The 60948-nt window shown below is 37.5% G+C and overlaps 1 pseudogene; it reads right to left on the bottom strand.

Moving 5' to 3' along the window:
- Positions 1-2273: 2273 nt before the first annotated feature.
- Positions 2274-42071, bottom strand: LOC101553073 (cell cycle control protein 50A-like; annotated as a pseudogene).
- Positions 42072-60948: the final 18877 nt, after the last annotated feature.

Below are 60948 nucleotides of genomic sequence, written 5' to 3'. Positions count from 1 at the left end.
ATATTAAAACAAATATAAACAAATGTACATATATACATATAATAGGTTGAGGGAAAATTACTAGGAACTCTGAAAAATACTGAAATAAAATTTATTTGTGATATTATTAAATCACACACTAGTGTGCAGAAATTTATTAATAGTGGTATGCACAGTTATAGTAAAGAAAAGGTGTTATTTTTTCTAGCAATAAAACCTAAAATCATTTTCTAGATAAAGGTTTTTCCATTAATTTATGCTGATACATAGTAGACTGGAGCGCTAGCACATCGGGTAGGGTGTTTGCCTTGCATGCAGCCGACCCTGGTTCTATTCCTTCATCCCTCTCAGAGACCGGCAAGCTAGCGACAGTATATCACTCGCCTGGCAGATCCAGGCAAGCTACCTGTGGTGTATTTGATATGCCCAAGACAGTAACAACAAATCTCACAATGGAGATGTTACTGGTGCCCACTCCAGCAAATTGATGAGCAACTGAATGACAGTGATACAGTGATACCCAGGCAAAAAAATTTTAGAGTGCTCCTTGTTAGCAGTGTGTGTGTGTGTGTGTGTGTGTGTGTGTGTGTGTTTTGATGAATAAAATAGATTTACTGATTTTGCTGTTGGTGGTATGCAGATGTTTCACAGGGCATAAATGCACACTAAATCTATATCTTGTTTCTTTCTTTATTGCCATTACCATTTTTAATACAAAAAAGAATGATCTTTCATGATTATAAAATATTATCCAAAGATGACTACATCTAATGAGATTGAGATTTATGACCATCTACCAAATTAGCTTCCATGATATTCTACTCTAATGGAAACCTATTGACCAATTTAAAAACCAAATGCTAACATGTTTAATTTTCAGAGTAGGATTAGACCTGATACCTCTAACATGCTGAATGTTTTTCTTCAAGGACTGTGGAAATACAGAATGATGTATGCCATAGAAAGTGAATATTATTTTACAAAGAGCAGACAGAGATAAAGTGTGAAATTACATATATAAACATGTATCTTTAGTTGTCTGTTCTTACTGAGGCAAATGTTCCCCATATTGATACTCACCAAATCAGTATGACGTGTTATATTTTTTACCACTGCTATATTTTACAGTGTGCATGTAACACATTTTATTCAGTTGTTCTCATATGAAATAATTTATTATTTAAAAAATTTTTTCCACCACAGAAAGTTAATGCTTTTTTTTTCTTAGGTTGAATTCCAAAAGTGAGTGGCAAAAATTATACTCACAATTTAAATTTGAATAGATATGTCAGATTAGCTTTCAAAAATATTTAAAAAATTTAATATCTCCATGTGTCTAAAAGTTCCTATTTTCTATATTCTGTACTATATTTTATTAGTAAGTTTATTTGCCAATCATATGTGCATAAGTTCATTAAAAATAATATTTTCTCATTTATGATATTGAATTTTTAATTCTCTAAATTTTAGAATTATATTTTTCTTCAGTTTTTAACTTGTGTAGTTTATAATTTGTTATACATTCTAGTGTTTCATTTATCCTAGGTGTGAACTAATTAGTTTTCACAAACTGATGAGATGTATTGAAAATAATACATTTCTGACAGTTTTTTTACCATTGATTTTATTTCTTCTACCCAGGTTTGAAAATATACGCATGTAGTTGCATCTTAATGTAATATTAAGTGTATTTTGAATTTCCCATGCTGCCATATCAATTTAATTTTTTAATTTAAGAACTTAATATTATTAATTTAAGAAAATTTAAAAAAATTAAAGCAATATTTAAAAAATATGACAAATCATTTATTTTGAAAATGTATGTTTTATGTTTATTATATATTTTAAATTTTATACCACTGTGTCACTATCATCCCGTTGTTCATTGATTTACTTGAGCGGGCACCAGTAATATCTCTATTCCTCCCAGTCCTGAGATTTTAGCAGCCTCTTCTTACTTGTCTTTCCCAATGATTGGAGGTTCTTTCAGGGTCAGGGGAATGTGACCTATCATTACTATTTTTGACATATTGAATACACCACAGGTAGCTTGTCAGGCTCTGCCCATGCGGGCTGGATACTCCTGGTAGCCTGCCGGGCTCTTCGAGAGGTGTATACATATATGTATGTATGCATACCTATATCACTGTCATCCCGTTGTTTGTCAATTTACTTGAACAGGCACCAGTAATGTCTCTATTCCTCCCAGCCTTGAGATTTTCGCATCCTCTCCTAAACTTCAAGGGAAATTCGTACATGTAAAAATGTATCAAGTGAGTCAGGGTTCCCAGCTGTACCATATTAACCAAACAGAAAAAAGGAATTTTAAATTCTCCTACCTGAGAACTACTTGACATAGCATTATTTCCTATGCTAGACAATGATGCATCCTTTGAAATCAAAGCTATGCTTGACAACTATACTGCATTAAATTCAATACATAAACCACCTCAACAAAGGTGTTAACTTTAAGCCCTTACACACAACACATGCAAATGATGAAGTGTTTTATTTAGATTTGGTCTTCTTCATCTTTTCATAACTCTAAATCCTGAAAGATTAGCAAATCATTATACTCATACATTTTGTAATCCCTTTCTTCACACAACAGGCACACATATACATCATATGCCAATATAAGAATATCAACATAGCATAAACATTTAAGCAGTAAATGCATTTCACATGAAAGAGGCTCTATGCATCATAGAATCTGTCTACCAAAAAAAACCACGCACATTAGAATGCCATTTTAGCAGTTACAATGTTGATATGCTCAATATATCTAATTTGCTTTATACCTGTCATGTATTTTTATAAGTCATCCACAAAGAAGAACAGGACACAGACTGTTTAAAAAAAAAAGTTATGTACCAACTTCAAAAATGACATACTAACCAGACATCAGCATTTGAAAGCTAGGTTGAGTATGGCTGGCCTTGATGCACATGCAGTACATTTGTTTTCAGAATAAAAAATTAAATGGTAATGTCAGCAGTATTACCACTGTTTCTATACTTATGATTAATTACTAATAGTACAACTCCCAGAAGGAAGGAGATGGATCCAATAACAATGTAAGCAATCCCTAAAAATGGATTTTTTCCTCCCATCCATGAAATTGTGCTCAAGATCATCCGTTTTCATCCATCAAAAGAATGTACAAGGTAACTGTATATGATATTCAAATAGTATCGTCCTAGCTGGTAATGTTGGGCGTAAGTCATTTTTTCGTAAGTCATTATAAGACGATACAACTTACGAAATGTAGGTAATGCTGCAGTGCGCATCCAAACAATAAAATTCTCATTAATGAATCCATTGTTATCTCCATCCTTATACAGAATATCTACTGGTTTAACCCAGTTTACTGCCTTTGTTGTGCTTTTGATTCGTTCTTCCAGGGTTCCTTCTCCAGGAGGATTCCTAAATTTTACGTTTTTATCTGTCCACCAAGCAATACCTTTCCTTTTTAAAGCAATTCCTGTAGGTTCAGAATCATTGCCGATCAGAAATAATGTTAGTGTATCATTAAACATGCTATGCTCCACAAGGAGCAATTGGTTTGTCTCCATGTCTTCAAAAAGGCTCACATTCCACACCGGAATTGAGCAAAGTATTTGGATCTCCATTTAGTTGACTATCATATCTAGATTTCACATAACGATGATGGTTTATTAAAATTAATAGAAAATTAACAGAAATACACAAATTTACACAACCAACTCATCAATAAATATAAACTGTGAATGGGCCCATACTATGAAGGAGATAGATTAGTGATTTAAAAAATATTTCCCATATGACATATCCTGAACCCAAAACCTTCACCACAAATTCTATTAAACTATTCAAGAGCAGTTAACATACATATTCCACGAACTTCTATAATAATACCAGGGAATTTTCAGGAAAAAAAACCTATGAGATTGATAATGTCTTGATAGCGAACCAAGAACATCAACAAAACTGAAAATTACTGACCTTATGAATAAATATGCATAATCCTAAATTAAATACTAGCATAGCAAATGTTGCATTACCTATAAAGAAGAATACTCTATGAAAAGGTAGGATTTATCTCACTAATGCAAAGTTGTTAAATATCTGAAAGTTAATTATAACATTATATTTCTAGAAAAAAAGTAAATTTCATAAAAACAAAAAGCTTGTCTGATACTATTTTAAGATTAAAATATTCAATGCATTTGGAGTAAAAAGAATGTTCTCCCCTTTGGATCCGGCTGCGGAGCGAACATGATGGAAGAGCCCAAGGGAGCGCCCTTGGACTCCAGGCAGCCCACTGAACTAATTCCGGCATGGGACCAGAGACCCCACGGTGCGCTGAAACAGTGGGACCCGGGCATCCCCCAATTCTTTTAACCTGTCTCTCTCTCTCAACTCCTCCCTCCTGAGCACAGCGCAGGATCCGCGGCTTTCCTGAGCGCAAAATGGAGCTGGCGATCCAGCTGAAACAGGACGCTTTCGCGCGCTTGCGGGAGACCCCAGGGGGCGGGGGCGGCGACCCCCGCCCACAGCAGATAGATATTTAAACCCACCTCCCCCACGTGTGCTTCCCTTTGGATCTGGCTGCGGAGCGAACATGATGGAAGAGCCCAAGGGAGCGCCCTTGGACTCCAGGCAGCCCACTGAACTAATTCCGGCATGGGACCAGAGACCCCACGGTGTGCTGAAACAGTGGGACCCGGGCATCCCCCAATTCTTTTAACCTGTCTCTCTCTCTCAACTCCTCCCTCCTGAGCACAACGCAGGACTTCTCCATCTTATGAGCACCATAAAAGGGTAAAAGTTTGTAGTGATGTTATTTCTGGTTGTACTTTCCCTGGACTTTATACAGAAACCCAAAACCATCTTAGCATCAGCAATATGTAATGGTTCGCTTTTAATGGGTCGGACTTTTGTGGGAGATCCTAACAAGAATAGTAAGTCTGTTGCTGAAATATTGAAGGCAATCAAAACGGTAGCCATCTCTCTAGACTAAACTAAGCTATATCCCCACGCCAGCTGAGAAGAAATTTTCTTCTTTCTCGGGAAGAAACGCGGCGTGTCGTCAACTACAGTGTGATGTCCATTAAGCAAACAGACCTGGTGGCGTGGGAATGGGATATAAGGGGAAAAATTATGTACATGGAACAGTGGGACGCTGGTGGAATCTCGAGCCGGAGCCGATACCAGCGCAAGACCTTCGGTTCCAGAAACTGCTTCCAGACACTCTACTAGTCTATCAACTAAGCCAGAGCCCCACGTCTGCTGATGACGGGAAATAACCATCCTTTTCGTTTTTTTCGTTTTTTTTTTTTTTCCCTTGTCAGGCAGCGTGGCGATTACTAAACAGGCGTGAACTCGGTGGCGCGGGGCAAGGGGGAAAAAGAAAAGTTATGTAACAAACAGCGGGACTTAATATCTCTATATTCTTAGCAGTGGAGAACTATCAAATGCCTCCTTGGCAATAGGACTGCTTTTCTTTTTTGGGGGAAACCCCAACAACGGTAGTGAGTTGTGTGCTGAAACATGGAATGTAATCGAGATAAGGCATAAATGAAGTGAAACTTATCAAGTACAAGGGTGGGGACCGGGGAGGTGGGAGGGGGCGGCAGGTATACTGGGGGGGTTGGTGATGGAGGATGGGCACTGGTGAAGGGAAGGGTGTTTGAGAATTGTATAACCGACATAATCCTGAGAACTATGTAACCCTCCACATGGTGATTCAATAAAATTAAAAAAAAAAAAAAAGAATGTTCTCAAACAAATAAAGACCATATATAGGAAATAAAAAGAAAAAATAAAACCCAAACCATGCACACTGCTAGTATTATACACAGGCTCAGATGAAAGTCTGTTTAGGTTTCCCCAAGACGAGGAACAAAGCAAAGCTGTGATGCCTTCTTTTGCTTGCTCTGTTTTGTTTTTCAGCCACACACAGCTGTGATGAGGGCTTAATCCTGCCACTACACTTGAGATCAACTCCTGATGGTGCTCAGGTGACCATATAAGATGCAGGGAAATGAACCTGGTTAGCTGTGTGCAGAGAAAGGCCTTATCTGCTTGGACTATCTCTCTTGTCCCAGTAATTTTTTACCAGTTCTATTTAACAGGTTGTTCTACTGAAGGTAGTCAGGCAGGAAATAAAATACTAATCTATTTCTTTGGCTGAGGACTAATGATGAACATAGAAAATTCTTAAGAATGGGCCCTAAGGGGTCTGGGGCATTTGCCTTGCACGCGACGGACCCTGGTTCGATTCCCAGCATCCCATATGGTCCCCCGAGCACTGCCAGGAGTAACTCCTAAGTGCATGAGCCAGGAGTAACCCCTGTGCATTTCCAGGTGTGACCTAAAAAGAAAAAAAAAAGAATGGGGCCCAAGTGAGAATACCGTGGGTAGAATATTGGTCAGGTTCCCTGTACCCTATATGTTCCCTTGAGGCAGCCAGCAATGATCCCTGAGCAAAGAGCCAGGATTAAGCTCCAAACATTGCTGGGCGTGACCCCAAAACAAAAAACAAAAGCAAAATTAAAAAAGGGAAAAAAGAACTTTTTTAAGAATATTGGGTTTGTGGCTCTAGTGGTAGGACACAGGCCTAGTTTGCACACAGCCCTAAGTTTGATCCTTGGCACAGAATATTTCCACCATTGCTGTTGTGACTCCAGAAGCCCTTGGCCTAAACACTGAACTCTCAGGCCAGAGCCAGCAGAAGGAATATCTCTGGGATGGTCCCATGGTCCCACCACTCCAGAACTACTTGTTATAGTTCAATAAAAAATACGGTTTTTTGAATAAGAAAAATCAAATTAATTGTATAAACCAAAAAGTCAAATCATTTCTAAATGAAATAAAATGACTTATTAACTTAGAGATATTCCATGTTCCTGGCTAGAAGGATTGATTATATTAGGATCTTAATAGTTTCCTCAATGATCTACAGATCAGAAAATAAAAATAAAACAGCCCCTTATGAAAGTACTTTGAAGACTCATCAAAATATTAGGCTTAGTAATGATATCACCTAAGAATCCCTCTCCTTTGTATCTGTCCAGAACTGAAAACATATCCATACATAAATTCTACAGATATTTTCAAGCAGTATTACACAGTAGCATGTAACAAATGAATGTAACAGTGAAAATAAATGAAATGTTAAAATGTGATATAACATAGATAAACCTTAGACAGATTATGAAGTGAGAGAAAGATATTACAAATGCAGCTTATTTTATGAATTGATTTAAGTGAAAGGACTGGACTTAACCACAACTGTAGAGTAAATAAATCAGGGGTTCTCTTGGTCAAAGTCAGTGGAAGGACTGGGAGTCCTGCTATGAAGGCATACACAGTTTCTTTGGAATGATAAATGCTTTAAAATTTGGCCTGGTTGTTGTTGCATAAGTCAAGCTTCATTATCAAAAACATTGAAGCATATATCCAAAACAAGAAATTTTAAAGAACAACCTTGTTAAATGACATATAAACTATTCATCCAAATTGAGAGTTTAAAAATCAATTCCAGAGCTAGAGATAGGAGGGATATTTTTAGTGAATTTAGTTTTCTTAATTACAATATGGTAGCTGTATGATGACTATTCTGTGGGGTTGTTAACATCTTTCTGAATTTTGAAGAATACTTGACTGTTGAACATAAAAGTTGAACATAACCTAAAGAACACAGGGGCCAGAGCAATAGTATATCAGGTAGGGCATTTGTCTTGCATGTGGGTGACCTGGATGGATCCCCAGCATCCCATATGGTCCCATGAGCACCACCAGGGGTAATTCCTGTGTGCAGAGCCAGGAGTAACCCCTGAGCATAGCCAGGTATGACTCCAAAAGACAAAAAAAGCAAACAAATAAAAAAGCAACACTGAGTGACTGGCTACCTACTCTGATGACAGAAATGAGAGTTTGTTGCTTTGCCTGAGAAGCCAAATTGTCAGAATTTGGTCAGGGCAAAGGAAGTGTAAATCTCAGGGATGAGAAATTAATAATGAGGCTTGAAAAAAGTGAAAGTTGTAATAATCACTGTTCTATTGAACAATGTTTTTTGGAGGGGCAAGCATATCTGATTTTAGAATGAGAATAGAAAGAATATAGATTGGTGTTTGCTTGACCAATTGGTCTTTGTGTGCAAGATGGTGAAGTAACTGCGCAGACAAGTCAATAAAATTTATTTCAATTAATTCCAGATTCTACAACAAACAGACCATAAACTGGGTGACTTGCAAATAACCAGCACTTATGTCTCACTGTTATAGAGGCTAGGAGGATTTCAAAGGACAGAGTATTGCTATATTTGTTGTTTGGTCAGAACCCATTTCCTGGACCTTAGCCAGTATCTACTCTTACTCTCTGTAACCTCACATAGTTGAAGTAGCAAGGAAACATTCTTTATTTTCTTTTATAAGGACATGTATTACATATATGTGCTGCCTTGTTTATGACTCAATCGCCTTTCAATACCCCACTCTCTGTCACCTTGCTGGATGTTTGAGTTCAACATAAACAATTGGGGGTGAAGATACAGACAGATATTCGAGTTGATGGTAAAGTAAAATATGTGAGGAAGAAAGAAAGAGTTAGCTAAAACTCTTGAAATATAGACTAATTTTCTAAGAGTTTTGGGTCTGAACTGCAGGAAGGGAGCAACTTTAAATTTGCTTCAGAACTTTGATAATTATAATTCTCAAGATTAAAATGGTTCTGTGTTTTGCAACATAAAATCACTGCGTAATTTTATTTTTTCCAGGAATCACATAGCACTGTGTAATTGTTGTCCCATTGTCCATCATTTGCTTTGAACAGGCACCAGTAATATCTGCATTGTGAGAGTCGTTGTTTCTTTTTTTGGCATATCGAATATGCCATGGGTAGCTTGCCAGGCTCTGCTGTGCGGGCGGGATACTCTCAGTAGCTTGATGGTCTCTCTGAGAGGGACGGAGGAATCAAACCCAGGTCAGTCGCATGCAAGGCAAACTCCCAATCCACTGTGCTATCAGTAAGTTTCCAGGAAAGTCATGGAATATGTTTACATATAAGAACAGGAAAAAATATTGACAAAAAAAGTTTATTTAGGACCCTCTGCGCCTAAAGACTTTGATTCCAGAGACCTAACACATTCGGGCATCCAGCACAGCTTCTAATAGCAATGCACTGGGTCTGCGAACTGGGCTGCAACTCTGTGCTGCCCGGGGGTGGATTTTTCCTCCCCACCCTGTCTTCCCGCACGGAAAACAGCGGCGGTGGTGGCGGCACCCACATGGCAGGCGCCATCTTCTAAGAGTCCTAACCCAGAGGTATTCGATTTTTACACTTGGGGCTCCCAGGGACTCATGGGAAGGAGATGTAACTGGCACGCCCTCGGCCCAGATGAATTCGGAGCTGCTGAGAGTGAAGCGGACCCTCTGCGCCTAAAGACTCTGGTTCCAGAGACTTCTTACAGCAATGCACTGGGACTGTGAGCTGGGCTATGCAATTTCTGGCAGAATTTTCCCTGGACTTTATACAGAAATCCAAAACTTAACATCTATAATTGTCAGCAATGTGAAATGGTTCCTTTTGAACAGGTCTGACTTGGGGGGTAAACTCCAAATAATAACAGTAAGTTTTTGTTGAAATATTGAAGGTTGTTAATGTAGCAGCCACCTCTCTGGACTGTGAACTAAGCAAAAGCCCCACGCTGGCCGAGAAGAGGAAATATCCCTCTTTCCAGGTTGTTTCCCACTCTCAGGGAGAAACGCAGCATGGTGTACACCATACTATGAGGCGCGGGAAAGGGGATGAGGGGGAAAAAAAAAGGAAAAGGAAAAAGGAAAAAAAAATAGTTATGTACTTGGAGCAGTGGGGCTATATATCTCTTCATTCCCAGCAATGGAAAACTAACTATCAAATGCTTCCTTGGTAGTAGGGCTGTCTTTCTTGGGTGGAAACTCCAACAACAATAGTGAGTTTTGTGTTGAAATATGGAACGTAATCAAGGTAAAGAGAAAATGAAGTGAAATTCATTAGTTATACAGTAGGGGGTGGGGGTTGGGGTGGGGGTATACTGGGGTTTCTGGTGGTGGAATATGGGCACTGGTGAAGGGATGGGTGTTTGAATATTGTATAACTGAGGCATAAACCTGAGAACTTTGTAACTTTCCACATGGTGATTTAATAAAAAGTTAAAAAAAAAAGCTCATTTAAAAAGACTGAGAGGGGATATCAGGGAAATCTGTCTGTAGTTTTCTTTTTTTGTAGTAACTCTGTTTGCTTTTGGTATTAGGGTATAATTAGGTATATTGTGCTTCTTAGAAATGGTTTGGGAGAGTTTCTGTTTCTTCGATTTCCTGGAAGAGCTTGAAAAGAACTGGCAAAAGGTCCTCTTTAAGTGTTTGGAAGAATTTGCTAGTGAATCATCTGTACCTGGGCTTTTGTTTTAGAGAAGACTTGATTACAGTTTCAATTTCCTTGGTAGTAATAGCTCTATTCAGGTATTCCAAATCTTCTTGGCTTAGCCTTGGAAGGCCATAGGAATCCAGGAATTTATCAATTTCTTCTAGGTTCTCTTGTTTCATGGCATACAGACTTTCAAAGTAATCTCTGATGATCTTTTGAATTCCTTTGGTTTCTTTTGTTATGTCCCCTTTTTCATTCAGTCATGAAATTTGCTTATAAATGGATAGACATGGAGTGTAGCATGCTAAGTTAAATGAGTCAGAAAGAGAGAGACAGACATAGAAGGGCTGCACTTATTTGTGGAGTATAGAATAACATCACATGAGGCTGACACCAAAGGACAGTAGATACGAGGGCCAGGAGGCTTGTCCCATAGATGGAAGCCTGCTTCATGAGCAGAGGGGAGATGGCAGATGGAATAGAGAAGGGATCACTAAGAAAATGATGGCTGGAGGAATCAGTCGGAATGGGAGATGTGTGCCAAACGTAAAAAATGAACCAAACATGATGACCTCTCAGTGTCTGTGTTGTAAGCCATAACTCCCAAAAGTAGAGAGAGATTATGGAGAAAATTGTCTGCCATGAAGGCAGGGGGAGGGTGGGAAAGGGGGTGTATACTGGGGACATTGATGGTGGGGAATGTGCACTAGTGGAGGGATTGGTGTTTGATCATTGTGTGACTGTAACCCAAACATAAAAGCTTATAACTATCTCACAGTGATTCAATATTTTTTTAAAATGTCAAAAACAAAACAAAACAAAACAAAAAACATTCCAAATTAAATTATGGTCTTCTTTGTCTAAGTGGTGATGCAAGAGAAAAAGAAATCAGAATAAAACAAAACAAGTAGAATTTTAATTTGCAGACTAGGTTGTGGTCAACCTTAGTAACAAGCATGTTCACAATGAAATTTGTCAATGTTAAAATATATTCAGACTTACATTTCTGAGACCTAGTCAGGCTCATTAGCATTGATAATAAATTGCTTGTGGCATTTAAACTAGCAAATTTCTATTAATGTAGATTATTGACTGTAGATATCTTGCTAAAAGAATCTGAACCAGATTTCTTTTCTTTAAATTTCACGTGGAGTGATGTACATGTATCTGATTAAAATATGCCAGGATAAATCTTTGAAATTTCAGTGCAATTTCTCTGGAATATTAGGGAAATTACAACCTGGTAAATGGAAGGCCCTTACCTGACCTTGATAAACTTTGATACTGATCCTTTTCTAGTCAAGAAGAAAGCTCACACACAATCTTATCAAATGTTTGGTAATTCTGACAAGTGATCAATATAAAACCAAGCTGTTCACACTGATATTCACTACTGCTGTCACTTGAAGATTTATATGTTATCGTGGCAGTGTCTGTAAAGTGAATCTGAGAGCTTGGACTTGTTTTTTGTTCTTTTATGCACAATAGTGTTAATTCTTTTGTCAATTTTCCAAACAGCAGTTTTCCTCCCAACCCCCATATACAATCATTTTCTTGTACAGAGTTGGCAGTGAATACTTTCCTTGGGAATAGAGATCTATAGATAATTTTCAATAGTATAGATATTTTCTCAGCTAGAGACTGCCTACATATCTACCTAAACTGGGCTGGATATGTCATATGCTGATCAATGACCTACCGCAAATAAAATGGCAATCCCTATAAATGACTTAAGTGCAGGGTAGCTGATAGAATTTCGGTTTATGGAAGTGAGCTATGCCATTTATATTTGTGACCTGTCCCCAAAGACAAACATCACCTAGATACCTAATTGATAAGTGACACACGCTTATATTTGGCAGCAGATAAATTTTCTCAAAACAGGGCAAGATTGGAAGTGCTTAAGAAGGTAAATGACAGTTATAAACATTCACCATATCTAGCAGTTGTAAAGTGCTTATTATATAGGTAGCACTTTATGTGAATTGTTTCTTATAAGTATCATTATGAGATAAGTGATATTTTAATCTCAACATACAAGGGAGAAAGCCGAAGCACGCAAAAGAGTAACAACGTGCTCAAGAGCATGCAATTAATTATTGACAGAGGTCCTGAGCCATTTGTTAAGAAGAATGCAATGTGATCTCTTTGATATGGACTAAAATTCTCCCTATCAATCAAAGTGAAGGTGGAAACATCATCAAGCCTGGACTTGTAGTGACCTATTGATACCCAAAGTCAGTGAGTAGCTTGCTACTGTATAACTTGTATCGAACCTAAATTCTCTTCACTTCTTTTTTTTTTTAAATAAGCAAATATAAAGGAGTTTGTGAGGTCCTTATTGAAACCTAAGAAAGGAAGCAGAAATAGTCACGGGCTCTTGAATCAAATACTCGGACTTCTGTGCCAGTGGATAAGTGAACTCCAGGAATGGCACAATGAACTGATTCTTTTTTTTTTATGTATTGATTTATTTTATAGAATCACCATGTGGAAAGTTACAAAGCTTTCAGGCTTAAGTCTCAGTTATACAATGCTTGAACACCCATCCCTTCACCAGTGCACATATTCCACCACCAAGAACCACAGTAATCCTCCCCCCCACCCCCCACCTCCCCCTCACTCCCCACCTCCCTCCCACCCCCTACCTCCCCAGCCCCCACCCCGCCTGTGTAGCTGATAAATTTCACTTTACTTCCTCTTTACTTTGATTACATTCAATATTTTAACAAAAAAATCACTATTATTGTTTGGAGTTTCCCCCCTCCCCCAAAGTCGGACCTGCTGGAAAAGAAGCATTTGATAATTTGTTCGACCTTGACTCATAGGTCCGAGCAAGACAAAGCTTCTTTGGGAAGCAAGAAGGCATTAACTTTGGATCTCAAGAACTAGTTTTGATTCCCAGCTCTGGTTCTTAAAAGAGGAACTTCCTCCAGAGAAATCCTTAGACATTGTTGAGTTGCAGCTTTTGTCCATCAAACAAAGGTGTGAAAACCAGCTGATCACTAAAGTTGTTTTAAAGGGTAACTTTCTATGTGTGTAAAATCTTAAAATGCTTCCTCATTTATCTCCAGAAGTCATCTTTTCACTAAATCAGTGTCGTTCTTCAATATACTCCTGTTTCAAGAAGAGCTAGTTCATTTCTTTTTACGAGTGTGTTTGGGTGTCAGTCAGAGTTCTTTGTTGTAAGCAGTAGAATTTCTGCTGGCTGGATCAAGCAGACAAGTATATTAGGTTCAAGCAGACAAGTCTATCAGTTTAGAATTTCCTCGAGGGCTAGACTGAGATGAGGAAGTTATTCTGCCACGATTGATGTCAAACTACAGAAGAAGAGAGGATTGGTGCAAGTGAGACAGGTAGGGACGCTGGATTTATTTGAAAAAAATATCTGTTACTGCCTGTGCTATGCACTATATGATATGGAGAATGGCAACTTGGAGTACTATGCTTCTTTTCTTATCCCTGACTCTACCAGTAGGTGGAATCTACTGGAAATGGGACAGATTTTTCATGTGGCTAACTTCAATCATCACATCTCCTTGAATATTTCTTTGTCATGTGTTGAGTCATTTGTGCAGAGAACATGCAAATGTGAGTTTTTTTATTTGGTTTTTGAAAGGCAGGGGTTTGTAAATGGATAAAATAGAAAAAGTGAACCCTAATAAGATCTAAGATGTAGCTCAGACACAGTTGATCTTCTGTAGCATAAAGAAAATGTTTCCCTCAAGTTCCCTATTTTTTTTTTTTTTTTTTGCTTTTTGAGTCACACCTGGCGATGCACAGTGGTTACTCCTGGATCATGCACTCAGGAATTACTCCTGGCGGTGCTCAGGGGACCATATGGGATGCTGGGAATCGAACGTGGGTTGGCCACGTGAAAGGCAAATGCCGTACCTGCTGCCTGCTGTGCTATTGCTCCAGCCCCTCAAGTTCCCTTTTGTATTAAACTTAGTGTCTACATTAAGTAAAAAAAAATGAAATGACAATATTTTGTAGACATACAGATAATCCTTGATTTTTAAAAAGAGATTCCTAAACAAAGTATAATTTTCTCTTGGTGATCAAATATTTATGATAAAATTTCCATTATTTTGAACATTATTACACTGTTCAAGGTATGGATTCCTCATTAAATGAGTTGTATTAAAGTATACAATAATTGACAAACAAAGAAAAGAACTAATCACAAATCCAACCTCATTTGGTGGACGTTTCTTTATTCCTAACTTTCATGGAGGTTTGAATTAACCTGGGAATAGACTTATCGAGGTTCAAATCCCATAGGTGGAAACTTGAGTGTTTCAACATTTCTGATGGTTATAAGGGGTGATGAATGTGATACACAGCTCACAGAGCCAGGTGCTTTATAAGTGTACTCGCTGAATAATGGAGCTGCCTGATTTTTTACCTGCCATGAAATTCTGCTTAATGTTACTTTTACTGCCATACCTGTCTCTCACTCTGTTGGGTTACAAGCCAGGTGAGCTCAGAAGCTGGCACCTGTACACAGAGGGCAAGGAGAGATCAAAGAAAAAAGGCAGAACACTCCACATAAGTTGACAGCAGTTTTAATAACCAGGAGGACTTATAGAGATACTTTGCCTTTGGCAGGCAAAAGACAAGTGGTTTTGTGCACCCCACCCCTCCCCAAGGCTTCAATTATATGCAAAGTTTGTAACTACATTTAGTCACTTGCACCATTAGGGTAGACAGATCAGCACAATTTAACTTAGGGATACGCCCTTAGCAGTTACAGGAATCTCAGGTGTAGAACAAGGGTTTGGGATAGTTTAAGAAAACTCTAATTTCCAGTCCAGTTTGCTGATAAATTATTTCAATTATCTTTCCCCCAACATGCTGGGAGCACTTCCATTTGGCTCTTCTGCTAGGCGATGCATAAGATTTCTTTAAGAACTTTAAGTTCCTGATCTTTAGGTCTTTCATTGAGCAACTTGCTCAGTTCCAGAGTCTGTGTTGTCCTGTGTACTTATAGGATTTTTTTTTTCTTTTTGGGTCACCCCCAGTGATGCACAGGGGTTACTCCTGGATTATGCACTCAGGAATTACTCCTGGCGGTGCTCGGGGAACCATATGGGATGCTGGGAATTGAACCCAGGTAGGCCGCGTGCAAGGCAAATGCTGTGCTATCACTCCAGCCCTAATTATAGGAATTTTTATGAAGAAATTCTACCTATGCCACCTGCATTGTTTCTTCACTTCATGTTTAATTCTTAGTACTTTTTTGCTTCTAAGTGGTATTTGCAGAAGTCTTCTGGTCTACCTTGCAACACTTTGAAGGTGGGTGCCAGTGTATAAGCATACATCTTATCAGGGCAAAGAACTGCACAGTTATTTTTCTTTCCTCCATAATATGTAAGAAAAGGATTTAGATTCTGATATATCTTTTTTGTTTTGTTTTGTTTTTGGGTCACACCTGGCAATGCACAGGGGTTACTCCTGGCTCTGCACTCAGGAATTACTCCTGGCGGTGCTCAGGGGACCATATGGGATGCTGGGATTTGAACCCGGGTCGGCCGAGTGCAAGGCAAACGCCCTGCCCGCTATGCTATCACTCCAGCCCCAAGATTCTGATATATCTTTGATTCTGAGCCATTTCATTTTCATTCCTGGTCTTTAGACAAGATGGTTAATTTCTGGGAAGGATTTAACTTACCCATGAAACAGGAATTTAGTTGCTGACTTGCAAGGCTGCTGTGTGCATTTGAGACTTGCTACTTTTCTAGGGCATGTAGCTGGCATTCTGCAAATGAGGGCTGTTTTGCTCAACTCAGGTGGGAGCAAGTCCACAAGTAACAATAGACTCTGAAGAAGTGGATGATGAGTAGAACAAGGTGGGAAAGATGCCCCAGGGAAAATATTGTCCACATCTGCTCAAGGTTAGCTTTGTCAGCCTGTCGGGAGGCAAAGACCTTTGCTTTCATGGTGTCATTTTTGTCTCCCTAAAAGTACAGCATGACATCTATTTGCGTTTTAAATTGAACTGAACTAAAATTAATCTCATTATGGAATTCTGATCGTCCTTACGGTATGTGGGGACTCCTCAGTGTCACAAAATGGTATGAAAAATACCCTGGCATAATGCCAGTGGGAAAAGCAGAGGCAGCTAAGCAGACTCCTGTGGGGAGGGGGTGAAGGGGCATGGGATGTTTGCTTAGAATTTGACTCCTTTTGACATTTTGTCAAGTTACTGTGGCTCAAACAGAGATTTGAAGCCAGGTTATATTCTGAGAACTTCTTAAAGACTGGGCTTGTAGTTTCTGGCTTGACAGCTTATATTTTTGAAAGCCATCAGTGTTATTTAAATGTTATTTAACTATTCAGGTAAAGGTTATTATTAAGCATCTATTTGCACATATATTTTGGGTGCCCCAGGATTTTGAAATTATTCCTGAATATGTTCCTGTGCCCTATCACGGGATAGGAGATATGAAAAAAATATACCATGGCATTGCTGGGATCTCCTCATTGAAAGTCTGTGCTTTTCAATGCATGAGAAGTCCAGGAGTGAAGCCTGGGGATCACATGGTGTTCAGTCCTGGGTATGCTTACTTTTTAAGGGGGTCTTTCAGTCCCACCAAAGTGATGATTTCCTACTCCTGGGATCCCTGGCTCTTTGATTCTTAGGTGATGGTCTAATCTGTTGATTTGCTTTGACATTCTGAATCTCTGTATCTTCAATCTACAAATACAGGTAAAACTCTTCCAAACTCTTTTAGAAGTACCAAGAAAAAAATTTCTTAAGGTTACCACTTATTGCAATTTTTCTTTAAAAATGATTGTTTTTTGCTTTAAACTTAAGTCTCCTTTAAAATATAGGTAGAAGAGATAGTACAATGAGGATGGCATTTGGCTTTTTCGCTGCTGATGTGGGCTTAATTCACTGTGCTGCATATGGTCCCTTGAGCACACCCAAGAGTGAACCCTGACCACAGAACCAGGAATACACTTTTAGCACAGCTAGGTATAGCCCCCCAAAAGAAATTCAAATGAGTCATTTCGATTTTCCAGATTTTAGTGACCATTAAACTACCTTGATTATACACCTAACTCTGTTTGCAAAAACAAAGGCAAAGACAGTCTTCTCTATATTTAACCTGAATGTTCCCACAATAATCTGGTTTCTCTGCTCCATGATATTCATCTAAAGGTTTTCCAGTTGCCATTTTATCATTAAAATACATAGATTTACTGTGCATGCTCTCTGAAGATAAAATGGCATAGCATGGAGAGTATAGCTTTTGTAGTACTTTGCTTAAGTTGACTCACTTTTTCCTAGTGGTGTGATCTTGGATGAGTCACTCTGAATATTAATTTCCTCTTCTATACGGTAATGATTCAATAATACAAACCCAGATGTTACTGAAGAAGAGATTCAGGGAAGCTGCAGAGGTACAGGAGAACCCATGCAGCGTGCCTGCTGTCCAGGAGCAGAGGGAAGATAGGGGCAGCCGCTGGGAGTTCCCGCTCGGCACTCACTGCCACAGTGCCTGGAAGTGGCTCAGAGGTCATGCCTGCATCCATTTGAAAGTTTTAGATTGGAAATGAACCTCTGTCTTTCTGAATCTCAGGGGAACCTCAAAACCTAGAAAAACTGTCATGAAATTGAGCTCTTTTAGAAAGGAAAGATATCATTCTAACTTGCCCTGGACAGGGAGCATAGTTTCAAGTCAAAGTTGAGACCAAGTTTTTCATCAGAATGGTAGTCTTGGGAAAAGCAAAGGGGAGTGGGTTGGTAATAGGGTCAGGGGAATCTATGGAAAAAATAAAATAAAAGGAAAAAATGTGTTGTTGAAAGCTAGTTCTATCCCTACCTCTGCCTCTCCACCACAACAACACTCCTACCAAATACTCCAAACGCACTATGGTCTATTGGAGAAAGAATTTGTGCATCATACTATAAAAGCCAAACAAGTTATTAAGGAGATAATAATTCCCTAGCTAGAGGTACAGGTATTCTCAAGGGAAAATCCAGCATCGGCCTTTGGGGCTAGGGCTTAAAGAAGTGTGTTTGATAAAAGTTTGGATACAGGTTCCATGATTTGGATGGAGTTGAAGTGGTGTTAAATTTATACCATACATTACTATGCTGATGGCCAGTAATAGTTAATAAGTATTCTGATTTAAATGAGGAGATAAGGAACAGGGTCCTCTGAGCAGATTTCAGGAACTGGCTAGAACTAGTTTCTTAAATTTCTCTTTATCTGGAATTTGGTAACTATAACACTGTCTAGGTTGGGATTTCAAGGACTCCTTCACTTTTCTTTAGACACAGAAAATACCCCTTTTGTTATAGTAGTTTGCCACACTGTAGGTAAATGGCAACAACCCATAAAAGACTCTACAGTCAAGGAAAGAACTTGATATGACTCAAGTAGTTGTAGAATGAGGTAGAAGAATAAGGAAGTACTGATCTGCAATGATCCTTTCCTGGTTGAGGATTTGTCATTCCTTGGAGGATTCTTTGGGATAAATTATCATCATCTAGGTTTATCTGACATCGCTTGTCACTTGTCACTTGTCATTCCATTGATCTTCTATTAGCTTTAGCGGGCGCCAATAACATCTCCATTCATCCCTGTAGCGTGCTAGTGTAGCCCAATAGTATCTGCTTGCTCCAGGAACACGAAGAGCCTCAAACAATTCATTCAGGGTTTTGACAAAGAAGTCTGACCATCTCGTAGGTGGGCATTCATGCAGTCTTTTGACTTCCTGTGGAATCCAGTCAGTAACAGCTCCAGTCCAGCAGTCGTCTCTAAATCTCATTACGTGTCTAGCCCATCTGACTTTTGATGCCTTGGCAAATGAGACAGAGTCCCTGATTCTTGATCAACGATGGAGGATGAAACTCCAGATTCCTTCTTTCACTTGAGTGAAACATGATACTCCAAACAAAGCTCTTTTAATTCCTCTTTGGGATACCCAAATAGCATTCTCATCCTGTTTTTGTAGGTCCCAGTTCTCTGAGGCATATGTTAGTGCAGAAAGAACTGTGGAGTCGAAAAGATGTGCCTGGAGCAGGAGATTCTTTGTCCTCCTAACCACTTTTTTGATGTTCTTGAAGGCATTCCACACTGCTCACACTGCTCTATTCCTTCTGCACAGTTCTGGTGACAAGTTGCTCCTCATGTTGAGTTCTTGACCCAGGCACACATAGCTGCTACATTCGGAGATGTTCATTCTGGTGAGAACAAATGGAACATCAGGGACTAGTTCGTTTTTCATGAACATTTTTTTAGTGAGATTAAGCTTCAGTCCGACCTTTTCACATTTGAGGTCAAAGTCGGCCAGCATTTGTGCCACTTTGCTATGTTTGGTGTTATGAGAACAATGCCATCAGCTAAACGGCGGAGGTGTAGTTGCAGACCATCTATCTTCACTCCTATTCCTTCCCATTCCAGTCATCGCATGACATTCTTGAGAGTGGCACTGAAGAGTTTTGGTGAAATGATATCACACTGTTGAACCCCTCTTTACATCAATGATCACTTCCTTGTAGAATAGTGAGATCCTGGTGGTGAATCCATAATACAGATCACAGAAGATCTTGATGTACTGAGTTTGAATGCCTTGTTTGGCTAGGGCTTCGATGACTGCTTCAGTCTCAACAGAATCGAAGGCCTTCTTTAAGTTGATGAACGTTAGACAGAGCGGCATCTTGAACTCTCATGAAACTTCAATGAGCTCGGTCACTGTGTGGATATGGTCGATCATGCTGAATCCTTTTAGGAACCCAGCTTGCTCGCATGGTTGTCCTTCATCCGGTGTTCTTCCTATTCTATTAAGGATGACTTAAGTGAACAACTTGTAGATTGGGCGATAGTTGATGATGTCGTGGATGTCTCCCTTATTGTACAGCAGAATGGTCCTGCTGGTTTTCCATTGTGACAGAAACTTCCATACGTACAGGTAACATGTGAAGAGCCAAGCCAATGTATTGACAAGTACTGGCATTTAGATTCGACCTTCTGGAACTGTGAGTTACTATGGATGATCTTGGTCAACATGATGAACTCAGTCTCTCACCCTGTTCATTCCATTCTAGGCCATGATTCCCAATGTGGAGTTTTTGGGCAACCTTCTTGGTCCTATCTTGGCATTGAAATCACTGACAATGATCTTGTAGAAGGTGTGGTCCTCTTTATGGAACTTGTCTAGCTCCATGTAGAACTTCTCAATTTCTTCTTCATCGTAGTTGGATGTTGGTGCAAAGACAACGAAGACAGAAACTTCTGACAGTGAGCCACATCTATTCAAGCGTAATTGTCCAATTAGGATTGTTAGGCATTTGAATGAATCAATGCTTGTGGCCAAGTTTGTGTTGATAAGGACACCGACATCACCAATGCCTCTTATGTCACATATTCCAAGGAACAGTTCTTCTCCAGTTTCGAAAATGACATGATGTGATGGATACTTTCTCGATTACATCTGACATCACAGTCTTTATGTCATTCATCCAAGAATGAAGAAGATATATGCATAGATATTTATGAAGGAGTTTAATGATGCTTCTCTGCTTAATGTTGGTTGTTCTGGCAGACCACTTAAGATCTGAACTATATCCTAGCGCTCCCTAGTTTGTCAACTGACTGAGAACTTTAACTTGAAACTGTGCTCCTTGTCCAGGACAAGTTATAAGTATGGAGGAAATAACTACCCTGTACATACCTTGAGTCCATGATTGGTATATAAATATCTGATTTTCTTGTAATAACTTGAAACACGTGATCTTATATAGCTTTCAACACACAATTTTTTTCCTTTCTTTCTCATCTATCCCCATAACCTTATAACTAACTCCCCTTTTTTGCTTTTTCCTGAATCTAACATTCTGATGAACAACTTGATCTCAAATCCTTCGATTTCAGAGTCAGCTTCCAGGATAAACCTAAGACTAATGGTGCTGTAAGGGATATGAATTACTGTGAAAAAGTTGGAAAGTGTCAGGTTTTGACATGGTGCAATATTAGTAACTCTTTAAAAAATTATTTCATTCTTCTTTTATTTCAAGGAGCAGGAGAGCTTGTCTGTTGACATATGGCTATGTTAGCATCTGACTCTGCAGTGGTGTTCTGGCCTAGTGGTGCCAGAAGCTAGCATGGCCAAACGTGGCAATCCTGGCAAACAGTAGGTAGTGCTGAAAATCAAACCCTGAGAGTCATGTGTAAAAGGGCCTCACTTGATCACTGAGCTGTGTGCCCGACCCAGGGCAGTTGTGTTTTTCGTTTTCTCTTTCCTTTTTATCCGGTAAGGATGCATGCATGTATGACATGTATGAATGTATGCATGTATGGAATGAATGCACAAATACAATTTTGGATCAATGGCAGACATACATGCAAGTCATAAATACTTTGATCTATTGCCCCATAGATCATTGGTTGATTTTAATTTTTTGTTTGAATTACCCAAAAACAGTAACAATAAGTCTCTCAAAGAGAGATGTTACTGGTGCCCACTTGAACAAATCGATGAGCAACGGGATGACAGTGACAGTGACAGTTTGAATTATGGACCACTCCCAGAGATGCTCAAGGGTTACTTGTGGCTCTGCACTCAGGAATCACTCAGTGGACCATATGTGATGCTAGGGCTTGAACTCGAGTTGGCTGCATGCAAGACAAGCACCTTAGCTGCTGTATTGTCTCTCCAACCCACATTGATTTATTTTTATGAAGTCAATAGATTGATACTGATCTAGTAAATCTCAAACAATAGCCTGACAGTCTAAGAAAAGAATGCCCATAGTTAGAATTCTTGGGCAGAATGGAAACTTTCTGATGGTTTCCCTGACTGTGACTACCCCTGACACAAGCAAATAAGAAGTTTCTCATGCAATGGGTTTTCATTGATATATGACTGGGCTTAGAATCCTCTTCTGAATTCACTGCATTTGGATGCTTCCTTATGTATTCTTATGGGTTATATCATAAAGTGACTCTCTGCTAGCCATGGATTTGTTTCTTAAAAAGATTGTGTGGAGATGTTTTTCTGTGCTACCAAGAATCAAGGCCAGGGCCTCACATATGTGAGTTACATTGTGTTACAGAGCTGCCTTCTCGGGCTGTGGAGATAGAGACATGGATGTGGGCATAATGTTTAGGTTAGGGTGATACCCAGCTTGGTGCTTACCCAGGGATGCTGAAGGCCCTGGGGTCACTTGGTGATCCGTGGCCTTGCAGTGCAGGCTTGATGAGTTAATGCAGGGTCAGGTGCTACAGTACTTAAGTCCAGCAGAGCTAGGGTCAGCAGGGTATCTGGAGAACACTCTGAGGTTATCAGGGCTACTCTCTACAATGATCAGGGGTCAGATTATGTCAGGGATCAAATCCAGGGCTTCACATTTCTAAGGTACTTACCCTCCACTGAGCAACACACCTGACTACTGGGATGAGCTGCATCTGATGTCGCTATCTTTGATTTAATTATAACTATGTGTGCATGCTGTCGTATTGGAGGCTCTTCCAGGATCAGGGAAACAGGCCCATTTTTGTTTCTGTTTTTGGCATATTGAATATGCTATGGATAGATTACCAGGCTCTGCTGTGCGGGGGGCATGTTGTAGCGATCTGAACATTGACAAAAATGCCACAAACCTTGTGCATGGACGTGCTGCTCATGTACAGAAAGTGCTGGCCAGATCGACACAGTTGATGCTAGGAGTCCAGCCCTGCACCTGCATGCATCCCTGGGCAGCGCCTGTTGGTTCACTCTTCGCTGGTTGGCACCGTTGCTACCCCCTCACCACAATGAGGCAGTGAACCATCAAGGGGGATTCCACAAGATGTCAAAAGAATGCCTGGCTGCCCACCTACAAGATGGTCAGACTTCTTTGTCAGGACCCCGAATGAACAGTTTGAAGTTCTTCATGTTTCTGGAGTGAGCAGATGCCATTGGTCTACACTAGCACGTGACAGTTATGGAGACGACACTGGCACCTGCTCAAGCAAATCGATGAGCAATGGAATGACAAGTGATACAAGTGATGTATGCATGCATATATGTATGCATGCATATATGAATGCATATTTATCTGTATGGATGGATGCATCTAATTTATCACTTACCATTTTTAAACAACAAGCTGTCAATGCCTTATTGGCCCACATAAAATTCTCCCTCTGTTTTTATTCTGATTTTATGTTTGAACCATACTATCAATTTTTCTTTCCACTTAATTTTATTTCTTCCTTTTCTTGTCTCCCTTAACCAGGAATGCAGTATTAGATTCTGGGTAAAGCTCACTTTTTTTCCTCCTGCTGACATCTTGCCGTGAAACATAACCATTTGCCAATGTTTTCACTCAATTGACCATGATGTTTATGAATAGAGTGAGTTCTAGAAAGATGGTTGGAGAATTTTATTTAGAAAAATACATGAAATAAAATCTCGTCTAGAGTTTCTCCACAATGCTTAATGTTACTTGAGGGAATAAAGGGTCACCATAGTTAATTTGAAATATACCTACCTCACGTACATTTTATGTAGCTCATATAATGTTCCCAGTATTCAGAAAGCCAGGGGAACAAATGATCATTCAGAAGACACCATAAAAAAGTATTTAAAAGTGCATAATGGTTTGGTTTTATAGGCACATTTATTAGTTCGTCTGTGAATGAATAAAAGAAACAGAAATGGAAATGAAGAGAATTTTATTTTGTTTTTTTTTTTTTGTGTGTGAAAGAGTATAAACCAATATATTGAGGAGCAGTTTATAAGTTCATTTAGTTCCGCAAACATAAATAACAGCACGCCTTCTGCAGAGTAAGGCATCTGGTAAAAAAATACCCTGACTATCTGGAATCATATTAAAAGAATATGTTTCCATCCTATACAGTCACATACTCACACAGACATTCAAATAACAGTAAGAAAGAAGAAATAATAAAATATTTAGAAAGATAAAAACACTTTCAAAAGTGAATCTAGATATACTTCAGCTATATTTTTTTTACAAATCTCCTTCACACGAGGTTGCTGTTTCAGAGTTAATATTTAAGATAAGTGAACATTGCCATTAGAAAAAAATGACTATTTAAAAATTAAGCCCTTCTTAGTAAAGACATTCTGAGGATGCCTGGCCCTGCTGGGACATTGTGGGTGTTCACATGCTTAACAGTTGCTACAGGAAACATGAAACATGGAGCATGTAATGCACAAAATCAAAGCTATTGAATTAAAGGCACCAATTCCTATTCTTTAGGAAAATTGGCAACATCAAATATACATACAGTGCATAATTAAAACCAAGAATATATGTTATTGATTCCATTAAATTTGTTCAAGGACTGAAGGAACAAATATGAATTAACTGCATTTCTAAACACTATTTTATAATGAATACTGCAATGTAAAAGAAAGTCCTTTAGCCAAGTTTTGTTTCTGAATTGCTGCATTGTTAATCAATTACCTAAATTGTGATCAAAACAAACCATTTCTATTCAGCTTATATATATATATACTAATGTATATCTACTATGTCTTCAGTAGAAACACTGGGTATATAAATCTAATCCCATTTTGACTTTCATGCTATTTTTTTCTTTAGAAAAAACTTAATTTGAAATATAGGACATGTACGTTCTACAAAATTCCTAGTTATTGATGATCTATACTGATACACTACAAATATAAGTGCATTGAAGGGATTTTAAGAGAGTTGTACTAGTAGATTTTAATCCAAACAGAGGTATTAGATGAGATAAAATGCTATTGTTGGCCATTTTTAAATGTTTTATATATTTCTATTTACCTTTTTTTAGCCTTATGAACTTCATTGTCCTCTCACTCCAGTTGCCACATGTTTTAATCCTGATGAAATTTCACTACTATAAATAGTTTTTAAAATAGGACGGGAGCTTTTTCCTTTCTGGAGAAGACAGTGCTCTGTCTTGCACATAATTCTTTCTCTCTCTCCTCTCAAATTTCTCAAAGAAAATAATTTTAAATAAAGTTATTTTGCTTTATTAAAAAAAGTTGATGGGTACTAAATAAAAGTAATTAGATCAATAAATTATAAAATACACGCTTTCAAATATTAAATTATAATTACATACAAAATTCCATTTGCAATAAAGGCCAAGAACAGACATTGAAATCTCAAATATTGAAAAAGTCTTTCAAAATATATTTATCAATTTTGTGCATGCAGCCGACCTGGGCTTGATTCCTCCACCCCTCTTGGAGAGCCCGGCAAGCTATGGAGAGTATCTAGCCTGAATGGCAGAGTCTGGTAAGCTACCCGTGCCATATTGGATATGCCAAAATCAGTAACAACAAGTCTCACAATGGAGACGTTACTGGTGCCCGCTTGAGAAAATCGATGAGCAATGGGATGACAGTGACAGTGCACATACAAAAAAACAAACTTCATTGCTAACTATATTACCACAATAATAATTTAAAAATAAGTAAATAAAAATAAACATGTTTTATTACTCATTAAAAATGTAATGAAATTATTCATTCAAATATTTATTTGAGAAATTGTACTGATGATTAATATATTCCTTAAATGTTTTAGTTGGGGAACAGGGTATTTGAATTCATAAAATATCTATGGGAGAAGGCTGGAGCCACAGTACAGCGGGTAGGGCCTTTGCTTTGCTCGAGTTTGCTTTGCATCCCATATGGTCCCCTGAGCATGGCCAGGAGTAATTCCTGAGTGCAGAGCCAGGAGTAACCCCTGAGCATTGCCGGGTGTGACCTAAAACGCATAAAAAAAATCTATGGGGAATTTGTATTTTTTTGGTCCCTCTCCCTTCCATCCATTTGCTCTTATTGCAATAATCTCACACATCTAGTCATGCTGCATGCCGGGGTCACACATCACGTTGTAGTGCTCACATGCTTAGTGTGGAGCTCACTGAGTTCTACACTGAGTTTTAGTTGTGACGTTCACACACGTGTTCATCAGGGTGACACGTACCGGCAAAGGTGCTCACTTGTGCTGCTCACCTCAGGTCACCTTCCTTGTTTTGGTGCTAACACATGCTTGCCTGTCACCATGCCAGACAAGTCACGGAAACCGGGCAGCGTGGACAGCACAGTTGCCAGGCCCAAATGGTAGGACATCTAAGAGAGCGCTCGGCAGATGTCAGGCACAAGGAATTTGGATTCTATAACCCTGTGTCTACAAAGCAGGACCTCTGAGATACCGTGATATTTTCTTTTTTTTTTGTTGTTAAGACATGTATCTTTCAAATATGGAGAAGTATTCTGATTTTCTAGCAGCGTATGTACATATCAAATATAGCACAAACTCTCTCTTTAAATATGCAGCATACATTTCATTTATGGTAAAGATGGTTTAACAGGGTCTGTATTTAGTGCTTTAAAGCTATAAAATTAGACCAAATATAGATGCCACTACTATTTTAAGGACTGTCCACAAAAGAGAGAATCAAATGTTTTACATTTTATTATTTCTTGACTCATAATACTTAAAAGATTTTCACCCCTATATTATCTCTTCAGCTTTAATTTTCTATATCTTCATGGTGATTGCTTAGGTTGATATATTTTTTAATCCTCCCAAATGTACAATTGCTAAAGCTCAATGTATGTGCATTATACCATGATCAGTTAAGTTTTTAAAAAGTACTCAAAATCGATAACACAAGATGGGGAAGAAAAGAGGACTTAATTTTTGAATCTGCAAAATAAATCCACATTTTCAGAAATCCATTAACATAAACAATGGAGCATAGTAATAATAATTTTAATAAAATAATAATTTTTAATAAAAAATTTAATAAAATCATTCAACCTCCACTGAATGCTTAGCTTCTTATAGGCTTTACTTCAAATATGTATGTGATATGCATGAGCTCATTTAATCTTCAGATGAAACCACTGAGGGGAAAGAATATAACTCCCTTTCTATAAATGATAAAAATAAGCATAGACATTTTTAAAAATTTATTCTTTTATTGAATCACCATGTGAAAAGTTACAAAGCTTTCAGGTTTGAGTTTCAGTCATACAATGCTCGAACACCCATCCCTTCACCAGTGCACATATTCCACCACCAAGAGTCACATATAACTCCCCTCCACCCCCCTCCTCTCCAGCCCCCCACCCCTCTCCTCTCCAGCCCCCCACCCCGCCTGTGTAACTGATAAATTTCATTTTCCTTTCACTTTACTTTGATTACATTCAATAGTTCAACAAAAAACTCACTATTATTGTTTGGAGTTTCTCCCCCCTAAAGTCGGACCTGCTGAAAAGGAAGCATTTGATAATTTGTTTTCCATTGCTGAGAATGAAGAGATATGAGGTCGAGCAGCCACACTAGCGGCCGCACGGTTTTTGGGTTTCTGTATTTTAGTAACTAAGTCCAGAGAAATATCTGCCAGAAATTGCATTATTGCAAGCTTGTACCTGTCAGCTACTTTATATTCCACATATGAGTGCAATCTTTCTATGTCTGTCTCTTTCTTTCTGACTCACTTCACTCAACATAATACTTTCCATGTTGATTCACTTATATGCAAATTTCATGACTTCATGTTTTCTGACAGCTACATAGTATTCCATTGTGCAGATGTACCAGAGTTTCTTCAACCAGTCATCTGTTTTTGGGCAGTGTGGTTTTTTCCAGATTGTGGCTATTGTAAACAGTGCTGCAATGAACATAGAAATGCAGATGTCATTTCTACTATACCTTTTTGCCTCTCCAGGATATATTCCCAGGAGTGGTATTGCTGGGCCATATGGGAGTTCAATTTCTAATTTTTTGAGAATCATCCATATTATTTTCTAAAAGGGCTGAACCAGCCGGCATTCCCACCAGCAGTGAAGGAGAGTCCCTTTCTCCCCACATCCATGCTAACAGCGGTTGCTTTTGTTTTTTGGGATGTGGGCCAGTCTCTGTGGTGTGAGATATCTTATTGTTGTTTTGATCTGCATCTCCCTGATGATGAGTGATGTTTAACATTTTCTCATGTGCCTCTCAGCCATTCGGATTTCTTCTTTGGGAAAGTTTCTGTTCATTTCATAACCCCACTCTTTGATAGGGTTGGCAGTTTTCTTCTTGTGTGTAGGATAACAGCCTCAGTAGTTTAGGTTTATTGGGTTACTCCCGTTACAGTGCTCCTATTCCTCTTTGTTTATTTGTAGCTTCTTTCTTAGTGTTCTGTTGACTTGTAAATAATGTTTTTCTCTTCTCCTTGAGTCCTTTGCATAGTTTATTCAGAGCAAGTCCTTTTTGTATGGACACAGGAAGACTTAACAAATGTTATGCTTTTGTAACCTGGGAGTCATTTGACTCTATTTTCTATGATATTTTCCTCCAGGGCATCTGTTCTCTTGACCTAAGTCTCAGCTGCCCTTACTTCCTAGCACCCCCAAAGCACGGTCCCGACGTGGGACAAGAAGGACCCAGGGCAAGTGGTGAGTTGTGTGCTACCCTGGCATCGAGATGGGCCTGGCCAAAGTGCCTAATGCTTAACTATAAGTTAAGAGCTTGATCATGGACAAATGCTGTCATGATCCAAACAGTGATACTAGATTTGGACCCTGCTAGGGTGAGGAATGATTAATCTGGCCTGAGTGCTGTGGTCTGAGCCTGTGGCTAGATGTTGCCAGGAGAGCTGCCTTGCAAGCCTCAATGTATCCCTTGCTATGTCCATACAAAAATAACTAGTATTAAGATGTTAATAAGTTCCTGGACTAAGGAAAAGAAAAAAACCTTAAGAGTGAGGAAGGGCTTTGGAGTGCCCTGCCCTCAGGAAGGGCTTTCTTATGTTGATTTGGCTACTTGGCTGGTTGTAGCCTAGAGGGCAAAGTGGGAGAGACAAGGAGGAGGAGAGAGAGAAGCCAGAGAGAGGCAGCATTTCAGCAGTAGATCCAGAGACAGGCCGGAGCTGGGAGTGCGGGAGATGAGAAAGTTTGAAGATTGAATAAACGGTAACTAATCAGCAACCAGCTTGGTCCTCGTTCTTCCTTCGCCTGTCCTTGACCACCGGCCCTCCCGATCCAGTCCACACACTGCGGTTCCAGAGCACCGAACGCGGGTGGTGAGACAGAGCCGCCCGGAGAGCCCGCGTGTGCACTCGCCCCTCGGCGAGCTTTAGTTTTTTACACTTGTGGAGTTCAACCAGTGCATTGTATATCCTTGATATCAACCCCTTATCGGATGAGTACTGCGTAAATATCCTTTCCCATTCTGTAGGTTGTCTTTGTATTTTGGTCACTGTTTCTTTTGAGGTGCAGGAGCTTCTTAGTTTAAGGTAGTCCCATTTATTTATCTTTGTTTTCACTTGCTTGGCCAGTGGCGTGTCAGCTTTGAAGATACTGTTGGCTACAATGTCGTGGAGGGTTTTGCCAACCTTGTCTTCCATGTACCTTAGGGATTCTGGTCTGATGTTGAGGTCTTTAATCCATTTTGATCTGACTTTTGTACATGGTGATTGGTGGAGGTCTAAGCCCATTTTTTTACATGTAGCTGTCCAGTTTTGCCAGCACAATTTGTTAAACAATAAACATAGAAATTAAGCACAGAAGCTAAGCACTGGCTTCACCACCAGGAAGTGGTGACATCCAAATGCATTCCGGGGCAGTCCACTGGTTTCTTAGCCACTGTCTCAGCCATTACAATTTGTCATTTCATTAGAACTGAAGATAAGATGTACACAGGAACCTATAAAATATGGATAATGAATGTTCATTACAGAGTAAACAAAAATGAGAGAGGGGGTAAGTTCTATCCAATTAGTAATCAAGCCATTTTTTTTTAATTAGAATACTGTTTTCTAAATGTGGAAACATGATGTTAGTGCAATTGTGGACAATATTGCTGCTTTGATCTCTGTTAATGCCATTATTAATTAACAGGCCTTTTTCAGAAAGTGTTTGGCAATGTATGTCAAAATCTTATTTTTGGAATTAGTTTTTAGCCAGTTATTTGATTGGAGGGCATTTAGTTTAAGAAAATAAAAAAAAAGAAAATATAGTGAGGAAATTTTGATTTTAGTTTCTTTATAAGAGTGATGAATTATAATCCATGTTTGGTTCTGTCTAAAAGCATGATATAGTACATATATTTAAACATATAGTAATAATATAATAATAATGATGTAGAAATATAAAAATATTAGAATAAAGAGAAGACATGAAGAGACAGAGAAAGAGACACAGTACACATACTTCCCTCACATCTCAGAAAAGGACCAATTCTGAGCACATCTTCATTTCATACATTTAGCATCCGGACCTGAGAGGCGGTAAATTTCTATTTAAACTCTTCAATTTGTGTTATCTGTCATGAGTCTTCGAGCAACGTAACACACATACTTAAAGATGCTGCAAATTGCCATTAGTGCTATTTGCCAAATATTTATAGCCCTCCTTTTCTGACTCATGGTAGATTAGTTATTCCTCTGGAGAACTGGGATGGTCATATGCTTTGTTTAGCAGTAAAGAGTGGGAAGCAAGATAAGCATCACTTTCAGAAGATGCTAAGGCTTCACCTTAGTTTCTTTCTTTCCCTGTCATGACATTAGACAACTTAGAGATGGTGGCACTCTTGTTACCAATAAGAGCAGGAAGCAGCCTCCTGCTGGCCCAGGATGCATATGAAGCGTGAAGATGAAATAACCCTGTGCTGTCCTTTAATCCACTGATATTTAGGAGTCTCTTGTTATTTTCAGCCAGACCTAATTCATCCCAATTACAATCACCAACAGGAAACAGCTTTGTTCACAAGGACATTAATGTCAGCATGAGAAATGCAGAAATAATCAGAGGATGATAATTTAATATAAAAACGACTTAATAAAATGTATGCAAAGAATTTTATGAATGCACATGGGAGGCACTTAACCGAGAGTGGGAAAATTTCCTGATGGAAAGTGACACTTTGGCTTTGTCTTGACAGATAAATAGGAGTTTGTCAGCAGAAGAAAATGAAGTCAAAGAGATGACATGTGTGCAAAGGTGAGAATTGCAAATTTCTTATTATGCTGGAATGTAATATATGAGGGTCAGTGAGTAGAGCTGGTGTTTAGGGTGGCTAAATTGACAAGACTTTTGTCCTAGAAACTTTATACTGTAGTCTCAAGGTTGTGTATTGCTTTCTCAGGCACCTTCCCTAGGCAATGAAAATATCATAAATGTGTGAAATCATCAAGTATAGTGCAGTTCGCAAATGGAAAAAAATCTCTGAATAACATTGATATTGCAGCTATGTATACTATACACAGAAAATGAAAACTTTTATGCAAGATTGTTAACAAGGAAAGCAGGAATATAGGTAAATTTGTTGTCTACTTCAAATATTACTGACATTCTCCCCTATTGTGAGAAAGTAGAAGTCTTCAATTTGGTAAGGGTTGATAAGACACACCAAAATTATCTTGTATAAATGAATGAGAACAGAAAGTCCCGACTTCACAAATGACTCACTAATCATACCAAATAGGAGCATTCTTATTTTTAGATAACTCAGGGAACCCATCTATACCTTATTCAATTAAAAAGAAATTTGAAACAATGATTATACTAGATAAACAAAATAAACTAAAAATATTTCCCCAGCATCTTTAAAACTTGTGGGAAATTAAAATATATGTTTACAAAATGTACTTAGATATCAGATGGTAAATAACTTATTAAGATAAGCACCACAAATGGAGATAAACTTAGTTGTCCTTTGCTCTCCTGATAGGAAAATTAACTTATACCTAAAGTGGAATAAATATTTTTAAAACCTTTATTTCCAGCTAGAAAACAGAAATAAAACAAAGAAAATAGAAAAGGAAGTTTGGTACATAAAATTCTAAATACATGCCTTCAAATTTCCTGTTTTCTGATTGTTCAATCAAATACAAATTTTGGTAATGGTGTGAAGGGAGTTTGCCAGTAAGATTAAAATCAATGATTAACTTGCCTGCAAATTCAGACATGATTCTAGATTTTTTACGTAGATCCAGCCATATCACTTGAATGCTTCTTTGAAGCAAAAGTAGAATAGAGAAGAAAGAAATAGCAAAGGGAATAGAAGAGAGCTCCGTCAGCAAGGGGTGTCAGAGACATCAGGAGTAAGACTCAACATTTCAGGGGGTGCTCAGAAATGACAGGGGTAGTGAACAAAAAATATGGGTGGATCGTAGATACTTAACATGGCTACTTACCAAAATCCTGCAAGGTCATGTACAGCTCAATCTTTCAACTGCAAAGGAAAAGCACTGAATTCTTGCAACTACCCAAATGAACTGAAAGCAGACTTACTCCTAGAACTCCTGATGGAAATATAATCCTTTCACATATAGATGCCTTTCTTCAGAATTAGAGAATGGGTGGGCTGAATCCACCAATTTCCAAACCAAAGAACTCTGAAGTGAATAATGGCGTCACTAAGAATGTGCTAGTCTGTTACAGTAGTAATAAAAATATAAATACAGCTAAAATAATTTGCAAAATAAGATGTAGGGAGATGGTGGAAGCACACACTTTAGTGTTTAGTCTTTGAACAAAAAGTAGTAACCTTGTAATCAAGAATCTGGAATCAGCCAGTCTGAGGTCAAATCCTAGCTCCATAATTAGCTGTGTCACACAGTAAGTCTTTCATTCTGCTTCTTATTGGATGACAGGAACAAGAATTTGTCTTGCTATTATATGTATCCTTTTCTGTAAGCCTGTTAGCTATTGTTACATAATTTGAGAGGAATACACTTCAGTCCAAGAGTCTGAAAGCCTCTGGCTTATTTTTTGTAGGCCAAGAGCTCAGAATGATTTTCCAGAAAAGACTTTCAGACCCATGGGTCATATTCACCTATTGAAGGATAATTTCAGGTTGGATAGATAAAAATAAACATTAAGCTTCACCAAAAAAACCCCACATAAAATACAAGATGACATAGAGATGTTATAAAGGAAGAGAAAATATTTACCAAATATTTAAAAAAGAGAGAGAAAAAGACTGATTAAAGCAATGTAACAAGAAATAGAATATAATGGTGACATTATTAAAACTAGTAAAGAGGGATTTAAAATACAATTGAAAAGCACAATTTGGGTTGTCAAATAAAATTCTATTTAATATGTTTCTGGAATGATTATTTTTCTGTTGTGCATTTAGCTTTTCCACATATTTTATTTTATTATTTTTTTTTGATAAGGCTGCACAGAACATCAAGGCATACATACAAATCTTTTGCCATTTCATTGCATTTATTCTTTAGGAAATATTTTCAGGAACAAAATTACTAGGGTTTAAGAGCATAACAATTTTAAGGTTTTTGGTATTAGTACCAAATTGTTAAAAACTCTGTGCCAAGTCCTACTGCAAGTCCTACCGCAACATTTTAAGTTATGTTAAATTTGGAATTTTCCTTAAATTATTCTGGCAAGCCTTTTACTATATACTTTACCTTTATTTTAGTATTCTAGAGAAGGGCTTCTCAAATTCAATGTGCATAAAAATGACCATGTCATCTCAGTCTAATGTTGAATCCAATGCAGCACCAGTGGGATGGAGACTCAATTCCCTTTCTTGCAAGAACACGAACGTTGTTCTCTGTTTTCTTCTGGTCTGGTCCCACTGAGCCAGCACTGGATCTTCAGGCTAAACTGAGAGAGAGAAGGAAATCGAAAAGCCTTTTGTTGTTGTTGTTGTTCTGCTAATAAAGCAAGTTTAAAAGTTTTCACACTAAACACACTGTTACATGTTTGGAAATAATACAGGTATTAGGGGGTTTCTTGTATCTTGCTGACCCTGGTTAGTCCTGGAATGAGTATGATCCCTAGCTGCCAGGGGTCATTTCTAAGCACAGAGTCAGGAATAGTCCCTGAGATGTGGCTAAAATCCCATCTCTCAACAGCCCCTCAAAAAAAAAAAAAAAATTTAAAAAATGAAAATGAAAAATATGTTTTAGGACAAGTAATTTCCCCCAGATTGTTCGATAAACCAACAACCGTGTGTGTGTGTGTGTGTGTGTGTGTGTGTGTGTGTGTGTGTGTGTGTGTGTTTAGGGTAGGGGTGGGTGGGGTGGGGAGGTTATTGATAATTTTTTTTTTCTTTTTGGGTCACACCTGGAGATGCTCAGGTGTTACTCTTGGCTCTGCACTCAGGAATTACTCCTGGCGGTGCTCAGGGGACCATACGGGATGCTGGGAATGGAACCCGGGTCGGCCACGTGCAAGGCAAATGCCCTACCCGCTGTGCTATCGCTCCAGTCCTGCTTGTTGACAAATTTAAGGTAAAAAAATGTTCCTAAACTATTTTTTGGCTGGTTGTGGGGCGGGGAAAGGGACACCACCAACTTTGTTTAGGACTTGCTTATCAGAGATCACTCCTCGTAGGCCTATAGGGATGATGTGTGATGTTTGGGATCAAACCCAGTTCAGCTGCTTGCAAAGCAAGAGCCTCATCACAGTACTCTCTCACTGGACCTGCTTCTTACAGTTACTGGAATTGGAGCTAGTTATTCCAATGGGCTGTAAAAATGGTGTTGGTCCCCTTTAGACAAAACATTTACAATCTAATAACACTATAGGTCTTTCTCTCCTACTGTAAGGATTAAGGGAGACATTTATGTGAGAAGTAGCAGCAAATGTACCTTTCCAAAGAGATTCCTAAGTCACTGTGGAGACTTTTCCACACTGTCTCTCAGGAGACTTATCCTGAGGGAGAAATATTCTGTTTTTAGTTCAAGCACTGAGAGCTGGAGTAAATTTGTTACCTTAGCACCTAGTTTTTTTCTTGACAGTTTGTGTAGTCACACAGGATAAAGAAGGGGTGGAAAATAGATTTCAGGTCAACTTTGCCAGCTCAGATCATTTGGAAATGTAAGTTGTTTATTTTGGGGGGGAAGGATGTTTTAGCTCAGCAAGAAAGAGTAAAAGAATCCAATAGTGAGCTCTTTACTTGGTATGGAACGTTTACATGTTTACATTAAGGAATGTTTACATGAAGACATGTAAACATGATTTCCTGTAGTAGGGTGAAAAACATTAGCTTCACTTCTAACATATTAAAAAATAAACATTTTTTTTATTGTAGTATACATATCTATTGGGAAAAATATAGATCAATTTCAAACAGAACAAAAATACATGGGATTTTGTTAATCAGAGATAGTCATGCATAACTAATAAGTTAGCATGTTTACTCTATTTTCTAAATTTATAGATTTTCACAAACGTAGAAACACATTGACTTTCTATGAGTTACAAAATTATACACTAATTAACTTACTAATTTTTGGATATTAGGCCTTACTTGGCTATGTTTAGTCTTACACACAATAGCAATGATTAATATGAATTGTCACATTAAATGAGAGTAGATTGTAATAAATACTACTGTGTAATAATTATAATATAAAATAAATTATATTAATAATGATTAATAAGAATTATAAGAATAACAAAGGCTATGGGCACAGGAGGCAGTCTTGGTGGAACTCAGAACTCAGTGCAGAGATTGAAGCAGGATTGGCTGACTCCAAGGCAATTCCCTTTATACATCTAACATCTCTCCAGAAAATTTTATTCAGACAGCAGCCATATTTTTATTTTGGAACCACACCTGGTTGTATTCAGGGGCGACTGCTGTCTTGGAGCAGAGGAATTAGTCCTGGTGGTGCTCAGGGCCAGCGTGGATGCAACTTATGTGTTCCAGCCCATCTGCGCTAACTCTCCCTTTCCAAAAATCCCATGTTATAGCATGCTTTTAATGTGTTATTTCTCTGTCAAGTATTTTTTAAACATAATTTTCACTGTGTGCAGAGTATTCTAACTCATGGATATAATAAGATTTATTTAAATGCTGCAGTTTTCCATTTTTGTTTAGTTCTGTTCCCAGTAGTCATTTTGTTGTGGTGTTGTTGTTCTTGATGTTGTTGTGTGTGTAAATATATATAAAAATAGCAAACCTGGGTCAGCTGCGTGCAAGGCAAATGCCCTACCCACTGTGCTATTGTTCCAGTCCATATATATAATTATTATACCTATTAATAATATATGTAGCACAGCGGGTAGGGTGTTTACCTTGGTCGACCCAGATTTTATTCCTCTGTCCCTCTCAGAAGCTGGGCAAACTACTGGGTCTCTTGCCAGCATGGCAGAGTGTGGCAAGCAACCCGTGGCATATTCGATATGCCAAAAACAGTAACAAGTCCCACAATGGAGACGTTACTGGTGCCTGCTCAAGCAAATCAATGAACAATGGAATAACAGTGACCGTGACAGACAATTATTATATATAATATAATATTATATACAATCATGCATATTATATGTATAATATATAAAATATATACATATATAAAATATATATTTGTATATATATTTATACAAAACATATAAAACACATATATAAATGTGTTTTTATATGTGTTTTATATATGTGTTAATGCCAAAAAATATGTGTTTATGTGTTTATTCGATATGCCAAAAACAGTAATAACAAGTTTCACAATGGAGACGTTACTGGTGCCCCTCAAGCAAATCAACGAGCAATGGGATGACAGTGATACAGTAATATATATATATAAATGTCCTGAGCAACTCCCAAATGTAATCAAAGTAAAAAGATGAATAATTCCCCTGAAAGTGGGCAACAGTGCATAGGAGCAGTTGCAAATGGAGAGCAGCTGACAGCGGACATTTCTGTCCTAGCTTACTTTTACATCCCCAAGTCTGAGTGGCTAACAGAACTTCCCAAAACACACAAAAAGTGACAAGCAAGACAACAGCAGTTGTTCTTGGGAAAGGAAGGATCGACTACTTTTCCCCGTCCAACCTGACTTTGGGAAGGAAGTGACAGAGGCATTTTGCCTCACTCCTCCACTGAGCGCTGCTGAGAGGGAACGCAGAGAACTAACTTTGCTAAAAATCCTCACAGATTCCAGGAAAATTACTTGCCTCTTCCATTTTTCCAAGGATGCTTGTCTGTAGACTCTGGAGTGAGTTTGGTGTCTCAGAGGGTCTCACCCTGTTTATCAGAAATTATAAGGGGTGAAGAATAATTTTTTTCTATTAATTTTAGTTAGTGGGCTGGAGCGATAGCACAGTGGGTAGGGCTCTTGCCTTGGACGCAGCCGACCCAAGTTCGATTGTTCGTCTCTCTCAAGAGCCTGGCAAGCTACCGAGAGTATCCGGCCTGCAAGGCAGAGCCTGGCAAGCTACCCATGGTGTATTCGATATGCCAAAAACAGTAACAAGTTTCACAATGGAGACGTTACTGGTGCTGCCTCGAGCAAATGGATGAATAATGAGATGACAGTACCACAGTGCAATATTTTTTTGTGAGTTCCAGGTTGAGAAATCCTTGTCTCTAGGGCACTTGTAAAGGGATACTTTTCTAAGTGTTTATTCTTAATTTTGATTTACCTGGTCTTCCCATAAAAACAGTCCTGTCTCGAGTGCCCAAAAACAGATGATTGGCTAAAGAAACTCTAGTATATTTACACAATGGAATACTACGTAGCTGTCAGAAAACATGAAGTCATGAAATTTGCATATAAGTGGATCAACATGGAAAGTATCATGTTGAGTGAAATGAGTCAGAAAGAAAGAGACAGACATAGAAAGATCGCACTCATATGTGGAATATAAAGTAGCTGAGAGGTACAAGCTTACAATGTTGCGATTCCTGGCAGACATTCCTCTGGACTTAGTTACTAAAATACTAAAATACAAAAATCCAAAACTATGCTGCTGCTAGTGTGGCCTCCTGACCTCATATCTCTTCATTCTCAGCAATGGAAAACAAATTACCAAATGCTTTCTTTTCAGCAGATCGACTTTAGGGGGGAGAAACTCCAAATCAATAATACTGAATTTTTTTGTTGAAATATTGAATGTAATCAAAGCAAAGTGAAAGTAAAGTGAAATTTACCAGTTACACATGCGGGGTGGGGGGCTGGGGGGGTGGGGGGAAGGGGGGAGGTATATTGTGATTCTTGGTGGTGGAATATGTGCACTGGTGAAGGGATGGGTGTTTGAGCATTGTATAATTGAGACTTTAACCTGAAAGCTTTGTAACTTTCCACATGGTGAATTAATAAAAGAATTTTAATAAATAAATAAATAAATAAATAAATAAATAAATAAATAACACATGGGGAAAAACAAAAACAGTCCTGTCTCAAGTTGGCCATCGTTTGTCCTTAGACTCACTGCTATCCTAGCAGGCTTGTAGACCAGTTCTGATTGCAGCTGGCATGCAGACGCAGCCCAGAAGATGTGCTCAAAAGCAACCTGAGAATTCATAACCCTGAAGCAGGGGGCTAGACTTCTTGTTCCAACTAGGACATAGACATCACCTCCTGTTCTGGTAACACAGTGGGGAGCTCAAGGGTGTTGAACCTACATGGGTACCTTCTTGTTGCGCATTGCTCTTCAGGGTAATCGGAGCAGCCTTTGTGGCGTCCCACTCTGACAACAGAACTGCTGAAAGATAAAGTAGAATATATTGAAAGATCTAAACAAGAAGACAAAATTCCTTTCCGACGGAATGGAAGCATCAGTTACGAATTAATTTTCTCTTTCCTTTAATTACTCTCAGTAAGTGTGGGACAAGTTGCGAGGCATAATTGGGGGCAGCTAGGGCTGAGGATTGAGCCCAGACACTTGACCAGAACAGGACAAGAGGTAGCTGGTCCCTCCCCTGACGCTCCCCTTTCGGCTTCCCAACAATGGGCCCCCTCCCCTCCAATAAATGTGAGCTCAGTAAAACAATGCCAGGGGACTGCTGAGTGAACCGGTTCCGACCTATAGGATTTGATGTCCTGTCTTACCTTGTTCTTCCTTTGTGAAATTGCATTTTAAACGTTTTGCAAGTATGTTCTGGAATTCCCCCTAAGATATTTGTTTCTTTTCTTTTTCTTTTTGGGTCACACCCAGCAATGTGCAGTGATTATTCCTGGCTCTGCACTCAGGAATAACTCCTGACTGGTGCTTGGTGGACCCTATGAGATGCTGGGGATCGAACCCAGGTCGGCTGCATGCAAGGCAAACGCCCTACCTGCTGTTGCTATTATTGCTCCGGCCCCAAGATGTTTGTTTCTTGCCTCTTATAGTGTAGAGGGTTGACCCTGCTTGACTCTCCCGACTGCTCCCAGCTTGTGTGTCTTTCTTGCACCTCCAGGTACTCCTCCTCCCTCTGAGGCTGTTCGCCTTCTTCATGAAGGTGCACAGGAGCTGATCCAGGAGAGCTGCTGAGGCTGGCCTGGTGATTCCTGTGTGCTGAGACCGACAAGCTAGGTGGTGTATTTTCACAACCACAACCTGAACCTCTAATCAGTAACTAAGCAATTTAGGAGGGCTATTTTTTCTCAAGCTATTTTTTTTAATTGATTGCTGACTGCAGACTTATTAATAATAACGTTAGGTCTCTGTTCGTAAAGTTGTTATCCTTCACTGTATTGTCATTGTCACTGCAATATTCAGGAGTCACACACTTGGTCGTGGTGCCCTAGGGATCTCACACTTGTGCTGTTGGAGGAGCCGGCTGCAGTACATCCTAGGGGGTACTCCTGGTGTGGGGCAAAGCTCAGCCCAGCTCATCACCTCACACCAGCTCAGCAACCCTCTACCACTGGGCAACAACCCTAGACGCTGGCAGTGCAGAATTTTCTTGATGGGTTGTTACTCTTTTTTAATTTAATGCTAGCATTTCTTCCATTGATTTCACATTCAAGCACCCTTCCCTTTTCATCCAAACACATACATAAACTTCTATCTTCTCGGCAATGTAATGGCTTTACCTTTCAGCATTTTATATTTTACCGGAAAGCTGCCAGTTATCTCAGCACTTTTCTTATCTGAAAACTCATTCCATTCCCTTTGACTACAAAATTTTCCATCTATTTTACCTGAAACAGTAGCACACCAAATTTTGAAATTCTCTAATTCAGCATATATATATACATAATATTTAATTTTTAGTTGAGGGACAGTGATTGAGTATTTTTCACTTCAACAAAAAATACTGCACAAGATATATGACCTTAAAGTTGAGGACAGCTTTACTTACAAAGAGTTACATGGATTCATGAAAACTGAGTTATTTTGCAACTGGCTATAAAAAGCAACTTTCATATTTAATTCTTATATGAATTTTTTACAGTCATAAAACCAAATATATATTTCTTCTTAGTTTCCAGATGTAGTTTTATTTAGCGCAACTTATATATAAAGTTTAAGTTAAAGGTGAAGATAGAATACATTTTTAAAGTTTTCTATGATAAATTTTATATTTCTGGTTTGCAACAAAATATAAATTATAGCAAATTTCTTCCTAATGCTAAAAAATCTACTTAATTTGAATAGTAAAATATTTCAGTTCACTATACCAAAATAATATGCAGCAAGTATTATGGCACAAAGTAATGTTTTAGTTATAGAAAAATTACTCATAGTTTTAAATTTGATTTTATAGATTGAAAAAGATACACACTTAAAATTTGTTTTCCAGTGAAAACAAAAATTCCTCTTTCATTATACCCTCATCTTCCCAAGGTAAACATCTGAGTTTGTTGCATTGATTGATTCATTGAAATTGAGCTCTTCAGTGATGATTTTTAAATATCAATAACCTTATGAATATTTACATTCAAGAAATGTCAAATTAAGGTTTTGCTCATCTTATTTTGTTTTAAGAGTTCTTCAGAAATATCAGATAAAATGAGATCATAGTTGGTAGCAGTTTAAAACTCTTAATAGGCTTATCTTTGCATAGTAATACTCCATCATATTTAGGTGAAAGGTATTTAAATGTAATGTAACCTTTGGGCTTATTAAAATAAAACTTCATCCATCTTAGAAAAGGATGTTATATTAAATAACATTTTCCAATTAGCTTTTGATTTGATATAGTGTGTATAATTACAACTTGATGCATTGAAATAGAAAGTAAATTATATCTAGCAACTGTGTGATTCAAATAAGTATCAATATAGTAGATTTATTATAACTGTTTCCCAGAGATTAACTTTTTGAGAAACCCAAAGTTACATTTGTTATATCTTTTCATTTATTTTAGATATATATTTAGACAAATATCTAGCACTGAAAAATTTTAAACTGCATTAAACCTACAACCTGAAAAAAAAAAACTACCGCTTCCACCAATAAGTAAAAAATTTCACATATTTATATAAGGTCATCTATTCTTTTCAGGTAGTACTAATACAATAATTGAAGAATAATATCTTCCATTGCTTCACATATAATTATTTTATCAAAATGCTAAACACATGCACCAGTCATTTGTTTACAAAAATATTCGCTGATTATAATATGAGCATTTACAGAGTGTTGTTGATGGTATCTCTTCTACTTTCTAAGTGCACAGAAAAGGACTGTGTGAGTACATGTATGACAAAGTAATTGCCTACAGGTGTTATCACAGGTTCATAGTTGAGTATTTGATATAGATAGGTATATCTGAAAATGTTCATAGACAGTTATGACCAAATTTTGAGGTGTGTCTCAGAGTAAAATATTTTACAGAGACAATTTGGTTTCCTTTGTGAAGCAAGAATGGAGAGGTAATATTCAGAGCCATGACTTCTAGCTGTCCAGAACACTTCATCTGTCCAGTACTAACATTCTCTAAATCTTCTCTTCCTATTACTCCTCTCTTCATCTTGCATACAGTCTTCAATTGCCTTAAGTTTGGGACTCAGTTCATCTATTTGACTATTTCTGTAGTTTCTAACGTTGTGTCTCATCTTTCTGACACTCACAGGTTATTTGACTTATTCAACACAAATTTCAATCCCAGACCTCATAAAGGATGTGCACGTAATCTGTCTTGCTTGGTTTTCTTCTACTTCTTAGCTGTACAAATCACTACTATTCTTCAACTTGCCACACGACCTGGATTTGTACCATACCTGTAATTAGTTCCTACAGAGACTTTTTGACAAGGAAAAAGATTGTCATAACATATCAGCCCTGATGATTTAGAATAGTTTCTCTTTCTCTACTAAGCAATCTTCAGACTGATAATGTTTGAATTAATTACCTCTTCTAAAGGACTTATTTGCCTTTTAGTGAAGCAAGATAGTTTTTATTGAACAAAATTTAATTAGAGGTGAGGGGAGAGGAAGAGACGAATATGTGTTCATAAGTGAACACTAACTTTTATTTTTATTTCTTGTAAATGAAGCACAATGTTATTTGTAAATGAAGCTCTAAAGTACCTATGTACCATTTTCTCAAAATTAACCAATGTTAGAATAATTTTATTTTATGTTTTTAAAAAAGAGTAGATCATTTGTTGAAATCCACTATGACACTTACCCTTGTTCTATTCCATTTATTATGGTTATCATTTTTTATGCTTTTACCCCATTCATGTCTTTTAGGGGATGGGGGATTGGGCTATACTAGTGGTGCTCAAGGCATACTCCTGGCTCTGCTCAGCGATTACTCCTGATGGTGCTCAAGGAACCACTTATGGTGCTGTGGATCATTCCTGGATTGGCCTTTTGGCAAGGCAGGCTCCATTATTTCTTTGGCCCTGCATTTGTGTTGTTTAGTTTTAAAACTATTCCTGAATTTGCTCCATTCAGTAAACAGAAAACTATGATTTTTAGTATCACAGTGACTTTTATACTTCTATAGCTAGTACTCAAATATATCTCTCCTATAATCTAGTAAATATATTTTAAGTATTTGATCCATTTTGAACAGTTTCATACTTAGCTATCACTACATCACTCATTGTTAGAATTCTTCTTGTAAACTGAGTTTTGTTTTATTTTTTTCTCCTCCAAATGTCTGAAATTGGAGTTACCTGGTCATATTTACCTAGGAAAAGTCAACAATTTGATGATATAATCCACTTTCATAGTATCACGAATCACAATTCATGAAATCTTGTTGATCGTCAAATTTCTCAAGCGGTCTCAGTAACCTCTCCATTCATCCTATCCCTGAGATTTTAGAAGCCTCTCTCTACTCTGCCTTCCCAAGAATGCTGCATTGGAGACTCATTCAGGGTCAGGGGATTGTGATCCAGCTTGTTTAACTGGCTTTGGCATGAATACACCATGGGAAGCTTTCTAGGCTGTCCCATGTGGGCAGGAAACTCTCAGTAGCTTGCTAGTTTCTCCCAGAGGAGAAGTAGGTTATAAGATGCTTCTGGGAGCTTGCTTTTAAGTCTCTGGATGTTGGCCGTTGATGGGATTACACACACCTGGGTTCCTCTGCTGATTTCTTCATGCATGAGGCTTGTCCGATCGTCTGGAGAGGGGCCTTGACCATGGCTATGGCTAGGTTCCGGCGGTCTTCGCTGCCAGGAGCTCTACCGGAAGCGGGGAGGAAAGGTGGAGCCCCTCCCCTAAGAGGGGCTCCAGGGAATACAGCCAGGCGTGCGGGCAAGAGACTCTCTGCCTTCATAGTATAAATTTAAAAAAATAAGTATAATTTATGAAAGTTATATACATAACTTTTAAAATTTCTCCCTACTTTCCCCCCTATACTTAGTATCACAAACATGTATGTTAAATGGAAATCCTAATCTTGTCCTTCAACTTACAGTACTAACAATTTACACCTCAAATGGCAGCTGTTTTACAGCTCTGAGTTTCTTTCTTTCTCTTTTTTGTTCCTCTAATAGGGGTTACATCTGATGGTAAGAAAGTTTTCTGGATCAAATACTGTGGAGCATAGGGGCATATGGTGTCACAGATAAAAAACTTATAGCCTCCCAATATGTGCTCTACTGAGGCTGGAGAAAGTACAGTGGGTACTGTGTTTGCCTTGCATGTGGCTAATTCTGGTTTGATCCATGACACCACAGATGGCCCTTTGAGCACTTCCAGGAGTAATCCCTGAGTGAAGAGCCAGGAGTAAGTCTGAGCACCACCAGGTAATGGACCCAAAGCAAACAACAGCAACAAAAAACAAATAAACTTAAAACATCATATATTCTATACTTGAGCAATATTCCCAGTCTCTGTAAACTGGATGTTGAATCTAACTTTGACTCTGTAAACTGGATGTTGAATCTAACTTTTTTCTTTTTTTTCATTCCATATATATCTCTCACATTCTATAATACCTTATAAGGTGTCCCCAAGGAACATCTGACTATACCTAATTACCCACATTTCTACTGCCCAGGTCCAGATATTACATTTTACTTTGATAGAACATCTTTTAACTTGTTTTCCTAAATTCCCTTTCCCATTTGTTCATAGCAGCTAGAGTCATTCTAGTAAATAAAACATAGTAACACCAAGAAATGGCATGCCCATTTTATGATAATGAATAGAAAACTTGACTTGGTGAAGATCATAACACAGCATATATATACTGCACACTCTAATGTGTACAGATCAAATCTACATATTATTAGTAATGGTGTTATCAATAATGGTGTTAATAATGTTATCAATAATATTTTCATTTATGCTTCAATAAAATTTAAAACACATAAATGGAAGCCGGACTCATAACATGTCTATGTTCAAAACTATTTCATCTACTCTAAAATCATAGTACTTACAATAGTCTTCAAAATCCTATAAATTTATGCTACATTTTTTATTTCTTAGCTTTGCAAGTTTTTAGTATACACACTGGACGTGGATATTCCTTAGACAAGATCAGATTATCCCCTCTTTTGCACTGATTTTCATTTTGCCTGAAAAATCTCTTGACTCATATGTCTGCATTGCTTCCATATCAGATTGCTTACGTTGCCAAAAATTTTTCACTTTAGTCAGAAGATACTTTGCTATCTCATCTGTATATGTGACTTGCCTTGACTAATGAAATAAGCAAGTTGACACATGACTCTTACAAGTAGAAACTTTAAGAGCTATTGTATGATTTATCTGAAATATGTACCTTTTTTTTCAGTTTATAGTTTGCTGCAGGTTAACATTCGGTTGACCTCGTGACCACTCAATATTTTCGGACATTACTGGTACCCATTCGAGCAAATCAATGAACAATGGGAGGACTGTGACAGTGACAGTGACAGTGATGTACCCTTTTTAATGATGTATGCATGATCCAGATAATGGAAGTTTTTAGCCTAAATCCTTTTTCTGAAATGGGAGGAGAGCCAGGGCTGACTCACAAGATAATTGTTACAAAGAGACGAATAAAACTGGGGGAGCTCTTAACACCTTGGAAATTTTTTGCTTACTGTATCAGACGTAATGAAAACTATAATACAAATTTGTACCAAGAATCAAGGTGCAGATTGTAAAAACAAAATGACGTCTTTACCTTGATTTTCCCTGTTGATAAATGGTATCAAGAAAGGTCATATTTTCCCCTCAACAAAAGATTACAATGTTTGATAATAAGGAACAATTTGGTAAGGCAGAGCACTGTTATATGCCTCAGATAATATTACTTTCCTTAATGAGATTCCACAAAAAAAAATCCATGAAATTTGAAAACAATTGACTACCTGACAACCCAAAATGAATGGACGCAAAGGAACTTCACATATTGTGAAGGCTTCCAGTTATACAAAGGCTTCCAGTTAGGCTCTCATTTCCAGAAGTTAAAAAAATAAATCTGAGAGAGTCTTTAGGAAAAAAATACAAACAGCTCATTTATACTCAGTCTCTTTTGCCATAGCTAAATTAGAATTATTGTCAAAAAACCTTTGTTAAATCTTTGTTAAAAGATAGTGCCTAGTGAAAACTTTAAATCAGACAAAACAGCTCAAGGGAAAAAGAATAAAGGCAAGACTTTTTCTGTTAAGCATGGTAAGTTCAAGTTACCTACCATTAAGTCTGGAAAAAAGAATAATTGTGCTAAGCTACTAATATATAAAGCAGAATAATAGAGAAGTTCATAGGCTTTGGAAAGTGTTGCAGTGCCAAAGGAGTCATTAGTCTGGGGTTTAAACTACACTGTGACGCCTTAAGGCTTAACCTCAGGACACCACGCAGCCTTTCATAGGTGGAGAGGAAGATATGAAAAATGTGCTGTCCTGGGTAAAACATGCTCCCCAAGGTTCTTTTAACATGAAACTTAGAAGGAAAATTGAAATAGAAACAGCTTACTAAGAAGTATCAAATGGCCAGCAAACAAGGGGGATCTATTTCAGTGACACAGAAGCAGAGCCCGATGAGATCACACCACACCGTCATCTTCCTAGTTAGGTTTCTTGGTCCTTTCTCCCCACAGAGACTGGAGTGTTGCTACAGGTTCATAATGATCGTTTCTTATCCGCTCCCTTCTCCAAGGGGAATATTCATTGGTGTTTAGCCAATTTACATTCCATAGCTGCCTGTGGTGTGTGTTGAAGGGAAACATGACTTTTCAGTTCTAAGATCTCTAGATCAAGAAAAGCCATAAATGTCCTGATCAAAAGGCAATCATGAGCCATGACCTTGAAGCAAGATGGCATGAGTAGGCTGCTTCCTTTTGTGTGGGCACAATGATTATATTTTATATGAGAGAGGAAAGGAAGAGTGATGCTATTATGCTTTCAAATGTTCCCTGACACATCCTCTGACTCGACTGCTATTGGATTTGACCCAATGACAATTTTGGGCCATTAAAAGTAAACAGGAATGAGGTAGAATTCTAAGAAGATTTTCAGTAGAGGGGATTTAATGGGGCTATCATTTAGTTTCCATTTCTGACATGTCTCATACAGAGGTTGCTTTTCCAGGCTATTTCCTAATTTTAATCACCCAGAAGAGTGTCAGTCACATCTGTTCCTTAAAGGTAATGCTGTTTATGATGTAGGGGGTCATGTGCACGCATATAGGAAGAACAACTTTGTCAGTGAAATTCTATTTTCAGCATTCACTAAAACTACAGATCTAAGTCATTTATTTTCCCTCCTATTTGCTTTCGTAGGGACTTATGCAATTAATATTCTCATTCCATATTCAAACATTTTTGTAGTTCCTACTTCAACCAGGATGTTGGAGTAATAATAACTTTTATGTAAGCTTCATATATGCTTAAAATTCCTTTGGACCATTTGGTAATGAATTTCTCATATAGTTTTTTTTATTAAATATAAATGATAGTCTAACATTTTGTTTACTATACAATTTCATAAAATGTTTCTGAAAAATGATAAAAGCAATATCTGTTTATTATTTAAAATAAACCTTTTATATATATATATATATATATTTATTTGTTTGATTTTGTACCACACCTAGCCTAGTAGTGCACAGGGTTTACTCGTGGCTCTGCTCTTAAATTAGATTTATTGGTGTTCGGGAGACCATACCATGACAGGAATTGAATCTAGATCAGCTGCAAGCAATAGAAGTGTTTTTTGTTTTATTTTTTTTGGTCACACCCAGCAGTGCACAGGGGTTACTCCTGGCTCTGCACTCAGGAATTACTCCTGGCGGTGCTTGGGGGATGATATGGGGTGCTGGGAATCAAAGCTAGGTTGGCTCTTGGCAAACGCCCTTCCTGTTGTGCTATCGCTCTAGCCCCGCAATAGAAGAGTTTTACTCTCCATCTCTATCTATCTATCTATCTATCTATCTATCTATCTATCTATCTATCTATCATCTATCAAATTTTATTGTAACAAATAAAATAAAAGAAGCTCTTAATTTTTCATTGTTAAATTGAATGATAGTGAATATTTTTGTGAAGTTCTTTTTGATATATTTTATTCTAGTTTCTTATGGTTTAGTCTTAAGTGTATAGTAATGATATACATTATGCAATATTTCAACTCATTTTCAGCTTACAGAAATACATTGTATTTAAACATGTATTAAACTGGTATAAATATTTTTCATGTAATAAATATTTCCTGATCTTTTTGTCCAATGTATCATACATTGAATGATGCATTTCTGTTTTTTCTTGAAATGTCTTAGAAGTTTCAATAAGAATGATATGATTGTATTTGTATAATACTTTTCTGTATGTTTATGTGTGCTAAGCTGTTTGAATATCTAATGAGCTTCCAAACATATTACACAAATTTACTTCCTACAGCCATGTTCTCAGTTGTAGGATGTCAATTAAAATCCCATCCTGGGGCCTGAGCAAATCTGAAGAGGATGAAGCTTTTCCACTGCATACAGCTGACCAGGGTTTGATCTATAGCACCCAACATGGTCCCCTCAAGCCTGCCAGGAGTGCTACCTGAGCACTGAGTCAAGATTAAATCCTGAGTGTCGCTGGGTGTGGCCTTAAGACAGACAACAGCAGCATCAACAAGTCTCATCTTAGAAAATTTTCTTAAAGGGCTGGAGCAATAGTATAATGGGTAGGGCGTTTGCCTTGCACATGGCCAACCCAGGTTCGATTCCCAGCATCCCATATGGTCCTCTGAGCACCACCAGGGGTGATTCCTGAGTACAGAGCCAGGAGCAATCCCTGTGCATTGTCAGATGTTACCCATAAGGCAAAAAAAAAAAATTAAAAATTTTCTTGATTCTGAGTCTATCATTTTTCCATTAGGTATAGCTATGGATTGTAAAGATGTTCTCTCCGCTTTTAAAAATGAGGTACCGCTGTCCTAAGTGCCAAGAACAAAGAGTGCTTAGAAATTGATTCATTGCAAAATAATTGGCTATACAGAAATCCTGTGAGTGTAGAGTCGATGCAAATATAATATAATTTATATACTTATGAGAGAATGACTTGCATGAAGGCTGAGACGCACAGGGAGAGTGCCTGCATAGCAAGGCAGACAGGGGGCTTGGGCATCTGTAAATGGAGACCCACGCACAATTATCCAGGAAGAGGGCCAGAATGTTTACCCCAGGCTTTGGTGGCCTTGTGAGAAAATAGCTGAGGCTTTTCCTTAATCCATATTTCTTCCTTTCATTTTTTTTTTTTTTTTTTTTTTTGGTTTTTGGGTCACACCTGGCGATGCACAGGGGTTACTCCTGGCTCTTCACTCAGGAATTACTCCTGGCGGTGCTCAGGGGACCATATGGGATGCTGGGATTAGAACCCGGGTCGGCCGCGTGCAAGGCAAACGCCCTACCCGCTGTGCTATCGCTCCAGCCCCTCTTCCTTTCATTTATCTACTAATTGGATACAATTGTTTTGATTCTCTTTATATAGATCTGGTCTCTGTTTTTTCTCACCCAGCCTATAATAGCAATGATCAGTTGCTTCTTTCCTTACTGTATAATCTCATTTCATTGAGCTTTGTTGCTACTGTTTCCCCCCCTTAGTTTAGTCTCACATTACTGTTCCATTGTTTTGGCTAGTTTGCAAGATTCAGGAAAGCAGGGGCCATTTTATTCATCTTTGTACTATTAAAGTGCCTAGCAGCTTGCTAAATAGACAGCAACATCTAAGTATATGTCTATTGCATTAAGTAGGTTATATATTCTTAAATGAGAAGAAGTGTTCACACTAACTACAATTTTGTATTAATAAGGAAGAAATCTGAAACTCTCTGAGGCTCCTTTTGAAACCCTGCAGAATCTTTGTTGGGTTCCCTGAGGTATCCCTAACACTTGGGACAGCAGTGTCTCCCCCCAAATATATCCTCTAAGAAGAGATATAATACAGAGGAGTGGTGTAATAAATGAAAACTGTCTCCATTTGACCTTGGCATAATTGCTGTACAAGTGATATTTTCTTTGCAGCCAATCATGCTTTTATTTGCAATGTTTTATGATTAAATCAAGTCTCCAGTTAAATAAAAATGGGCTTAATGCATTTTTTTGTTTTAATCTGTATTTCTGCAAGTGAAACATACCATGCAGGATTTATCACCATGGTGTCTAATCACTTTAGTAGGGGCAATTAAGTTCAATATCATTTATGTAAATCGTTTTATTTTCCCATAGTTTCCTATGATACTAATAGCCAATTACTTTGTAGAGTATCTCTGTTGAGCAGAAAAAGACAAAAAATTTTAGGGGGTCAGGAGTTGAACCTCCCAGATGGTTCTCAGGGGACGTGGTATACTTATACTTAGTCAACCTAGCCAAATGGATCAATAATATGACCTAAATACTAGGTGCTGTTTGGATTCTGTTGTGCCAAATCTCATCTGGGTCATCCCATGATCATACCCTAGGGTATGTAGGAGAGTATGAGGTACCAGAATTGAATGCAGGTCAAGTACATACTAGGCAGTATAGTTTATGCTATACTATATCCTGGTTCCTGCAGAGAGACAATTTAAAACAAAAGTGTTGTAGAATATTGTTTAGTAATGATAATGGCCATAACAACACAGACATTCATAAGATAAACAACTAATAATCTACTGCTAATAATTGTGTGTATGCAGAAGACTTACTATTTCAAGCAAAATATTTAATTAATTATTATTGAATAATGGATCATATCTTGCTTGTAATTTTTAATCTGGATAATATTGACATATATTTAAAGGGGGGTTAATTCAGATTGTGTTAATGAAGGTAAACAGCATCAGTGAAAATGAGTGAGCTAATGTAACTACATAGGCATTGTTACAAGAACCTTACACTAAAGTAACAATACCGCCTGCTGCCTTCTGAATGTTAGTCTCTGTTTCCTTCTATATACACACACAGGCCTGTTACACAAAACATGCACAAGTCTGTATTAGTACATATGCATGCATATGTATAAACGTACTTATAAGGTGATAGCCTAATAGAAACAAAAATATAATTTGTATAGGGTTTGTAAATAAGCTATATATGATTAATAAGTCCACATCTACAAAATATGTAAAAATATGTGTTACCATAAATTCTACAACTGTTGCTATGTAGTATTAATGTATGTATTATTAGTACTGATATTATTTATTGGGTGTTTTGTGGTCCTGGCACTGGACAAAATATATTGTCTCATTTCATTCCCACAATAAGTATGGGAAAGGTTTTATATTGTCCATTGTAAAAAGTGAGCAAATGAGACACCAAGTCTTAAAATGGCTGATTTTTCAGATTTGTATTTATATTATATAATGCCAGATGTCACAACTTTGTTCATGTACTTCCTTCTGGGGTTATAGTATATTAAAATAGTGTCCAATAAGCCTATTTGACCTTCAAAAGTAATTGGAATCTGTAATTGCTCCTATGAGGTAGTGAAACTACTGCCCTTGAAAATACAGAGAACAGGCACATGCTGGTAATTCAATTATTATTTAATAAAAAAATGAAGGGGTTATAAACCAGTCGTGTTATTTTGAGAATAGCAGAATTTAATAATTGCAAGTCAGAGTTGATTGGAATTTATGCTTTTAAAATTTCTTAAGGTAATTTAATTTAAAATGTTTGTGATGTATACCCTTCAAGTTATTGTTGTCGGCTCATATTTCGACTACTAAGCATTTTAGATGAATGTATGGAACTTTCATTTCCAGTAGACTCCTTGTTTAAGTAGAGCTTTACTAAAAATAAATCTTTGAAAAGATCAAGCTTGTATGTGAAAAATGTTCATTTTATGGCCAACAACTTGAAAAGCTAAAGATCTTTCTCTAGACATAGGGCTTTGTTAAATTAAGGGTAAAAGCACACTTGTATGTTTGACAATATGCATCTTTTATATTTAAATTTGTATTTTCTGTACCATATATTCCTAGTGGTGTTTAGTTATCCAATTTTATATAAAATGAAAACTGTGAGCTTTTCATCTCATGTTCTAAAGTTCAGGCATTATATTTTTTTCTAACATGCGTCTTGAGGTTTCAACATTTTTCAGGCTGATTAAACTTCTTGCCACACAAGTGAGTAGTAAACATAACTTGGTCATATGACTTGAGTTTTAGTAAACCATGTTTTCCAAGGTGAAGTGTCTTTGATTGAGAAAAAAAAAAGTAGTTTTACATGATGCAGCCTTAATTTGTATTCCTCCAGACTATGTACAAAGTTAAAAGTTGAAAAAAATTTAAAGTTTTACAGGCATTGCTTCATGGAGGCTTAAAAGCCTCGCTGACATTTATGAACAAATAAATTTATCATAGAGAGAATATATTTTCTAAACACTTACAGGTTTTCTCCATCCTCACAACATCTGCCAAGCATGAATGACAAGAATGTTGTTAGTTTTCAAGAAAATCTATAGTTTAGCATACTTTAAAAAAAAGTGAACAAATTGGTGTGTGGGGATTTTACAAAGGTCTACAATCATTTTATCAGTAATTGTAGCATTAACTTAGACATTTAATGGAAGAATCAGAGCATATTGTAGATTTCTAGGATTATAGAAGTGCTGGCAAGTTTATATCTAAGCAGACAGCTCATTTTTTCTAGAAGACAAACCAATTAAATTTCTCTGAAGAGAAAATTCCCCAATATTTGAAAGGGTCAAGGTTCTCAGAGATAAAGTAAAGGATAGATCCATTATGTGAACAAATTAAAAACCTAAACTTTGCTTTCTTCTTCTCTTTTCTCCCTTTTCTCTAGAGGTTAGGGATTCTAAAACATGCTTTCTACTCCTATTTCTTCAAATTCATCCATGGATAGAACTCAGCTAGAGTGGAGATTTTTCTTTTTCATTCTGAAGCTCCACAGAGTGTTTATATGTGGACATCGTGTAAACACAAGGGGATGAAGTTTATCTGTTTGTTAAGAACCTGGATTGGAAGGCCCTTGACAAGATAATGACTACACAATGACACAAGCATATTCAGGGAGACTCCACGGGCTTCAAAGAGTTAATGCTTCTCATCACACATCAGGGATTCATTATTGGGAAAGAAGAAATGAAGAACAATGACTAACATCAAGACAAAAAACATGTTTTTTCCCCTTACCTGACACATCATGTGCTTAACATGTTGTGTTTCTCTAGTAACAGTTGGCAGCATTGGCTTACACCGGAGAGGATGCAGATGGTTTCCTGCTAAGAAGGAAGTAAACTCAAGAGGTCATGCTGGGAATAACTAGTCTTAATTATTAGTACTACTCACAGTACTCCTTGGGAGTACAAAGATTTTTTAATCAAGATAGTATTATTTAAACCCTTAGCATATTTTTAGCTATTTATAACACAAATGCTTTTGAGCCATTTAAGTAAAAGAAAAAATGTTCATCTCCTGTAAGGCAAAGAGTAGTAGCAAAAATGAATGACGTGTCTGTGAAAAATTCTTCCCAGGAGAACAGTCCACTACTGAAGTTCAGATCAACAGATACACTTGCCTCATTATTTTTGCATGCCCACTGTTTTCCCAAGCTTTCCCATGGTACTGACTGTCTTTACAAGTGCTATACTCTCATCTACTATTTTTAAAAATGAAAGTATCCTCCAATCCTTGAAAAGATGGGAAAGTTCCAAATAGATGACTGAACTCAATATTAAACTACATTAGAGTAACGTACAAAGATTGGCTGCAGTGTTTCACATTCAGGTAAAACAAGGTAGGAGTTGCAAACTAAAAGAAAGGGACGTAAAAGTACAATGGCAATTTCGTTAGCATAAATTGGTTTATCTTAAATTGGAGTTGATGGAAAAGAACGATGCTGAGAAGTAGTAGACAACTTCCATAGAAAATGTACATGAACTCTTGTTGTTTTTTTTCTAAAATGAAGTGCTGCTGGCTATCTTGCCACATTCAACAGAGAAGCAGCCAGGCATTCTGGAGAGCAATGCGGCCGGACAATGCTCCGGACCCGAATCGGGGCCAGCAACACTGGGGATCCGGACAGAGGAGGTGCAGCCACCACACCTTCTCCAGATGGAGCCCTGGCGACACTGAGCAGCAACTAACATGGCTCTGGGATGCGAGACTGAGACACATCTGAACTGCGCTGCCGCGCGGCCGCGTGACCTTTTCTAAAAATTGAAAACATACAATCTTTTAATGGAAAACTAAGTATCAAATGCTTCCCTAGTAGGGCTGTCTTTTTTTGGGGGAAACTCCCACAACAATAGTGAGTTTTCTGTTGAAATATGGAATATAATCAAGGTAAAGAGAAAATGAAGTGAAATTCATCAGTTATACAGTTGGGGGTTGTGTGTGTGGGATTTTGGTGGTGGAATATGGGCACTGGTGAAGGGATGGTGTTTGAATATTGTATAACTGAGACATAAACCTGAGAACTTTGTAACTTTCCACATGGTGATAAAATAAAAGTTTTTAAAAAAAGTGCTGATATCAAGTACACTTGGGATTAAAATACCAGATCAGAGAGTTGATTTTAAATGAAAAACATCTACATCATTTAAAAATATATATTTGAAAACATTATTTTGTGTGTTCAGTTACTAATTTTGCTTTTTATTTTTTAATTTACTTCTTTGATTTTTTTGATTTTTAAAAATTTATTTATTTTTTATTTATTTTTTATTAGTGAATCACCGTCAGATAAAGTTACAGACTTACAGGTTTTCATGCTTACATTTCAGTCATACAATGATCTAGTACCCATCCCTCCACCAGTGCCCATTTTCCACCACCAATGGTCCCAGCATCCCTCCCACAACCCCCACCCTATCCTCTTCACCCCACCCTGCCTCTGTGGCAGGGAATTCCCTTTTGTTCTCTCTCTCGGGGTGTTGTGATTTGCTACAGAGGTATTAAGTAGGCATCATGATCAGTCTATAGTCTATTTTCAGCCGTATCTCCCATCCCTAGTGGGCCCACCTAGCACCCTTTGCTTGGTGACCCCTTCTCTATCAGAGCTTCTTCTTCACCTAGCATGTGAGGCCAGCTTCCAAGTACAGTAATCCTCCTGGTACTTATCTCCACTATTCTTGGGTTTTTTTTAACTATCTCAACAAACCTGATATGGTATAGGCCCTTGGTAGGGATAAAAGTATAGGGATAAGTTATCTTTCCTTCTTGAGGAATGGCATTTTCAAGATTACACTAGTATTTAGAAATCATATTTCAAATAAATTAAGCTATCTTTAAATATAAGTAGTGAGGCCCTAAAGATAGTACCTGAGGCAAGGTGCTTACTTGTCAATAAGCTGACCCAGGTTTAATACCTGGTACCCCCACAAGCCAGGGGAGTGATCCCTAAGCACAGAGCAAGATGTAGACTCTAAGCACCACTCAATGTGCACCCACTAACATACCCCCAAATCAACATATAAGTAGTGAAATTGCAAGAATGATAATAACATTTATTTCATACAGATAAACATTAAACATTTATTTTTATAATTCATGCAGTGTTACAGGCAGTATGGTCATATAAAGGGATATATAAGAGGGGAAGAGATGAAGATGAAGGAGCAAAGAGAAGTGAAAGGATAGTATAGAGAGGAATAGAGGAAAAAAGAGAGAGAAAATTACTCTAGATAGAATTATTTGGAACAATTGAATAGAGACCAGGTTGACTGAAGAGGTAAACCTTACAAAGATCTGGGAGAAGACAAGGAGGAAAACACAATAGTGAAAAGGTCAAACACTATCAGTAGATATCACCTTGGTGATGTTTGAGGAGAGATATGGTGAGGGGTTGGTGATAAAAAAGGCAAAAACTAATGTCGTGGTCAATAGTCATGGTCATGTCATGATCAACCTGATCTTACTCCATGTTCAAAACTTGCAAGAATAATATTGTAATCACAGATTAATAAAAGTATAACAAGAGTTTATTATTTATATGATCATAGTTTGTGAGTGGAGAGATTTCAGTTAAAAATTGGTATGACTCTCAAATGCATGACTTTATAGGCTAGTTCATAAAGGAAAGATGGGGAAGTTATTTTCAGTAAGGATCACATATTGAAATGAGGTTTGTATATCATGAGGGAGCAAATAAAAGTGATGATCTTAGATCATTTTCAGGTTACACCAGGGACTGAAAACTGAACTAAAACATATCTGTAAGGTTGAGTAGGCAAAAAAAAAAAAAAAGTGAAAAAACTGAGAGAACCAGGGGACAGTGAGAAACAAGTGGAGGTGATTTTTGAAGGAGTTGAATGGATGAGGAATGTCAACTAAAAGTTCACTCTGGCAAATGTAGGTCTATAGATACTTGATAAGAGTAATAATCCAGAGAAAACAAAAATGAAAGCCCCAGGGGCAGCCAAAATATGTTAGGAGACAAAGATATGAAAATGCATTAGTGAATTAAAAGAGATAACAGAAATGACAGAGAAACAGGAAGAAAACAAATCAGTATTTAAATAAATGCTTAAAATTTGAGTAAGAATTACAATAAGATGTTAAAATATTTGTTTTTATACTTAGATCTCAAAAAATTTATAAAATATATGAAAATAAAATATCAAATGAAGACATGAGCAAAGTGTAACTAAATAATTATTTCTAGGTAAAGGCATTAAACTAAAATTTATGAATAATAAAGTATAAATAAAGTTAATACCAGAGAAAATACAGTTAAGCTTGCTAAAATAATTTAAAGTTAGAAAATATTAGCATCACTTTATATTTTTTCTTTTTTTTTTTCTTTTTGGTTCACACCCGGCAATGCACAGGGGTTACTCCTGGCTCTGCACTCAGGAATTACCCCTGGCTGTGCTCAAGGGACCATATGGGATGCTGGGATTTGAACCTGGGTCAGCCGCATGCAAGGCAAATGCCCTACCTGCTGTGCTATCACTCCAGCCCCCTAGCATCACTTTATAAAAAAAAACTCCACATGAAAATAATTAACACTTGATATGAAGCTTTAGTTAAATCGTTCTTACTTGGAGAAAATATTTTTGACTATGTGATAAAAACTATATTAAGGAGCAAAAGATACTATTGACTTGACTATTAAATATACTTTTACTTAAAAAAATATATGAATGAATATAACTTAACATGGAGAAACCTACACAGTAAGGGCAATTACCTCTGAATACTTAATATGGTCTTCTCATTAGTACCACAATTTTTATGTAGTTTAAATTTAGTTGACTCGTATAATTACTTAAATCAGTGTCTAGTTTATTATTTGTTATAATTCTTATTTCTTAAATACAGGAACTAAGACTGGAAAGGAAATTTCCAAAATAAGTATACCTGTTTTGCTTTTTATTTAATATTGTCTGTGTATATTGATGTATATTTATGTTTGTAAAAAAGCCCATAATTCTGACAATTCAGAGGTCTGTTTAAGAAGCAAATATGTATCCTCCCTTTACCAAACTCTAACTCCATGAGTGACTTTACTTAATTTTTCCATCATTATGTCCAGTATATTATATATATATTGAAATTTTCCTCTATGTCAAGTACTAGGCATCAAATTACTTCCTTAAACATAATATTTCATGTAAATTGTATGTTAGGTTTTCAAGACACTGTCCTAAGTATTTTATGTTCCATAGATAATATATTATAATGTTTTTAATTTCAGTAGTCCATTTTTACTATCCCACAGTACATTTGTTTTCCATCACTTGGTATATATACCAAATACTGGAAAAATAAATCTACACTAGTTCATTGGAGTTTCCATAACAAAATATTATGTGAGAGCACTAGAAACTAACTTTATTACAGTTCTAGAGACTAGAAGTCCTAGATTAAGGTGCTGACTAGCTGTTATTCATTGTTAGAGTCACCGTCCCTGGTGACTGGGCTCTCCTTATATGTTCAGGGTCTATGATGGTTCCCCTGGATGATGGCTGAAGAAAGGGCGATAGACTGGTTGGTAACCAGTGGCCATTTATTCAAATATCTCAGTGTTAATTATACAAAAATCATGAAGGGCTGGGGGATAGCAATTACACATAGGTGTGGTGAACAGTAACATAAAGAGTAAGCATCTGTAAAGCCCTTCTTTCAGAGGAAGTTATACTAGGAGATCCACCCAAGCACAGAATATCATCTCATCATATTAAATCTACTTCTTAATAATATATCATGTTGTATGAACACAGTAAGAGATATAAGTTTTATCTATACCCAGATTAAGCTAATGGGTGGTTCTTTATGGGGACACCTCACTATATTTCCCAGATGACAGTCTTCAGGCCAGGTTAAGTTTTTCCTAACACCAACAGGGTTCTTATTCAGTTACTTCTTTTTGTTCCATGCCAGAGTTTGTTCCATGACGGTGCTCTTAACTTATCCCTTTTTAGAGCTTCAGCTCTTGAAGCCAAGCTGGCTTATGGCTTGTTCTGAGTCTATCAAAGGCCCTCAGTAAAATCTTTTTTAGGGTTGCTAGAAAGTAAGGGCAACCGAGATTTAAATCAAGTAATTATGATGGATTTCCGGTAGTAAATATTATTTGGAGTTAATTTACTCTCATGTTACAAAAGCATAGCATTTACTGTCTTCCTGTGTCTATACAAAAAGGACATTGATCTAAAGTAAACTATGTAAAGGACATAAAGCAAAGAGAAAAGCAATATTTTACTCATGTATACAAAATCCAGAGCCATCAGAAGATTTGATTACAGGTTACAGTGTCTGATTTGGAGCTATTTGTGACTAAGAAGGAAATAAGAGCACAAAGGAGAGGTTAAAGATAAACAGAGGATTGGGAGTGCCAGGATCATATAGAGTGTATCCCCAGGAGCTATGTAATGGGCATAATACAATTAACCTAAGCTCCCTTCGAGAGGAGCAAGGACAACCTAATGTTAAACCTGAAGTGCTTAGAACTATAACCGAACAGCTGGTTATATTTAAAATCCTTGCTTGCTGCTTTGCAAATGGCATGCCATTTCCTCACAGAGATTCCCCTTGGGTCTCTGTAATTTTGCTATCTGTGATCTGCATTTACTTTTCTAATATGGGTATCAGACAAATTGATAAGAACTCTTCCAACTATATTTTTATTGATCTATGTCCTCTACACAGACCCAAATTTATAAATTTGGTAATAGGTTTTCAGGTACCAGAGGTTAGGATTTCAACAACTGATTTAATTTAGTTCATAAACTGTATCCATAAAAATCTATAAAAATGGTCTGATCATTTTCATTCCTATACCTTATATCATGTTTCATTATCTCTAACAAAGTTATTTGATTTGTTTCAGTATCTACCTCAATCGTCATCATAAATGAAGATTTTATCAATGGTAGTTATTAATATTATTCAATTATTTTTAATGTACTTTCACAGGGAAACTTCCTAATTCTCATTAATATTACAGCCATTTGTGCTCTTAATTTATATACACATTAAAGTATAATATTCACAAGAGTGTATCCTTTTTTTAATCCTACTGTCTCTTTCACTATCTAATATTGTCTTGGCCATAGTTAGTATGCAGTAAAAATGTGTTAAAGCAAAAATATCTACAGAAGTGTGCTGGAGAGACAAAACTGAGGGGAAGGAGCTTACGAGGCATGAAAAAAGTTCAAAACCTGGCACCACATATGGTCTCCTTATCACCACCAGGAGTGATCTTTGAGCCCAGAGTCAAGAATAAGTCATGAACACTATTGACTGTGGGCTCAAACCCCCTTCACCCATAATAGAATGCCCAAATATTAATTTAAATGTAAAATGATATTTAATGTCTGGAATAGAATTTTGATTGACAAAGATCAATCAAAAAGAGGTTAGGTTTGAGTCAAATCAGGTAAAGAAATATTGCCAGCAGTACTCAGAAATTAGAATAAAAAGAATACACCTGTGTAATTTTATGTAGTCAATTTGATTACACCATATAGTCCTTTCCTTTGTGATGAGAGATAAATTTATATTCAGTTGGAGAGTAATTCACAAATGTTAGAAAAAAACATTTTAAGAAAACTGGAATTTCTTTGGTAAGAAACCTTACCAAGTTTCTTCAGGTGACCCTGAAGGATCATTAATGGATGAATGGAATGACATTAACCAAAGCATTAGTTAAGGGACAATAAGACCATACATTGCTTACAATGTTTCAGTCATGACAGAATATACATATGTTGGCATTCCTTAAGTCTCTGCCATATAGAGCAGTGGAGTTGGCTATACTACCCTGAGTTTGAAAGAGAACTCAAATGATGTTCACACAAATATGGAGCAATCTATGGTTTCTTTTCTCAATAGGCATAATTAAAAGATGCAGATGCTATAGGCCTTAGACTCTGAGAAGCATCAAGTTTCATTAATAAGACAATAAAGAAAGAATTCAGTCTGAGAATAGTAATTATTGGTCCTGTTGCTTCATATTTTACTGTTGTTATAAATTTATTGTTTGGATACTTTTGTATCCTTAAGTTCCTCCATCTGTCAGGATACTGCTCTTTTTAAAAATTTAATTTTATAAAGTTGTTCATAATGTTTGATTACATTTAGTATTCACCAATTCCAACAGCATTACACCTTCCGACCACCATATTTCAGGTGATTCCATCCCGAACCTCTATCCTTGACCCAAAGCAGAACCAAATAATATAATATTTCTCTCTGAGGTTGGTTGCCTCCTACTTTGAATTCCATCAAATGTGTTGGCACACTTGGAGTATAGGTAGGGAGTGTCCTATGAAGTGTCGCACAGCTGCATTTAACTCTGCTCTTTAGCTCATGAAATGCTGTTTAGGAGAAGCCCCCAAAGTGAGTAATCAAGAAATATATCCATCCAGAGGCCGAACTTTGGGGAGCAGTTTTCAAGTGAAGTTAAGAGGCAAAATTATTTCTCGGGTATTTCACAGCAGGTAGGGCATTTGCCTTGCACGTAGCCAACTCGGGTTTGATTCTCCTGTCCCTCTCAGAGAGCCCGACAAGCTACTGAGAGTATCTAGCCTGCTCAGCAGAGCCTGGCAAGCCATCAGTGGTGTATTCGATATGCCAAAAACAGTAACAACAAGTCTCACAATAGAGAT

Source organism: Sorex araneus, chromosome 5 (assembly GCF_027595985.1).
Source record: "Sorex araneus isolate mSorAra2 chromosome 5, mSorAra2.pri, whole genome shotgun sequence".
In the NCBI taxonomy this organism is placed as follows: Eukaryota; Metazoa; Chordata; class Mammalia; order Eulipotyphla; family Soricidae; genus Sorex; species Sorex araneus.
The sequence above is the reverse complement of the archived record's forward strand: the minus strand, read 5'-3'. Positions and strand labels throughout refer to the sequence as shown.